This window comes from Melopsittacus undulatus, chromosome 3 (assembly GCF_012275295.1).
Source record: "Melopsittacus undulatus isolate bMelUnd1 chromosome 3, bMelUnd1.mat.Z, whole genome shotgun sequence".
Lineage (NCBI taxonomy): Eukaryota > Metazoa > Chordata > Aves > Psittaciformes > Psittaculidae > Melopsittacus > Melopsittacus undulatus.
In genome coordinates, this window is record NC_047529.1 from 51308364 (window position 1) to 51380452 (window position 72089).

General features: G+C 38.0%; 1 protein-coding gene across 5 annotated transcripts; it reads right to left on the reverse strand.

The window, feature by feature from the left end:
• Window positions 1-1756: 1756 nt before the first annotated feature.
• On the reverse strand, window positions 1757-49483 carry MAP3K7 (mitogen-activated protein kinase kinase kinase 7). Of its 5 annotated transcripts, none has more exons than XM_031052630.2 (17): window positions 49271-49483; window positions 38491-38601; window positions 36788-36853; window positions 35844-35889; window positions 35105-35243; window positions 33642-33766; window positions 30582-30710; window positions 27687-27817; window positions 27217-27298; window positions 25918-26069; window positions 25144-25303; window positions 22492-22572; window positions 16048-16112; window positions 10374-10482; window positions 7549-7610; window positions 6884-6999; window positions 1757-4930 (listed from the first exon to the last, which is right to left on the reverse strand). In XM_031052630.2, the coding sequence occupies exons 1-17, from the start codon at window positions 49358-49360 to the stop codon at window positions 4750-4752; spliced, it is 1845 nt and encodes a 614-aa protein (XP_030908490.1). In that variant the 5' UTR covers window positions 49361-49483; the 3' UTR covers window positions 1757-4749. The 5 variants fall into 5 exon arrangements, with proteins under 5 accessions (XP_030908490.1, XP_005153153.1, XP_030908491.1 ...); XM_005153096.3 differs by having other exon boundaries at window positions 16048-16115; XM_031052633.2 differs by having other exon boundaries at window positions 4679-4930; window positions 16048-16115; window positions 35105-35263; window positions 49271-49363.
• Between the last annotated feature and the right edge of the window lie 22606 nt (window positions 49484-72089).

The following is a 72089-nucleotide window of genomic DNA, read 5'->3' on the forward strand; positions in this document are numbered from 1 at the left end:
CAGGAGTTACCAGGACAGTCACAAAGGCTCTCTGCACACTGCCCAAAGGTGGCCCAGCAGGTAGAGTCCACCTTGCTAATCCTCATGTAAAGAACAGACCCAGACATTGCTCATAGGTGTATCTACCTCATCACACGATCTTCAAGACTCCTACAACTAGGAATTGTTTTCTTCTAATTTTCTGCCATAAGCTAAAATCGTGCCCCATCCCACATGCTCAGCCCATAGGTTATATGAATGCAAGTTACTCCTTGGTCCTCTGCCTAAATACCACACGAGCAGCCTACATGCAGCTGCTCCACAGCCTCTCCCATTCAACACCAATGGGAGGGAAAAGTGCAGCTGGGAAAAGGGAAAACTATGGCATTTCCACTAGCCTACATGTCAGCGTTAGCAGACTTGTATTTACACAGGGAGCACTCACTGCTTAAGGACAGGAAAAGGTCCGAGGGAAGCCAAAGCGCTCCACTCCATCTGCTTCCAGGTTTTCCTCTCCCTGTGCTTTTTGCTTCATGAGACTGGACAGGCTTTAACTTGTCGCAATGATCTGCGCCTTTCTACTGTAAAAGACAGCAGTTCCCAAGTGTAAGAGTAACTGGGCTGCCTTTGTTCAAGTTAGAATGGGGGTATCAACAATGCACGTGCAATTGTGTGAACGCAACCCTTTTTTATCCCTCGGAGTATTTAAAATGTTTAGGTACTTAAGTGTAAAGCACACAGCTGTCAATAAAAACCTTCTTCATTAATGCTTGTTTAGGTTAAAGCCCTAGGATTGGCAGTGTTCTTCAAGTATTTTAAGATACAAATTAATTAATAATTAAACCCAAAGTATTTAGTCTAAATTCAGTTCTGTCCTCTCATTAGGGCAAATCCATGACCCACAATCAGGATACAAGTTCAAAGTCAAAACACTTCCAGCACATCTGTCCAAGTGCAGTGGGAGATATGAATCATCCCTGCAAGTAGGAAAGGGTTCTGCAGGCACAGAAAATAGCTGATGCACTCTCATGTATGCACATCTGTATTTATCTGTCTCTACAGAACTCAATCCTCACAGGTGTAGAGCACCACTCACCTAGTGACATTAAAGCTAACCATTTGATAAGATTTGATACACCCAGCTCTCTACACGTATGCACATAAGTCCATAACACCATGCATATGCGTGGGTATACACATACAGAGACTTACTTTTGCAAGATCCTCCTCTTCACCCAGTTCACCACTGGACAATCTGTATTTTGAGGATTGAGTGTGTCACACCTCTTTTTGCACTTACCCTTTCAAACTTCCCTGTTTGGAGCAGGGCACCTGAAACAGCTTAGCTGTTCAAAACAGCTCAGAACAGATTTGAAGCCTGATTTTGTGTTCTTCGCAGGCAAGGAGGAAGTTAAGGAGGGATGTTTCTGTCTGTGGTATGGCAGTGGAAACTCTCAAGCAGTAAAGTCCATTACAAACAAAATAGGGAAGTTCCATGGAATGGAATTTGTCTGAACTGAACAATGAAAGATGAGTGCTTATCTTTTTGTGGAACATGCATACGAAAGACATGGCATTCTTAAAATATCTTGATACTCAGTGATGAGTAGGATTATTCATCCTACACCCTACTTCTGCACACAGCAAGGGAAGAGCTAATAGAGGAAGAATTTTCTTGTGGTGGTGGGAACAACTGCATGATGATTATTCCCCACCCAGTGTGGGATTCCATCGGAGATCAAGGATGCCCTGGCAAGTGCTGGGGCATTACTACATGTTTGTGGAAGTCTCTCAGCTTTTATTAATTAGATTCCTGACAACACAGTAAAACCCTGTAGCAGAAAGCCACACTCTTCATTCCTGAATCATATGAAATCATTCATCATTTTATGTACAAGTTTTGAATTACAATCTTCAACTTCTTATCAGAAAAAAAAACCCTAAAAAGAGCATTTTGGCAGAACTGTACAGTGTACAGAAGCATACTTTCAATTACACAGTATCTTACAGAACACATACTGTAACAAAAAGCAGAGCCTGTTACCTTTTCTGAGAAGGCAGTGCCCAGACAAAACTAGGTGTTTCACTTCCGTTATTAGAGGAGCAGCTTTAACTGGACAAAAAAGAAACCCAAGAAAAACATGAAAAAATTCCTGAAAACTCCAGATAGTTTAACACAAAAATAAAAAATACATTTGTAAACAACTTTAAAACAAGAGCCTTATGAAAATACTAAAGGTCACTGAAAGTCAAGCTGTTAAAACTCTTCTCAGCCAACCCAAACCACTATATTCTACCCTTATGGTATTTTTTTTTTGCTAATGATACAGAGACTTAGCCACACAGAACGCTTCACTGTGAAACCTGGGCAAATAATTTTTCAACTTTTGGTAGAATTAAGAAAGGGACAATTTGGAAGCAAAAGGTCAAACTCCAAATTCCCTTTGAAAATTTGAACAAAACCAATATAACCCAACTACCGACTGGAGCAGAGTTCAACAGTGCATGGTAGCACAGTACTTATTTTACAGTCTGAGACCCATTCCAATGTAAACCCTAGCAAGTCATAAGCAACTGTTAGAAAACACTTCTGTATTATGTACCATCAAGTTAGCATTGCTTCCCTTACTCTAACTTGCCATAAAGTGATTCTTCATATACAATACTGATTTACCTGAAAACAGTGTCTGTGTTTTATGACAGAGCAAACTGCAAAAACTGTCCTGGGAAATGATTTTGTGTATGTAATTATCAACCATGCATGCGAAGTTGAGCATCAGTATTTATGCTGCCCTACTTCATGCTTCAGCGTGTGTTAAGTAAGCTGCTCATCACTGAGTGTGTCCATTTTGGTAGAAGGACAGATGTATGTGAACAGCAATGCTCTGGATAACTTGTGCTATTCCTAATACTACAGTTATTTTCTCTGCCAATTACATTTTGCTATAAATATGTGTGCCCTTAAGTTGATCCCAATATCAATTTCAGCTAACTAATCAAATTATCTGCTAAGGTTTTGGGAATGATAACCCTTCCTTTATTTAAATAAAATGAGGGAAGGGTTTCTGACTCCCAAAGGTTTGCCAGTGATAGATTTATTTTCAAGACAGGATGACACTGTTCAGTAAAATGTTCATCATCTTTCTTGTCCACAGATAAGCACAAGAGTATTGATGTTTTTTGTCTGCTAGGTAGGAAGGGGAAGAGAAAAATACTGTGAGGTTTTTACCCTTTTTTCCAAGTTCTGCTCATGGGCTTTTGTAAATAATTATTCATTCGTAGCAAGTCCAATTTCAGATCACTTCTCTTGTATTTCAAGAGCTCAGCAGCTAAATGACAATTTTCTGTTTCCCTTTTGCAAGACTGTTTCTTAGTAAAACCCTGCCCACAACTGAGCACACCGAGAGCTTATGTAAGGAATAATTTCTCATTATGTTTAGAAGTGCCTCATTTTTGCACCAGTTAAAAGTTAATTCACAATCCAAATAACCAATCTGCAATGTAAACAGGTAGTTATTTTCTCCCATGTAATAACAGTAAATAATGACACTGATCATTACATATTCTGCTTGAGCTCATTAAAAGCAATTCTTCAGTCATGAAGACAGCAGGCATTCTGTGATGGACTTCCTCTGAACTATGTTCAAATGAGTGGAATAACTGAGATTCCTGATGGAGATCTAAGCCATTTCCCTCATTCTCTTAATAGCTTCCGCTATTTGCATACTCGACTCCATTTCATAATTTGATTTAAAATAAATTCATTTCCCCAAACCCTTCTCCTCCCTAGCTAAACAAAACTTATTTACATTTATGGTAAGTGCTTTTCAGCAAATAAGGTTTAAGAAAAAAACCCCAAACAACCAAAACCCAAGAAGTGGTATAAGGGAGGGAGCAAGTATTTAAAGTTTTGTATTAATTTGATTTCTGAATTTTCTTCAAAGATGTTGTAGGGACAAAACTTTAAAGGTCTTAAACACACTTTCACACAATTTTGATTCCCCCTCTCTTTTATAGAAGCGAACAACTTTGCTCAGTGAATCTCCTTCCTAATGTTTGCCCAGTAACTGAAACTGCATGTCATTCCCCCCCAAGAAAGTAAAGAAAATACAGACTTTTACTTCAAATATTTTATGAAAGCAAGAGTACAAGAAATATATTAGTCAAAATGCAGGGCTTATCAAGCACTGAACCAAGGATGCTGGCATCAGTTTGCCTACCATTTTGCACGTGGAAAAAATACACTATGTCTAAAGGTAAAAGGCATTACTAATGCATCATGAATTACTCTAGTTGGCCAGCATCACCTCTGCAGCTTGATGCATGTTTTAAGTCCTGAAAATAATTGTCATATTAATAGTCTGAGATGAGACACTGGAACAAAACCATTCTTAAACAGGGAAGTTTTTGTTTTGCTCATATCGAGGTAATACCAAAAACTAAAAACAAGATCTTATAATTTAGCAGCCACTTTAACACTTGTTAGGCTAGCCTTCACACAAGGAGCATGCATACAGCCACTGTTCTTGCTTTAAATTGAGTGCTGTTGGTTAATTCAAGTCACTGTTCTCTCACCTTATTCAATTAACCTGTTGAACTGGATGTCCACCATAGGAAAAAGAAAATTAAACGATGGTAAGTGTAGCAGACAAATACAGATCACACCAAGAAGCTAACACTCATGAGTTGTCATAATAAGGGATAATAGTAACAATTAAAAAAAAATCAGTCTTTTCTGTGCATATTTTTCATTTGAAAGGTCCCAGGAAATCATGATGTGCCTGGCCGTTTCTGTTGCTGATTTCTGATGACCTCTAATTGTTTTTTGCATTGCTGATAGTAAGTTGAGAGACTTTTGTTTTCATCTAACAGCTTTTTATGTTCTTGTACCAGACGGGACGTATTTTGCTGGTCTTTTTCATCCTGGTCCAGTTCTGCTATTAGTTCTTGTCTAAAAGTAATAAAAAAGTAACCGTCATTTAGAATCTATTTCTATTTGTAAGATGACTTCATGTGTTTCAAATCAGTATTTGGTTATCAGTCTGAACTCATGGCTGGTGATATTTTGTGTAAAAAAATTTAAAACCTCATTCTTTACCGTAGCCTGGAGAAAAAAAAATCTCTTCCAAATCAAATCCATATTTAAACTTTAAAACAGCTGCTTGCCATAGCCTCAGTCTCTGAAATTGTCCTTTATGTAATGTCTTTCAGATGTAATTCTACAGGTCACAGTAAAACAGCTAAGGATCCACACACAACATCAATTCATTCAACTCTAAATTTGCTGAACTACATGTGTATTTAAAAATTCAAAAGGCAACTTAAAAAGACAAAATTGCAGTAATTTTGGTAACTTCTTAGTGAAGTGCTGTTTTCTATATGGACTTGAACTTCTTAAAGCAGTGGAAAAGCAGAATCAAATTATTTTTGTAACTGTCATTTCACTTAATTTATGCCATAAGTGCTCAATATGTTTTTTAGCAACAATTTGAGAGGAACAAACACACTGATAAACTTACTATAAATTATCCTGCAAAACTGATGTAGCAGTTTGTTTTACTATTTGTTTATGAGGTGACAAGAAGGCAAGCTGCCAGCAATATTTCAGCAACAAAATAGTAGAGGAGAAAAGTTCATGTTAATTAATTGTTGCCATATGGTTTGTAATTACAGTTAAAGAAAACTTAATCATTCTATAAAGACTGAACCAGTAACTACTTCAGCCAGCATTGAATTAATCAATCACAATACCATTTTTTTGTTTTAACACTTATGGGCAATTATGGTCTAAGAAAAAACAGTTTGGGAGAAACATGTACACAAACTTCCTAGAAAAAAAGATAAGGTAGGAATCTAAAGGTAGCAAGTTAATGGTTTTGAAACAGAAATACATTTTAATGTAATTTATTGACCTTTAGAGACAATGGAAACAAAACCAAATTGAAGATCTTCAAGCCAGCTTCAGCATCTCCTCGTGAAGTCTAAAAATTCTAATTGCGCTTGAAAACTAAGGATGCTAAGCCAAAAGCAAATAGATGATAGGTCAATCTCACAGTAACTTTCCCCCCCTATTCTGTATGCTATTTCTAATGTAGAAGAGGTTTATACACACATTTTTCTCATTAGCTATTCCACAAACACGAACACAAGCTCCTCATTAACAACTGCTTGCCTGCAGTGGCTCAGATACTGGTGGGCAACAAGCTGATTACTTGGTCTAGCATGGAAGTATGTATGAACTCTCAGAGCTGCTCCCAAGATTTAGGAAACAGAAATTATAAGCACAACTGAAGTTCTGAAACTTGGTTTTAATCCAACATTACATGCAGTTGCTTCACTTATAGGCAAACAAAATTTAAGAGGAAAGAGTTTATTTCTGGTGCACAAAGCTGAGAAGGTACATAATGGCTTTTAAGTAGTAGGTCCTACACTCCCAGTAGAAAAAGTAAGATGTGTGTTAATAATATAATTGTAAATGCAATGCTTGCAGTCAGATATAACTGAATAAAATTAATAACTTTGAAATGTTACTCAAAATTCTATAATCCATTAATCAAATTGTTATCTACAAACTAAAACTGGAATTCTTTTACTGGACAGTGTTGGAAATAAAATTCCAACATTCCTTGACAGTCCAGACTCTTCATTTGAGATGACACAAATATTACTAGTATGTTAAATACACAGATGTGCCACAGACTTTGAAGTAGGATTTCTCTAGAAGAGTCCTGATATTGATTAAAACTTCCAATCACCTTCTCTAAGCATCTTATCTGTACTGAACAGCTCAGTATTTCTATGAAATGTTACTTCATAAAGCCAGAAATAAGTTACAGATAACAGAGTTGGTGTAAATAAAAGAAACATACAGAAGAACAGAAAAGGTTAAACACATTTAACTTACTTCCTCTGCAACAGCAATGCAATTTCTGTTTGAACTTTCATATATTCTTGTGCCATTTTGCAGTGCTGTTCAAACACAGCCATAGATTCTTTGGAGTTCGGGCACGGTGCTAGAGGCTGAAAATAAATCAGACATGTTAAAAACTAATGAACCGACATCCTAGTATACAGTGTGTTAGAATGTCTCTGCAGTGTATTTATAACAGCTTTTCAAAACCAGTAAGCTTTTAAAAATAAGTGTTAAACCATGCCCTGAAAAATGTTACTGCAATGATGTCAAAGTTGACTTAAACCCCAAATCTATAGTTATTGACCCAATAGTCTCTCCATCACAAAAGTCAAAGTAGTATTTAACCTCACACACAATAAATAAAGGGTATACAACAATTTAATTCAATAACACTCAGCAAATAATGTCTTATTTTGACAGTCAAACTCAGCTTATATTTGGTTTTAGGGATCATGTTTCCCAGGGCCTGTTTTTAATAGCTTGATCAAATCTGAGTCAACCAATCTCAGATTACATAATATATTTTTTTAGCCTTGGTCGAAAGTTAGACAGAATATAAACACAGATAAATATGCAGCACTGTATTTTGCAGCCCAAAATTCACACATTATAATAAACTAAAAGATAAAGAATCTAATAAAGCATGTATTTATTACCTGTAATTGATGATCTAATGTAAGATATGCCATTGGGATGGAGTTATCTGACCCATTGGTCTCTGTAACAATACCAAAAAAATTTTAATGTATTTTGAGAGCTAATTCTCTTCTTACAGGAAAAAACCAAGAATTCTAAGTAATTTCACAATACACAGTCTGAATGTGAAAAGGCAAATGGCAATAGCAGCGCTCCAATCCCAAGGCAGATGAATCATTTTTTCTGATAAAGTTAAGAACTTCAAAAGTATGGTCTGTCACACCAAGGAGTAAAGATTAATGTTATCAGCCTACACTTCTAAAAGCCATGTAACAGCATACAGGTTTCTTAAATACTATTTTTATACAGTTTGCAATCATGCTCTCTATTTATAAAAAAATTGTCATTTCATTCTTGTTTATGAAAGATCAGCCAGCCAGCCCATGCATCTAATGATTTTAAAATTAGAAGCTGTGCAAACCAGTTCTGCCAAAACAAAATAAGCACAACCTCCTGCTCAGTTTTGAAACCTGCTCCCAATGAAGTCTGTTAGGTTCTTCCTCACAATATGCTCCAGGGCATCTTCTCTGCTCTGTAGAGATACTTGTGGGTAGCAAGGAACCCAATAACCAATCTGTCTCCTGGGCCTGGCTGCTCTCTTCTTGCATTGCAATTACTCTGTATTTCTCCAGTTCTTTCATTCCAGATTTTAACATGGTTCTGAATTCTTACAGATCCTACCTTTTGGTAGCCCACAATCTGGGGATCACAGGGTTACTGTTAAGCTTTAAGAGATACAGGAGTGAAGACACATGGAGAAACTACTGATTTTATAGCTGCATTATCGCTACTAGAGGATTACATGGAGGAGGGTAGGTGGGAAAAAAAAGGGGCTGCTTACCCATACCCCAATAGCACCTGCCACAGAGTAGTCGTGGTAGAGAAACTAAGGTGTTGCCCTCAAAGACTATGCTATCTCCAAGAGCAGCTTCAAAAGGAAACAGAAATAAGAGGGTAGAAATGAAGAAAAAGTGGTTAAGTGTATGCTTGTAAGGAAACTGGAAGGTGGTACAAAAAAAAAAAGAAAAAGAAAATAACCCTAAAACCAGTGCAGTATCTTAAGTGAGAACAGTATAAAAAGTCCTTCTCTACATGAAACTATTACCATATATGGAATACTGTTACATCAAAGGAATTAGTGTAATGCTTCAAATATATCCATACATGCAAAATACTTCAAGATGACATTCCCAAGCCTTTCACCACTGCGTCATGGAACTGTAATCCCACCTGCGATTGACCAGATTTGGCCACATCCCGATTTTATTATTTTGCCTCATTAACTTCAAAATGGACCCTCTTTTCTACAGAAAACTAAAATTATTTCTCTCTTTAGAAATTCAAATGATTCTTTTTTCATGGACTGCATAAACCTAACAAGAAAAAATATACATGTGGTACATTCTGTATTTACCCGAGTATAAGGTGTGTAATTTCTGTGGGTCAGAAAACAGACCTGACATTTAGCTGTAGTGCAGTGCTGCACATAAGGCCAAAGACTTGGGGCAAATGGTCTTTCCACTGGCATACAATCAGCAACTTTCAGTTCCCAATGAACTATTGACTGGGTAAGAGTTTGCTGCCACATAAGGCAGCAACTTTCGTTAAGTGCTCACTGCCTAAAGCAACACAGGACCCATGCTACACAAAAGAGGAAATAGTGTGGGTTGTAGCAGTGGACAAGAGTTTTGGGAAATTATGAGTGATGAGGCATAGAGTGCAACCAGGTAAAGTGACAATGGACAGAAAGAAAAAAGTACAGAAGCAAAACACAAGAGTATGTTGTTCCCTCCCACTAAAACAGGGTAAGGGGAAAGTACACATCTTACATAATCATATTTGGTAAAATACAAGTGTGCACATATATACACACACACGTATGTATATGCTTGTGCAAAAGTCAGTCCACATGGAAGTTTCCATTTCACAGTTGGTTACAGGAAAAGAATGGAAGAATGATCAGCCAAAAATGACACAGATCACATGAAAGAGATTTCAAAATTTGAGGCACTGTGAGGTACCAGCTTGAGTTTAACATTGAACATGTACATTCTAGTGACAAAAATGTAATTCTTCTTCGTATTTCTAAAAAGAAAAATTTGTGGGGATCCACTGCTTTCATGCAGTACAGTACTGGTTCTTTTCATAATGGAGTGCATGACAACTTTTAAAATTAAGTTGTGCTATGTAAATTACATGTATTCTTAATGCAATTTCATAACAAAAGAACAGCAATGCTATGGAAATATTTACAATACTTCTGAAGACATGTGTTAGTTCATTTAAAACCCAGTAAGGCTGCTTGCATATGTACATTCTGCATAAGCAAAATTACAACACAGATCAAAAATAGAATAAACCAAGCTGATACTCACCTACATAGCATTTCACTCCAGAAGTCAGAGAAATGAAAGCTTTAACTGTGCATTCATGCTACAATTGCACAAGACTAAATACTCTAAAATCTTTCCTTAATCCCCTAAAACCACACTACAGTCAAAAATCTCATGCTAAAAGACCTGCATTAAATACTATCACAGTACATACAGTACTTTAAATGCAAAATGCTTGCAATTTTATGTAACTTAATAGAATCTGTATAAAAAAATCCTTGAAGCCAGTGTGCAAAACAAAGCAGTAATGTTTTAATTAAAGCAGAACAAAAATGGACTGCAACTTTCACTGCTTAATTTTGTTCAATGTCTAGGCACACATGCCATGCCATAATCTAATAAATATTTCCTATTTTTAAATGCAAAAAATTAACTAACAAACAAAGGAGTACCTGCATCATCAGGTGTCCATGGATTACGAGCTGGCTTTTCAGAGGTTGGTCCCGAGGTAGTGATCATTCTCACACTAGGACTAGACGATCTACTGCTGTTTCTACTCTCCTGAAGTGGTAAAATAAAATGACAGAAGTTAACAGAAGATCATTTTAAGGCTTAAAAAACCCCAACCAAACAAAAAAAAATACCCAAACCAACAACAACAAAAAACCAAACCCCCAAAACATTAATAACAGAAAAATAAACGTGAAGAAACCTGAACCTATAGTCCTACCAAATACTCCCTTCCACAAGCTTTTCCCCTGAAAGATCTCCACGTACTCTGATAAACTTCACATGCATTGCATTGACAATTCCATCTCCCTTTCTGCTTCATCTTTATCATAAAAAATAAATGGATACAATTTTGCTATTCAGCATAATACAAAGCAGTGCTGAACAATATACTTGAGATCTTTATATAAATGTGTGACATGATGTCTAGTCAATTTTACAATTCCATTCAGTGAAATCTAGCAGCTTTGTAACATTGGGAAGAAATGAAGTTTGTTTCCAGTGTTTAATCAATGAATGGACCTAAATTCAACTAAACGAATGCAGCTTAGTAACTATACTAGACTGCAGTATATGAATCTACAGTTTTCTTATGGTTCTTAAATTAACTCAGGGGTTATGTGATTCATCTCCAGAAAACATGAAAAACAGTATTTAATCAATAAGGATCAAGAAATCAAAGCAGTTAGAAAATAAGTACATTATCTCTCAATAAAGCAAATCAAGAACTAAAATAAAATGATGTATGAAGTTCCTTTACATGCACAGCTTGACTCCTCCAGTCCTTTTGTTTACCAAAAGCGCAAAAACCTATCATGAAGACTTCATTATTCTACTGAGCTGCTTTTTCAGAATTATTAGTTACAGTTTCTTGTATTTCACATACCCCCTTCACTGACATAAAAGTAACAGAGTAAAGGAATTCAGATTACAAACCCCAGTGAGTTTTACAGAAAAGAATGAAGTAAAAAGATGCTATTAAAATATAACTATTTTCAATATGGTGTATTTATCATCAAATGATTAAAGATCTTGTTTTTCAAAAGAACCACTCAAATATACATTACCTAGAAACCATATTTCTTCATGACTCTAATTTCCAAATATCATATCTTAATTTGACTTCTAAAAGTCAGGATTTCAGGCAACTAACAAACCAGAGTAACAAGATTTTGCACACTGAAATACCCATTATTTCAACTGCATTATGCTAGCCCTGTAATTCTTATTAACCATTCAGTGTTTTATGTCAGTAGCCAGAAAAAGGGCTATAAGCTATTGTAGAAAGAATCCAATGGATGATATTATCAGAAAGATGGTTATTTTCAAAAAGCTTTTGACTTGGAGTCTTTGTTAATATCAAGCAAGGTTTAAGTTGCTTACTGTCACTGTCCTGAGATATGAAAGATAAACACGCTCTACTGATGTGAAAGGTCAGAAGACAGAGCATTTAACAGTGTGTAAATCCTTTAAGCAAAAATTTGTTGGGTATCCACAGCTGATAGGAAAGGGCACCTGAAAAGTACTCTAGTTACGGTAACTTCTCAATGCTGTACCAGATTCCTTGCTGTACCAGATTGTTTTGGTTTATCACCAGGAGAAAAACCCTTTTGCTCCATAACATTTAGACAAAATTACTGGAGATAGATACAAAAAACTGGTATCTGAAGCATATATAAAAAGCATTGCAAAATTCAAGGGAAGTTCCCCAAAGTGAACACCTGTCAGATTACTGCATTGAAGTGTGTGTTAAGTGAGCTGCTTTAGGCCTACTACCAGCCCCTCTGAGAGGTAAACCAGAGCCTGTTCTCCAGCCACCAGCTTCTGCTACACTTTTACAGGTATCCTTTTACCCTGGCTTCCTCTGGCTGTCTCAATACACTCAGACATGTTTTCAGGTATTCTCAATGCCAGGCGGCCAAACCCACATGACCTCGTTAGCTTCCATTTCTCAGACCTCCAGTCTTGAAAAGCTCTCACACTCCGAGGAATAATCTTGCCCCAGTTTAATTTAAATGAGCAACCCAATTTAAAGAAATCATTGTTACTAGCCCTCCTCAGCTAGGATTTTATCTCACTCTGAAAGGGCAGGAAATAAAGTGTATCTGTGACCAGTTCTGAAACTGATGCAGACAGAATGATTCATCTGTATAATATCAGATCCCCTAAAATATCACACTTAGGCTGCATGCATGTGGGCATGTACATTCATTCTAAGCTTGCTTCTCAACTGTTCAATAAAGTATGTGTTTTTTTTAAATATATTTTTATTCCACTTCAAAGTAAACTGTAAGAGCTCTGAAGGCCCAGCAACAGTTACTAAAAAAAAGCATGAAAGAGGAGATAGTTTGGTATTAGCTGTAGTGCTGTGAAGGAGAATATACCAAAACAACTAACCCAATAAAAGATTCACAGGCAAGGACATGGATACCTTACTAGACACCTGATCATAACCTGCAGTCCTTGAGTGATTATGCCAAAAATCTCAGTACCTGTAAAAAATACCAAATCCTGTAAAGACTATTCAGGGTAAATAGCAGGTTTCCTGTGTTCCTTCAAGCACCAAAAAGTTTTTACGGCTGCAGTTCAGAGTCTGCACATCTGCTTCTGTGTGTGTTACAGAGGTGTTTAGGCAGGAGCAGTAATGCTGGACAGGCGGCACAATACAATGTTTTAAAAGGCAGGTACACGGAAATGGAAACATGGAAGAAATAATTCAGTGCAAAAAAAAAAAATTGGTGGAAAAATATGAACAGAGAAACACATGAATGGAAACAAATGTAGCATTTGACTGGACAGAGACAGTTGCATCAGTGCTGCTCAATGTCACCTGGAGTAACGTCCAGTCTAAGGTCATCAAGCACTAGAGAAGTCTGTGAAAAATCAGACTTAAACATGCTCTCAACACCAAACCACACCAAAAGCTGATCCAGTGACATAAAACCTTTGGCTTCACGTATTTTTCTATCCAAACTGTTGATGTAAAAGGCTCAGTGGAGTAGTAAAATCATTGGCAAAGCACTATTACTGTCTGCACTTGATAACATGAGTAAGAGCAATGGTGGAAAATGCCTTAAGTGTCTCAACAGAATAAAAAGCAGCAATAACCAAGCCACAAAACCCCCACGAAAAATTTTCTTCTGACAGCAGACAGAAATAAAATACACACACTATCAGAAAGCATACAAGAAGGTCAGGTTAAAACAGACCAGCAGTTAAGTAGGGATATGAGAGTCGCACTCCTTCAGGTAAGCAATCCAAACTACGGTATATTTATTATTAGCAGTATATTACTGGTATTATTATGATGAGGTGTTTTTCTCCACCTTAAAAAAAAACAAAACAGAAAAACAACAAATCCATTCCAAACTGGAAAAATGTTCCTGATTAAAAAAAAAAAAAATTAGTTACAACAGAATCATTCTCTATCAATATAGCAGCAATTTTCAGGAAAATCACATTTAATAAAAGATTTCAGATCAGCTTTTGTGCGTCAATCAAACAGGTTTTAAAAGAAAAAAGTGGCACCACTGCAGTCCTTTAATGTTGAGCATGACAGGGGCTTACAAGGCTTGCGTGCAGAAGCGGAGGCACGCAGTGCAGGGAAGAAGGATGTTTGCAATGAAGGAAGGGAAGGGGAAGAGGATACTCACATTAGACAGGATAACCTATATATGGTCTGGTGTGTATGGGGAGACAGGATAAACTCATCAGAGCTACACTACTGACTTTTTTTTCTGCTCTGGTTAGTAGATTGGTTATATGGATGGCATTCCAAGACTTTTAATAAATTCCAGGCAATGCAGTTCAGAGCTACAGAAACCCATAAAGTGTCATCTTAAGTCTTTTGCCACAATTACATCGTGCTTGTTTTTTCACTTTTTTTCCATTTTTTAAAAAAATATACAAACCTATGTACACCAAAAGTGAACACTAGTTTCAGCAGACTTTTCTATTTCTTCTCACACTAAAAAGGGGATGAAAATACATTATTTGTTTATAGGGACAGTGCAAAAATTTCTTCCCAAGAGCATTTTTCATGCCTGTTAAAATATTATGTTTGCTAGATTTTATCAGAATGTTTCAAAACCTGTAAGATAGAAGCATGTGACTGTAATTCCTATGCTTAGATCTCCAGTATGTACACGTCAGAAGCAAGAAAACAGAATGTGATGCTAGTACTTCTACAGACCCTTGTCAGAAATCAGTGAGGTAAACAAAAAACCTTTTCTGCATCTTCCTAGTCACAAGAACAATTCAGCTAGAACATCCAGACAAGCAGTAGAATAACTTTCAAACACAGAGTATTATAATATTTATTAAAATCTAAATTAAATGCTGATATTATATATTTTAAAATATTAGCTATTCATTAAAATAAACAGCATGAAAAATTTAGAATAAAAAAGCTGTAATTAAATGTATTCATACATCAATCAGTGCCATTTGGTATAACTGATGTACTGACATTTTTTTCTTATGTCTTGTGTAATTTTAGTGCTACAATTAACTGAATAGGCTAACCTATTGGGCCAAATTTTGCAGTTGCATTTCTTTCTAACAAACCTGTATCCGCTGAAGATATAAAAATGTGTTTAGGACAAATTCTTTATTTTCTGATAGCTGTACACTGTAAATTCTAAAATACCTGGGGAATTGCTGAGGTTTCTGTGGCACCACACTCCACAGAAATAAAGCAGGATCAAATGTTGATCTCCTGATAACTACATGTATTTTACCCCAAAATTATCAGGTATTTTATATTACTGCAGAAGGTTGCTGAATATGGAAACCCGATTAACCTGATGAATATTCTAAGCTCTGGCTTTCTACATCTAAATAACAGTAGGGATCTCAAAATTGCCAATTCATACTAATGACCAAATAGCCTCTGTGAATTACTGAAACAGACAACAAAGCACTTAAAACCTCACAAAATAAACACATCTGAATGAAGCATTAGCTGTACTTTTCTCATTTAAAGTTTTCTTAGTTCAATTGTTCTTAGTTTAATTTCCATTTTATGAACTGCACCACTGTGTCTGTTACCATGGCAGTTACAATACCAGATAAGAAGTTATGTTGTTATAAAATATCCTATTGAGACAGCCTTTTTTTAAACAAAACTTTGTGACAGCATCCTGTAAACCTTTCACAAGAAACTGAGAGATATACTGTAAGGTACAACTCAGGGTTCAGGGATTGATAATAAAAACATTTATAATAATGATGTACATGTGTTTTATGAAAAAAGTGAGTCTCATGTATGTGTAACTGCTTCAGAAAATTGTAAGTAGCAATTACAATTATTTCCTACATGAAGAGAAGTGAAGAGGCTTTCCTGCATAACATTTGCCCTTCACCAATTAAGTGGTAGACAAAAACTATGTATACATAAAAAAGTAAGAGCTATACAAAAAAACACTTCTCATCTAAAGCTCATTCATTAAGATACCTCATGGAATCTCATTTAAATACAATACAAATGACATTACAGTCTGCCAAGCTTACACATCATTTCTACGAAAGCATCAAAGGTGAAGATTTCCACACCAATCTCCCTGTACAGATTCAGTGTTGACTTTACTGAAAGAAAAGAGACAAGAAAGACGTTACCTGACTAGACTCTGTTCCAGCAACACTAAGATCTTGAATGGATCTACGCCTCTGCTGTCCGTTTCCTGCTGGGAAAAAAACAAAACAAAAACAAACCAGTGAAATCTATTCAGAACAAAATAAAAAGGGTGCGACTGTTGCAGAGGAGCTTGGAATTTGTACAAATCCACAGAGAGAAAGTGAGAGAGGGGGAGAGAGAGACAGCTGCAGAATTTTAACTCAAAACATGCTGGCCTGTCAACAAAAAGTATACCCTAATACAATAACCACTCCTACCACATGAATAGCTGCTGCACTCTACTCCACCATCTTCTGTCACATGTATTTGGTCAGGCTTAGTACTCAGGGCAGGAGCTGATGACGACATCTATTTCAAGTGCGTTACGTTATGGGGATTTCTAAAACCTAGACCACGAAGATAACAGGCTGCCAGCTTTAACCTGTTGCTCTTTGGCATGCTTAAGGAATGCAGCAGTGACTTCTGCCCATGTGCTGCTCCCCTCACAAAAATTAAGCAGTGAAAACAGTTCCTTCTGGTCTTTGCTCCCTTCTATGTCCTATATTCATTCTCCAAGAAGTGTGAAAAGGGGACTGCTTGGCTGAATCACATCTCACCATCAACCTACTGAGCACAATGCTGTAATCTTTTCCTTTTCCCCTTCCACCTGTTAGCAATTATCCACCAGTGACAGCTACATAAAACAGTTTAAATTTTCACACTGACACGCAATCAAAGGCATTTCCAGGAAACAGTCTCCTTAAAAATAAAAGGAGATTATGCAACAGAATCCCCCTTGCTACTTTGATTTTTATTACGGTGATTGTTTATAGTGTCTCTTGAGAGCAGGTCAGCTGTCCAAAAGGAAACACCAAAATGTTCTGAGTAACAGCTGACAATGCTCAAAATTCTTGCTCTTAGCTCTGCATTACATAACTTTTCTGCTGGAGGGGAGCATCCGAAACATGTACTGCAGCCGTGGCAGCCCCTCGCCCAGCAACACTGCACGCAGCAAACCCAGCTCTAACAGGCATCACATTTTTAACCTTTTAGATACTTCCTATCTGGAATCACTTCCATGTGATTCCACAGCCTATCATGGCAGGTGTTTTGATTTGCAGCAGTTACTACTAAAATGTAAGCCTATTTAATAGCAATCAATACATTTAATGTCATCATACCTTAAATTTTTAAATATAGATACTGTTACATGCAGGAACCCATTACCACAAACCGGCAATACAAAATTCTCAGTGTCACTTTAACAATTTGTGGCGACATTTTGTAGTCTAAAATTTAAAGAGTACTATCAGAAACAAGCATATGAGACAATCAAAAAGCATTCTAGAACAGGAATATATGTCTTTGCTCTGACTGCAAATAAATCTGAATTGCAAGTTCTCTGTGATCTTGATCTTTTGCTTCTGAAATTCAGGATAAGTACATACTTACCTAAGCAACAATGTCTATATTACGTATGACACTTTGATATTAGAGATGTTTTGAATGACAAACCTACATAAAAATTTCTGAACTTGTTCATCTGCAGTGAACTTTTTCATTATCTTCTCATTTAGCAAATAAGACTATACATTTAATAGAATTCTGTGCTGTGGATACTTCATCTGGCTGCCACAGCTCATCTCAATATTCAAGATATGGGTGATCCACCCATGACTGATATAAAATTATGTGCACATTTCATTCAACAACACTGGTATAAAATTAGCTCAGCTGAAATAGGCTTGCAAAAATATCTGAAATTCTCATTTCAGATTAGCAACATTTGTGAATTTAAAGAACCCAGGACATGTGCTGCTGAAATATTAGACATGGCTGCCAAAAAGTTAAAATAATCAGGGTGGGGTGCAAGAAAGGAAAGGAAATGCTTTGGGGGCAGGGTACGGGAGGCGAGGGAAGGAGGGGCCAAAATTACTGTGTTGTAATAAATGAATACCTTTAAATGAAATATCTTCGTATTAGTAGCATGAGAGAAGAGCAAGCTCTACTAGGCAATGCCATTTTAATTAGTATAACTACTGCAGACATCTGGCAAATAGCTTAGACAAAGCAGAAACAGACTACGAATCAACAAATACTTATTGCTCCAGATTCAAGGCAAATTTCAATTGCAACATTATACAATACATCATTTTTATTTGAAATCACAGAATCTTAGAAATGATCACTACTATTTATCTATGCTCTCCTTTCAGTTTTGATTTTGTTTTTATCTCTATGTCTCCTTAATTTTTTTTTCTATATATAAAGTAAGAGATTTGCAAATGCACAGAAATTATGATACAGTAGCTTGATGCACTGTGTCAGGATTTCAGTGGTTTAGAGGAGTTTAAGATAACAAAAAAAAGATGATCAAACATCATAAACATACTTCCTGGCCTCAACCCCCCCGCCCCCAAACCCCAACAACCAAATACATTACACATACTGTTTATTTTCTACAATGAAATTCAAAAGGAACAGGAAACTTCTACCTTGCCTTGCCCTATGTACTCCAGAGAAACCAAATTCTATGACTTCTTAAGGGTTCTGATCACTCCACCTGCCAAAAGTCAGACCAGCCAAGAACTCTTCTCCCTGCCCTTTAGCAGACATTTGCGTCTCCTTTTACACCTTCCTGTTTGTGCACAGTACTCTCTCTTCCTTATGCACCTACAAGACCCAAACTTCTCTCACAGTGCAGGATGATCAGGAAACATTACAGTGCCAGAAGACATTTTAAAGTTAAAACATGGGTCTGAATTCCAGAAGAATGAAGTGATCTGGGGAGTCAAAGGTGGGATTTCTGGCTTTTACTGATTTTAAAAGTAGACAGAAAATTTACAGATCTAAAGTGTCTGCAATTCCTGCCCACTTTTTAAAGACACTCAACAAAACCTGTCTATTCTGAGTAATCATTTATGCAGTGTCAATGCTATAAAAATGTTAATGCCATAGCACAGCTTCAGATGACGAAATTACAACGGCAAATGCATGTTATACGCATGAGATGTCTGATGTTGCCAGTGAAGAAAAGGCTGTACCTGAAGGTGTATTTACAAAATACTGCTTAATTGGTTGGTATCAAAAAGGTGCTTTGATTATTTTCCTTGATCATATTACAAATTATACCTAGATTTTTTCTGTTTCTTTAAACATATACCTACTTAAGCCTTCTGTACTTAACTATGGTTTTTATTTTTCATATACATATATATATAAATGTTGGTGCTTATTATCTATACTATATATTTTATATACTACAAATTGAAAACCAGCCAACTAAAAGATGATACTTCACTTTGCCATCTGCTTGTAGAATACCATGACTAAAAACTCACTTCCCAATTTCTGTTACACCAAAACAGAATTAGTTGATCTCTTTTTCAGTTTCTAAGTTTCGCAAGCTAGTAACATAAAATAGCATCTTGAATGAACGGAAGTTCTAAACAGGTTTAAATAAGGGTGAACAGAAAAAAAGATCAAAGAGATATTGAAAAAAAATCTGGTTCTGCCAACATTTTACCTTCAACTGATCAAAATTTGCATTTTATGACCTTGATAGCCTATCAGTTCATGGATGAAAAGCAGCTGAGGCAACACATTACGAACACCCCCAATGATAGCAGATGTAGTACTCATACTTTTAAAATAGCCCTGCCCCAAAGCAGCTGACTCATGGTAACATGCCTGTGTGGTGCCTCCCCTCTCTGGGAAGCAGCTGCTTTACAATGTGCTCAGCAGAACCTCAGGCAGCAGCAGAGATTAGGTCGGCACTTGTGCTGCTCCAAGGAGAAAGATAAGTTCCTTGCTTCACTAACAGACATACGCAGGGAAGATCAGGGGAGCTGGGTATGTGGCAGTAGTGCTAAGGAACATAATGGGGTGGGACTGAGGTGAAGGTGCATATCTGGGGGTCTTGGAAGTATAACTAAAAGGGGAAAAGCATGTTAAAAAAGCCTTGTGCTGAGGGAGTAAGGAAAGGAGAGGTGAGAAATTGGCAACACTATACTGTCTCTAAAAGAGTAACTGAGCAATATACTAATGAATAACTGCTTTAACTATACAGAGAAAATATAATTTAATGGGCTGATGATCACATCCCTGCCACATAACTATTAACCTCTTTTTTTCTGGCCTTGGGATTCTTATGGAAAAGCTGTTCTGACAACCAGAAAACTTTAAATACACAGCCCACACTTATCTGCACACAATTTAAATTTTTTTTCTTTTCTGTAGTGCCAGTACTGTCTCTTTGCTTATGTAGTTCTCTCTTCCTAGTCTCTGGCTGCAAATTCATCTATAGAAAATAATTATTCATTTCTCAGGTTTCATTCTGTAGGCTAAAAAAGCTATGCCTTCACATTCTTCTTTTTACTGTCCGTACCGTCCTAGTAGCTCTTCTCACTAATATTTCAGAGCACATGTTTCTTTCATATGGCTGTTCAGAACAGTATGTTGAATTTATGATGAAACCTCAACAAGGGCCTGTAAATAGCGTTAAGACTTCCTTATCTTTCCTGAAAATGAACGCTTAAGATTTCAGTTTTTCATAGCTACATTAGTGGCTTATACTACCTGGGATTAACCTGCATGCATCTGCTAAGGTCCCATGTTATGTTACTAAAAGAAATTGTTGGTAGTGTATGACCCTGGATTTTACCTTATTTCTATTTTTTCTCCTCAGTCACAACAAAATTCACTCTATGTGATACTAGAAGATCTTCTCTTTATGAACAGTTGCTTCTGATAAAGCACTAACATTAAATTTCATTATTGCTTATGTAAGAACTAAATAATTTAAGAGCAAATTTTGAGAAAATTCATTATTATACTTGCTCCAATCCTATACCTTCTTTCATTTCTACAGGTTGCTATTTCTCTTGTACCTTTTTCCAAATTCACCTTGGAATTCCCATTTTGTCAAATTCAATTAAAATAACCCAGGTAAAGAATATCTAATTGACTTTCTCTGCCTAAGTAAGTAAAACCAGTACAGCTTATTTTGTGAAAACAACAGGGCATTCCATTTCACTATCTAATTATTTTCTGAAAGCTCCAAGGTTTATTGGAAGCCTCAGTGCTGTTACATGCAGCAGACTGTGCACAGACCAGAGGCACTCAGCTTCTAGAGTTTATTTACAAGGCTCTCAATTGTTGACACTGCAGAACTTGATGATCTCTTCACTTTCCTTGCTCTCTCAGGATCTTCTTTACGTCATGGCAGGCCAGGACCATTTGAAAATTACAGTGAAAAGCTACACTGTAAACTAGTACACTAGTAAACTTTCTAACTGACTTGTGAGCCTTAATGCCAAGTAACTTTTCATGAGTAATACTATTGTTCTTTGGAATCTGTTTTGTTACTTTTTTTACATTCTGTGTCTTTATATGTAAACTTCAATAAAGTTATTTACAAAATAAAATTGTTTTACAAAATAAACTTTTGTAAAAAATTATCTTTTGCATTCTACTTTAAAATACCAAAGAACGTCAAGATTTATAAGGAAACTTCCTCAGATTACATAAATTTAAAATAGGGTTTCTACAGTTTTTAATATATCTCTAGATTAGTGGTAGATAGTATTACTTGCATCTCCTGCCTCTGACAAATAATTCTGAAGCAACTTGCATACTGCTAATGATATACCAGTTCAGGACTGATTATACTTATTTTCAAGGCTTTGAAGGAAATAAATCCACTTAAATTGTAAAAATAAAAAATAATAAAAGAATGCAAAAGGAAAGTGATATGCTGCTAACTAAATATAGACTTGGGATATATAAAAATTATTCATTTATGCCCCAACTTAATCTATCAGTTATGGTGCCTCATTATACTGATTTTCTTCCTGACAGAAGCCTCTCCTAATAATTCTAGTTTGCATTAACTTAAACACAACAGAAATACCTCATGCAGCCACATTTTAGTTCTAGAAAATTGTAGTCAAAGATAAGAATTACATGGCTTATGAGTTAATTTATTTAATAACAAGTATCACGTGAATCTGAAGTTCTATATGTAATGTATTTAAATTTTTTGTTCTATTAGTATTTGATTAAAAATGGATGCTTAAACACAACAAAGATCAGGGCAAGATAATTACCCAGAGAGGCAATTTTCAATCTAAGTCCATTTTCACCAACTGTAGTATTGTAATAAAAGACTGCATGTATAGTTTTGCTCTGCAAGATGACTCTGAACAACAAGATCAGAAAGGAAAAAATCATTCATCAATAAATCTGAACTAGAAGATTGAGTCCTTTACTGATAAAAGTAGGTTTATAGTGAAATATCATGCTCTTCTTCATAAAGACCTTATTGAAAAAAATTACTGGGTAATTCCTAGTTTTATCCTAGAGCAACTGGAGCAAGAAGTATTTCAGCAGTCTGATCATTATTCCGGCATCTTAACCAATTGACCCGTTCACCTGGTCTGCGATACCTGGTATGATGATCTCAGGGACATCCAGTATGTTGCCAAATGAAGCAGTTTTACGATGGCCTCGTTTAGGTTTGGAATAGGCTGAAAAAATACACATATACAATACACATGCAAAACACTAAAATAGCAATAGCAAAATTATTAAATTTCTAATATTGCATTTTTCATAAACTTGGTTAAACTATAGTTCATGCAAAAATGTCATGCAGAATAAACTGCATTGCCTTCCACTCATGCTTACACATAGTAAAGCAACTGTTAAAAAGCAAAAAATGCAGAACTAGCCATTGTTACAACACTGTGTAATTAGTTATAGTTAGCAACACAAAAGTCAAACACAGAAAGCAGCATGGCAATAAGGAAGGGAAAATCAAATGTAATTATCCAAAACCAGAACATATTAAATTATTTCAGATCACCTGCATACTCAGAACAAATTCATGATTGCCTGAATTTATTAAACATTTTCTATTTAATGTTGGGTACAAACTATTTTATAAACAGTATTAATAGTTGGGTACCTCTGTTTCTTTAGATTACCTCATTTTAAATGAGATATCATCTGTCTCTGCAAAAGTGCATACTCTGTAATTACATTTGATAATAATTTCTGCTTTCCATTCTTTTGACCTACTAGTGAAGATTTTTTGTTTTGCAAACTGGGAATCGCTAGCAACCTTTTAATTTTTTAATGATGTTCGAGAAACATCATCTACTCTGTAATAAAATCTAATAATACATCTTTTATTTTTGTTTTACTACTTGTATAAATTAAGATAAATAGTTCCCATTTCAAGAAAAGTTTGCATACATCCCCCAAAGTTAGAACATTGCAGCGTATCCATCTCAAACTTAAGTAATGGTGATGGCCATTATCCAATTTACTTTTACACTTAGCAACAGATAGAACAGGAAGATTAAGTAATTCTTGATCTGATTTACTCTTAACAACAGCACAATACTCTCCCAACCACACAACTTTTTTCTTTTTTCAGGTTCACAGCATATAATTTCTGTCACACAGTTAACAAGAATTAAAAAACCCCAACAAAGCAAAATCAATAGAGTGCTGTTTCAGCTCTTTTTGAAAAAGTTATAGTCAGATGGATTTGACCTCATTTCTAGCAGTCCACTAAGGCCTGAAGCGATTTCTTAAAAAAAAACCCTCAATCTAGTATGCTCAGTATATAATTTTGTTTCAAGAATAAGAAACCCCACAGTAATTAAAATACATAAACAAACCTTAGCATATTCTGAAATAATAATTACTATTCAGGACAATGTGCTTAAGGAAGACAAACCAGGAAAATTAAAAACTCACACAAAGGAGGGCTAGGTTATCTCCACTAAGGTAAAAAGCTTATATTGACTTTAGAGTGTCAGTGACCAAAGTGAGTCCTGACATATTTGGAAATAAAACCAGCACGTTGTTATTATCAGGTAAGTACACAGCTGCCTTCTGTGTTAGGAAACCCTTAGAGATATTCACAGTGAGATGTGCTACACAATCATCCAGTCAAAGACTGACAATACAAAAGACAAATCTTGAAATAAGGCTTTAAAATAAGAACATAAAAGTAAAAAACTGGTTTTAGGCTAAGATAAATATTATTTAATGAGTAACTTCAGTATTTAGTAAAACAAGATTCTGGAGTAATTATAACACAATGAAGGACAAAAATAAAACAGTTGTGGTGCACAAGAAAGCCAGAATATGATGTAAATTTCCTAATTACTGCTCCTTGATTATCATAATTTTCAGATCAGTAGGAAAATACTAGAACAGCTAAATAACCCTGTACTAACCAAAGAAACTTTGTTTCTTATTCTGTGGTTATATACCATAACAAAAAAAAAGCTTCATAAAAGAAATTTGTCACCTGAAGTTTGCACAGATTAACAAACAATGTAATTGATGAAGAAAAGAGACAAGAAAGTGTTTGCCAAGTATACACATTTTTATTAACTTGCTCTTCTGGGAAGAATAAAGGTTGTTTTCACCATAAAAGCATGTACTTATACTTACACATCAATTCCAATTCACTCAAGGATTCAGTGTTTAGACACAACAGTTTCTAAAAATCTGAAGCAAAGCTAGCAAAACACCTGTAGCTTTTGTTTTTTTTTTAAACAAAAGATACCAATGCTTTGTTAATCTGACCACTAAAAAATTTAACTATGTTTCTTTTCCTGAAATCTGTCAAAGTGAATTTTAAGACTTATCTGGAAACATGCTGAACTTTAAACCCACCTCAATTTCAAAATACTATAGGAATAACCTTGAAGGAAATGCTATTTTAGAAATAATTTACCCTAGCAGAAATGGTGTAACATGATTTCAGATTCAAAGGAGAAAGTTTTGTATTTGAAGATATTTAGAAGTCTCGTAATGATTTTTAAAAAAAAAGCTGAGTCTAATTCAGCAAAAGTAATCTCTTCCACAACCTTAAAAGTATCCAATTAAAATATTCAATCTTGTCAACCATACAACCATGAAGTAATTTTTCCCCACAATTAATAAAGGACAACAAACACAACATGAAAAATGACTGGTATTAACATTCTCTATGACTATGCGCATTCTACAACTTCCTTTCTCCTTTCCCTCCTTCCAATTCCTTAGTCTATCCCCCAAACATACTTTAATTTTACCTGTGATGGAAGCTATTCTTGCTTCTATTTCAGACATGTCAGCACTCATCCTTTTGGCTTCTCCTGAAACAAGGGATGACTGTGGTCGTGCACGAACATCTGACAAGCTCTCCACACTGCTTCCACGAGATGGGGGTAAACTCAAGCGGCCAGCATCGCCCTGTTTCAAAAGTTACATTTTTAAAAAGAAAAAAAATCCTCAAACCTGCATAAGCCCCTCCATGATATGCACAGTATGTAGGTTAAAATCGATTTCTAAAACGTGCTGGTTAAAAGTGACAAGATTTAATATTTATAATTCAATAAATGGTAATAATATAGCTATTAGTTGCAGGAATCAAATATCTGCAATGTTTAGAAAAATCTAACTTTATGCAGATAAAAATAGAGTAGAATTAGGCTGATACTGCCACAAGAGAATTTTTGTATTTTTTCATCCTACTTGAAAACAAAACATAGCATTTTCAAAATTCACATCACTTTACTCCTTTCATATTATACTAATATTTCTGTTCTAAATTAAGGCAGTAATTTTCAAACATATTATATATATATATTTAACCTAAGGAATCCCTTTAAAATTAACTGGGTTTTTTATTTCATTTGAGATGACATTAGAGACTTCTAGCTTACCTTTCCGAAATCATTCACTACTTTTCATCACTTTTCATGCTCTTTCTTACAACTAACTGGCTCCAATTTAGTAGTATTTTTGAAAGATGTTACAGAACTTTTGTCCATCTTTATGGTTCAAAACTGCACATGTTGGCTTACCGGCTGCTTAGCTGTGTTTTTCATTTGTTGTGCCAATTTTGACTCCAAACGTTTAATAGTATCATTTGTAGAAGCCCCCTGGAATTCACTTGGTTCCATGTTAGCATCACTCTTGTTACTTGTGTTTGTAGAAGTGATGTCCATGAATGAACCTAAAAATCAGTAACATGAAAAAATATTTGAGAATTTCCATTAAAAATACTAAAGTACATCTCTTCACTTAAGCATTCGCAGAAGCCTAACTGCTTTAAAGCATGACTTTTGAAAACTTTTCATGAAAGGCAAGCTGCAAGACTGGAACAGATCCATTAATGTAAAAAGAGTAAAAAAGAATATATGAGTAAGTATCATAGTAACATTCCAAAGTCAATCTTTAGCTTGCTCTCAAATTGTTTTGGTAGATGCTATAGTAACAACACAGCCAGCAATCTAATTCACAATTAATGACAATGTCCACCGTTAACCATAAAGGAGCACAAATACCTGAAAAATAACAGGCAATACATATTTACAGTTTCAAGTGGTAAATTGTATCTTGAAGTCATGTGCTGAGGGCTGGAGAACAGCTACCAGAGTCAGTACAATGTTACAGGTGAGAAGATTTTAAAATATATAGGTCACTAAGTTGCAAAATAGCCAAGGAAACGTCAACCAAATTAACAGCAATTTGTCTGGAGACGTTAAAAAAGAAAAGCACAACCAAGCAGTGGAAGGTAAAGACACCTACAATCAAAAACAACTGAAGTGAGAAAACTACTCTGAAAAAGTGAGAAGATCAAATCATTTTTGTTTTCTTTCATTAAAAGAATTCATCTGAGGGCAAGACTACCCAAAAAAATCTATCCTGCAATTTGTTCCTTTCTCCTTTCTAGGGATTTCCTTGCACTTGTGTTTAAATTACTGCATTTCCTGCATCTGAACATAAAACAACTGCAAGTTTAAATTGTGGAGAACATAACTGAAAGCAGGTGCAGTTTTCAAAAATGGCAAAAAAATTAAAAATGGCAGCTCCTAAACACTGCATGTGAATGAAATTTTGTCAAAGGAGGACCAGAACATTCAGAGACAGCTTTTATTATATGTGTATTCTCCAGTAAAGGTACACTTCATCAAACCATTTGGCTGAGAATACTAAATATGATGTGGCATGAGGTCTTAAAAAACAATAGATTTTTGCCAATGTTTAAGTTTTTTGAAAGGTTACCTTTCCCAGTTTGAGTTCAGAATCAGTATGAGAATGTGCTTTATAATCCATCTGCATAATTTCATGTTGTTGCTCTTTTATTTATACAAGCGTACCTGTACTAGTGGCAGAGTTGCTTTGGCCTTCATCTGAATACTGGCATGGATACTGCAGAGGTTCATCAGCTCCTGGAAAGTACTGCAAAACAACAGCGATGATTTGATAAAAAAAGTAATTAACAATTGTTTTGAAATTATTTAAATAGTAACTCATAAAATTTGTAAATAGAAATTACATCTTAATTTATTTAGAAGAGAAATTTAATTATTTTTAGTAATGCATTTAAATACATATATGACTCTTTTTATTAATTTTCCAAAATCTCTTATGATTTAGCATACTTGTCCCATAAATAGAGGAATGATTTCCCTTTTTTATTGTAGTAACTTGAAAATCTCTATCAAAAGGATAGGAGAAAGAAAAAATGCAAGCCCACTTTTTGAGTGCGATAAAAGGCATGCCCTTTATAATTCAACTTTCAAACTTCATAAGTTACGAAATTATTAAGATACTAAAATTTTTATACCCGCATCAAGTGTGTCATTATTTTAACAATTTCCTCCATGGATGGTCGTTGTGAGGGATCCTTGGACCAGCAACGGGTCATTAAACTCTCAATTGGTTTAGGTAAGTTTTTGATCAGTGGTGGCCGAGTACCTGTAAGTTAAATTAGAAAAAACAATTTGTCAAACAGACTATAAGGTGACTGACAGTGACTGATCTCTCTCTGGTATTTTGATAAATAAATATAGAAAACAGTTAATTGTAGTCTCAAAGAACTGGCCTATACTTGATTTTCTCTCTTACAAACAAAAAATTCACACAAGTTCCTTTGTATTTCATATAATTACTACAAACAAATGGTAAGAAAATTAAATTTTCCTTCAGTAATGTTTTAAATAAATTAATTACCTGACCAAATGCAACATATTACCATGGCTAATGAATAAGTTATTATTTTCTAAAGAATAAAGCTTTAGACCAAACTAGGAATCAAGTAGTAACTTGGTTCCTAACACCATACAGGAAAAAAAAAAATGAGGGTGTTTGTCTTTTTAAGGGCTGATTTTGTTCTTAAGAACTTCCTAAAAGCTATTAAGCACTGGAAGTACCAATTTCAGGTGACTTCTTCACAGCCTATACACATTTTTAGTTTTGTTATACAATGCTTAACGTAAAATACTTTCAGCTGTGTTTTGGTTCAAGTTTCTACTCTTTTTACTGCTTCAACAATGAGTACAATTACCATTTGTAGCTATCCAGTTGTGTTCAACACATGAGATGTAGTGCCATTTTGCACAGAAAGCAGAGTATTTAAAAATGTATTAACTGTAACAAGCAATACAGAAATAAAAAAAATAAATTGGGGGGGGGGGGGTAAAAAAAGAAAGATAATTTTTTAAAGCAAAAATAGGGACAGACAGGTGATTTGTCTTCCCCTAAAGTATACTCCCACACCTTACCAAAGCTTTCCAGTTTATGATTGCTAACTACATTTATGCTTCCTTGCATACATAATGCAAGGTGCTCATCACTCTCAACCTCAATGACTTAGTGAAATGGAGAATCGGTTCCTTCGTTCAGAAATGCCATTTGCAAACATCTATCTTTGTTTATTATTACAACTATAATGCTCATGCAACTGATCACTGTCTGCCTGTGATCATGTGATCCTTTGCCAACCTGACCTTTATTTCCTGTAACTTCACTAAAGTGATAACCAACAGTGGTGGACATACTGGATACGTCTGGTCACGATGACTGCAGCTGACTCAAAGTGGATTCAGGAGAGACTGGTAACACCACAAGAGCTAAGGGTTAATTTAAGCAATGCACCCACCTAACCACAGTGTTGGTCAAGGTGCAATTGAAGTTCCAAGTCTGGAAGAAACCAACATCTGTAGTCAGTATGCAAATATCACTATGAGTAAACCATCTTACTCCATAAGTAGTGGACAGTCCAGGGCTCTCTGAGCTCTCTTGCATGGCAGAGGGCTGCGTGCCAGGATCTCCCCTTGAGTAGGGATGTCTCTCAAGGCTACTCCTCGAGGTTGAGAGAATCCTTATGTCAGATACTTGAAGAGATGAACTGGGAAATAAGTGTGCTGAAACTTTTGAATCTTCACTAAGTGATATAAAGGACTGATTGTGCACGTATCTTTTAGACATAAACCACTGACCAAGTCTGTATTCAGCCACACCTAAACTCCCCTCTGAGAAGTAGTTCAGAACACAAGGAGGTCCTTTCTGAACCTCATGATTCAATGGAATATCTCCTTGACAATTTTTTCTGACCCTGTCCCTCTATGCAGTAAGTAATTGAGCGCACTTTGCAAGTAAATCTTCTTAAACCACTGCTGTATTTAGTATCAAACTTTGTTAAATAAACTGGTTATATCAATAAACATGTTATTTCTGTCTTATGAGTGAAGTGCATCATTCCACCTGCAACACTGCTCGTTTCTCTTCTACATCAAGCAGGATGCATGTGCTCACCTTATTCTTTTATTATTTAGTACTGAAGCAATGACACTTAGGCAGAGTACAGGCCTTCACTACTTGTTTGTTCATTATATCTTCTAAGCAAGTCTGTGCTTTCTTTGTTGTTGATTTCACAAACGGCAGGAACTCTTTGCAGACATTCCCTGAACTACTTCACTGTCATTACTTTTCTGAAAACTGCTTCGCCATGGTACCTAAAGCCACACTATTTGTACCTAAAGCTACAACACTAGCATGAAGATGGCTTTCTTTGGTCCATTTTACTCCAACAACTGTTTCCTGTTTACATTCTAAGCTTCTGAGAATCAGTTCTGTATAGTACCTAGCACAGTAGAGCCCTACTCCATGACTGCAGGTACCTAGATAAAAAGGTAAAACAATTCAAACAGCAGGACAAAGATAAAAGCAGATGAAAAACAAAGTAACATTTTCAATGCCTAATGGTCCTGCAGGAGTCTGACAGTTTCTAGCATTTTTAAAGACAGGTCAAGTTACTTAAACTCACACATTTACTGCAGATGCACAATTAGAAAAATGAAAGGAAAAAAGAAAAAGACAAGACAACTTGGCTGCTAAAATTCTTATCCAGACAGAGGAGTTGTGGGGGTATTTTTTAGCGTATGATTCAGATCACTTTTAAAATGTAGCATCCTAAAAAAAAGAAAATGGCTCATTTTGCTTGTTTGTTCATACACTAGTTACAGGGGCAGGAAATGCAAGCATTGTAGCAGCCAAATAACATAAACCCCATACTGACACAAAAATGGCGGTATCTAACCATTAAGCCTTTATGAGAAAAATACGTATTTTAAGCATAAAACAGAATACCTAGTAATTTAAAGCTACACAGTTAAGAGTGTTTAGCAAATGTATAGGTCAAATAAAAGAGTTCAAATGCAATTCAGTATTTTCAACTCACCATTGTGAACTGCCCACATTATGCGGAAAGCTGGACCACCAATCTCATCAAAAGGTTTCCTACGGGTTATTACCTCCCAGAGAATAATACCCCAACTGAAAACGTCACATTTTTCACTGTAATTGCTACCTGGAAGAAAGCCATTGATATAATTTGTCTCTTTTTTATATAACATATTAAAAAGAACAGTTGGAGCTGAAAAATAGTTCTATAAATGCTTTCTTTCCCTTCTCATTTGTTTTGCTGAGAAAAAACAGTTTTTTAAAGATGGCTGATTCACTCTAACTTAAATCTGAAATCATTTAAGCATAGGATTGTTAAGAACGTTTCTCCCTGGAAATGTGGAAATCAATCCTCTTCACTCTGAGTCATCCTGAAATGATAAAATGTGTCAGTTTTCTTATATCATATTTATAATATTTATGAAGTTTCAAAGATCTCTTCAAAGATAATTGACTACGCTTGCTTCCTCTAAATATTCTTCAACTCCTTCCCTGTTAGTCGCAATATCCAGCCAATAACAGTTCTGTCATATCCACTGCTCTTTATTACAAGTCTTTAGCAGAACTAGTAAGTTACCGTACGTACAAACTGGCAGACTCCTCAATTCCTCACCATCTTATTTCCTCCCTGTTTATTACTCTTTTTGTCATGTCATTATTAAAAGTTCTTCAACAAAAAGTACAGTATTCCTCAGACTCCCACTGAAGTTGCAGAAGACATGTAGGTATATAGAATAATGAATAAAAATGCTCAGACACTGCAAAGAAAGAATGCATACTCTGTAACCATAACTTATGCACATACTAAAAAGAAATGTGAATGAATAATGACATGATAATAAATGTGTGAATGATAACAGATGTGTGTGACTGTGATAGAGATTTATTCATCTGTCTTCAAACTAGGATCAGACTGGCATCAAGTGGCCAGGAGATTTTTCTGTTAATACGTAATCAGAAAGCATCAAGACAATTTAATAAATAGCAGAATTAAAGAAGCCTAATTTCATGTGGACATGCACCATACAGCATCTAGTTGCAACAGCCTGCACTCTACCTGTAAGCCATCTTCCTCCGCCCCCATACCTCTGACAAGCTGTGCAAGGAAAGCAGCATGTTCTCAGGCCAGTTCTTGCACACCAGCCAGTTTGCAAGGCAGACAGGAGAGATGGGCTGCAGCATAAATCACAAATTCTAAGGCACTAGTCTGTACTTCTCCAAGCTACTGCTTTTATAAAATCGTTTAAGAACTTGGCATCTCCAAAACTCCTTACACTTTGATAAAAGTAGATGAATGTGTGAAATGTTATTGTCCTATTTAAGCAATGAAATTAATTTTGCTGATGAGAAGCCTTGAATTAATTCTGAAAACTGAGTCCAAAAGAAGTGAAAGAGTATTCTGTATTGTTTTATTATGTAACAGACCAAGGTAGGATAGACAGAGTGACACAGTCAATCCTCAATTTATCTTATTATCCCAAAGTAATTTTTAAATAACTTTTTCTAAATGGAATTCTCAGATTGGACATTGTTCTCTTTCATGTTATCCTGATCTAAATTATTATTTTAATTTAGAATGTTTGATCTGCACCAGGCTTTAAGTGTCCAAATATTTAACGGGGGGGGAAGGGGGTGGGTGGGCCTCAGGGGGTAGGTGGAGGGGAACAAATCTTAATATTAGGGCAACTACTTCAATGAACTTTTTACCACCTACAAACAATACTTGTGACTCTATTGTTCTTCTCTAAAAATGTCAGTACTAGGAACAGTACTAAAATATTACCATTTATTCCTTTGTTGAACTCTAATGCAGTAGCACAAGCAAACAAATTTTAACAATTTTGATATTTGGTGTTATTACTGTAGTAGTTTAATGACTATTTCAAGAGTAATTTGATATGTTACCTCACAGAAGCTACTAGATTCCCTTCTTTTTTGTTCTTGTGTAAAGGTTTGTGTCACTATCAGTAAAAGCTTTCAGATAAAAGTACATAAAACCAAGCGTAAACTGAAGGCTTTTGCTCTGTCCAACAATAAATTTACAATACAAGAATTCATTGTTCTGCCTTACTGAATTCAAAAGGTGGTGTTTTCTCTGGAACCTACAACCATGTATGGACATATATAACTTGCTGCTCATCTCCAGAATAAGGACAGTAAAAGAGGCCACTTAGATCTGGGAAATCATTTCTGCACAGAGGCACTTGCCAAATATTATATCAAAGCCAGGACACCTGCTTCCTTAAGCAGGAAAATGACTTCTCCAGGCCACTTTGCTAACTGCAGTGGTAATTTAAGGTACTGACTGGCTAAAAAGTGTTTAATTTGCAATCTAATATTGAATAGATTTTTTCTCTGATAATCATGCAGCAATTACACCTATCTAATTATCAAGTGTCATCAGTCTTCCCCAGCTTCACTTCAAGAAATAACTTATTTTTCTACTTAACTAAATTAACTGTTAACATCAAGTTCCTCAATATGCAGGAAAAAGGAAGCACATCAAATCTCTAGATTACACAAAAAAAAGATGGAGTTACAAGAAAGTAGAGGATTTAAAATGAAGTCAATTATGTTCAATTTAGAGACACTAACAGGAAAATTCTAATGATAAAACCTGATCAGAATAGGGAGTTAAAGTAATGACAGTATATTTAAAATGTCAGAAGAGTCTGAAATGACTTAAGAATCTTGGAAATAGCACAATCACAGCGAAATAGCCCTCTGGCTATGTTTTACTTATAAAACAAGAGCAGCTGTCTAAAGGTGTTCTTTATGCAAATCTCAGTAGTAACACAAATAAAAGTTCCACATGTTCATGTAATTAACTAATACTAACATGACAGAGTCAATTCAGTACTGCTCTTCAAAACTCTGCATCATGATTTGGCAATACACAATCATACTGGTTTGTAAATAAATTCTGCCAAGACTCTTTCAGCTGTTACCTCAAACTTTAATACACTAATGGGAAGAACGGAAGATTACATGCACAAATTAATTTACAGTTGCATCTCTAGGAAGAACACATAATATTGACACTGTAGATTATTGTTACCTTCAAAAACTTCAGGTGCCATCCAAGCAGCACTTCCCTTATTGTTGGTCATGTGTGTTTGAATATCACAGGCTGTACCAAAGTCACAGATTTTTAGAACTGTCCCCCCAGCTACCAAGAGCAAACTGTCAAAGAACAATAATAAATAAAAAGTTAAGTCATAGGATTAAATAATCTGGTAGTAAACCAAATTTCTTTATCCCAACTATTATAATTCTAATACAATTGAATATCTATGGCTTTGCTTCTCAGTGCTTAGCTTCACAATTTGAGAAATAAGTAGGGTCATTTGTGTCTAATACGAACAGATGACATTTTAAAATAATCAAATATGTTGTAATTTATTGATATTTCTGCATGCTAGATTTTTCAATATGTATCTTTAGACACAATAAATCACTAAGCATAAATTGACAAAATTAGTCTTTCTGATGCCAGAGGTTGCAAAACAACAAGTGCTGTAACAATTTTACCAAAAGAAGTGCAATCAAGACTCCCATTAACGTCAGTTTATATAGCTGTTTATTTACACAAAAGAACTTGAAGTTACATGTTCACAGCTCTCTGAATCAAAACTGGGAATACAAGAAAGAATTAAAGGGTGGCTTCACATTGTAATTTTAGCTGGTAATATCTGCAGGCTACCACCAAATGGGAATGACCCTGGTGATCCCAAAATCTGTTTCCACCTAATCAGTGGAGCCAGATTTGAAGCTGTAAACTGAATCAGATCAACAAACTGCCTGGGCACAAAACGATTTATTTTTGTTTTGGTAAAAAATGATGGGAGATTCTGGCAGGCATAGTGGAACAGGCTGACAGAGAGCACTGAAAAGGATGTCATGTGGGGAAACAGCTCTATTATATCCGATTAAATATAATGTCAAAACCAAGAAACCAAACAACTGCCCCCACCTAACATGGACCACCACAGCCCACTGCAAATTTTGGGCATTTCAAATGCCTCTGATTAGAAGCACTACCCCTTATCAAAATCTTGCATGATGCAGGGCAGAAGCAGGATGTTTTTCCTGTTTTAACAGAAAATAACAGTACAGTTCATTTCCTGTAGTGTGCACCATCATTCTGTAAGTGAAGTTTCAAATGCACAGCTTTCATTTAGAATACAGAATCACAGAACGGTTAGGGTTGGAAAGGACCTTAAGATTACCTAGTTCCAATCCCCCTGTTAAGGGCAGGGATACCTCCCGCTAGCCCAGGTTGCTCCAAGGCCCCTGGAGCCTTGAAGGCCCCATCCAGCCTGGCCTTGAATACTGCCAGGGATGGGACATCCACCACTTTTCTGAGCAACCTGTTCAGTGCCTCATCGCTCCTACATACATATAGTACATCCAAAAAAGATAGTATTAATTAAAGGTATTTCTTTCAAAAGCAATGAAATTATTATAAATGATCTTAAATTCCAATTGTAAGAAAATATGAAATATGAGACATAAACATACTTTGGTGGTTTCAGGTCTCTGTGAATTAGAGCCTTTGGTTTCATACTGTGGAGATATGCCACTCCTTGGGAACACTGTAAACACCAACTCATGGCATGTGCAGCTGTATAATGAGGCAGAGGTTCAGCACCATGCAGCACTGCAAAACAAAGGCACAAACTAAAAAGAACTTTATTGCATATTACAACAGATACAATGGAGTTAACAACATACCAGTCAGAAAGCTCTATGGGATCTAAGTAATTATCAATGCCTCAGCACTGAAGCTGAAAATATCCTTCTGCAGACTGTTAAAACAACAGAAATATCAAAAATATTTTCCACTTTTTAGTATGTTATTCATATTCATTTATGTTAAAATTCAGTATGAAAGAAGTTGCTTGTTCTCAGCTATCCCTGGTAAAGTCGATATTAAGCAAATGCTCAGGGCTTTACAAATTAAGGAGGAATCTTTTCAGATGTTCCACTGGAAAACCTTAAATGAGTTGCATGAAATATAACAAACTAGTATCAAGAAACAAATCAGTGGACTCCAATCTCCTTAAAATTATTTTAAGAATTTTAAAGAACCACAGAATGGTTTGGGTTGGAAGGGACCTCTGGAGGTGCGCTAAGCAGGATCAAGCCAGGTGGCATCTGAGTATGTCCAAGGATGGAGACATATGTATGAAATAACACATATTTTAGATCATTCTTGCCCTAACACTAGCAGAAGTCACTACATTGAAGTGATACTCACCATTGTATAGAGAACCTCCTTCAGCATACTCCATAACAAGACACACCTTGGAGAGGGGGATGAAAAAAATAGGAATGTTTTAAATGTAGGGGCAGAAAACAGCTTTTGTAAACTGAACGGAAAAGTTCTTTAAGGGGAACTGCAAAATCTCCGTATCTAAGCTAATGGAAAATTTGTCTATGGATAAAGAGTGTGTTTGAATGGTACATATTTACACATAAGAAACAGAAATCAGTTTTATACTTAGTGCCCACAGTAAGCAAAAAAAGAATGAACTCCCTCTCCTCAGGCTTGAAAAGCAAATGCTGCCTTCAAAAGAATTCATTTGCCTATACTTTAAGTGGCTTACTATAGACTTTAAACATTATGTCAAAAGAATACCACTAGTACCAATTAAAAAGGGATGCAGCATTACTTTAACCAATTAAGTTGCCCATACTAGAATAGCTAGGGATACATCTGGCCTGTCACAGCCCTTGCTTTTCTGCTTTGAGAATTTGTGGCACTGTTTGCAGCTGTGGCAGAAAGAAAGTAAATCCTGAAAATTATATATGTAAGAATAGGAACTGATTTACAAGCTATGAATCATGTGTTGCTAATGTATTTTCATATTGCTGATTTGCAATTAATAGGACTACACATATGAATGACACTACATACTTAATACATCAGATGCCATTCTGACAAACTAGAGTATAACTGGTGCTTAAAAATAGCTTTGGGGTTTTCTTGAAAGAATTTACTTCTTATAGAAGGGGAAAGAAAAAATAAAACCCTGAAAATATCAACCAATGTACGTATCTGTATATTTCCCTATTATGGCTAAAACATACAATATACATACATAATATACATTTTTTGTATATAAGATACACATCATGTGCAGTGGTGCCTGCATATGTTGAACTAGTCACCTCTGCCATACTGACAAAGACATAACTTACTGGGTTTAGACAGGCTCCATATAACTTGACAATATTGGGATGGTTTACTCGTGACAGTTGTCGAAGCTGCAATACAAATCACACTTCATTTCAAACTATGGAAAAAAATAAGGCTAATTCTTTATTTTCACATTTGCAATTCAAACATCACAACAACAATTACAGTTTTATGCATTTACATAACCCTAGATGGTGATTTTAGGTATTACTATTTGCATTTTAATTCGTGTACCTAGGGTTGCATCTAACTGGAATTGTATTTGAAAAGAAATTTGAAGAAATTAAATTTAAAGAAAGTATGTTTTTCATGGTTTAGGAAAATCGCTCAAGTCATAAGCATTGTGCAACTGTGACCTCTATGAGTTCTGTGCTCTTCCTGGAGCCTCCAATTTTGGAATCCTGATTGCCTGACTACATAAAAAATCTGAATCATATTGGTTTTATTCACAATATAGAATACTCTTCTAAAAAAAAAACAAACCAACAACCCCAAAACCAAACCGCAGAACAAACCACATCACCAAATCCAAACCCCTGTAAAATAAGCCGGCCAATTTAATACTAATGTGACATAGTTACAAGAACCTGCTACTGCTTGTACTAATTGACAATCTGACTATTTTGCACTGAATTTTTCTTTACCAGTAGGTAGTAGACAGGAGAAAAATTCAAAAGGATTTTTTTTCCCCCCTTTACACAGACTTCTGAGGTAGCTTATGCTGTTTGTTGTCTAGGGAGCTAATGCTATTTTTTCTGTATACTTCACAGGCTCTAAAAAACAGAGTATTACAACTGATGTTTGCACTGTGTACAGCATCCTGAATGCCAGCAACCACTGAAGCATTTCTGGGATTACCTTCTCAGATCTCTAACAAAAATGGTTAGAGACTGATCAGACCTACTCAGTACTAAATTAGACTCAGATTAGTAACATTAAAAACTTCCCATGGTAATGAACAACATATAAATATTTACACAAAGGCTTATTACAAATATGCTTCCTTTAACCCTTCAATGCATCACATTCTTAGTTCCAAAATTGAGATTCGTTTTTAAACATATTTTGTAGATATTGAACATCCTAGACCCTCACTGACTAAATACCAAGCAGCATGTCATAATATATCTCATTTAAATTACCTAACTTTTGATTTCAGAAAATGTTGGAAAGTTTATCAGTATATCTGAACTACTCAAGTTCTTTCTGAAGAAGTAGACATTGAATGAAAAGAGTGATTGCCCTTAAATAAGTTACATGTATTAATGAACTTGTACTTAAGAAAAAAAGAATCATATTATTAGAACTGTTGACAAAACAGTTTCAAGTATGGGCATGGTTGTATGAAGACCCCATGCTGCAGCCCCTGGAAGTCTTAATCAGATCTGAGATTTTTGTGAGTATTTCAGCTGTACTCTGACTCTGCACTGGGACATAACCTAGGGACTAGTGTTTCCCCAACCGTGTGCCCTCCTCTCTCCTCCCTTGCTTTCCAGTTTTTATGGGAAGCAAGCTAAAGGAGCTGCAATGCGCTCTGACAGGTGTCCTGCTCTGCAAGATAAGGGGTCCAGGCCTGTACTGGGTACCACAGGCTGCATTTATCTTGTAATACAGACAAGATAAATGTCTGTAGGTGGGTGTGCTGAATGCTCCCATGAATTTAAGAAAATACCAAACCTTGTATTTTCCAGCAAACTTACTGTACCTCTACAATGAAGGCTTTTCTTTCAGATTCACTTTCTATTTGTTTAATGGCTACATCTTTAGCTCGCCATTTTGCCTTGCAGACCACACCAAAGGCTCCTCTTCCAACAACCTAGAACAAAACATGGAACACTTGAGTTATAACTTGAAGTTGTTTCATTAGCTACACAGGACTTCAGGGACGGAAAATAATTTAACTTGGAAATAGTGCTTAGGTAACCTTCCTCCAGAGATCACTTACAGAAGAACTGGAAAATACACAAATATTTTATGAACATGTAGTAACAGTATGTCAGCAAAAGATGATCTTAATTATTTCAAACAAGATTTGCTCAGAAGAAAATTAGGGGAATTATGGCAAATTTAGTTTTATAGGTTTGACCTGTGAAACTACATCTATTGTATTTTTTTGCTCTTGCTAATAATAGGAATTCAAACAATTGCACAGGACTCTGATACAGTCATGATGAGGTGCTCAGTGTGATCAAAGTTATTCTTATAGGTTTACTAGCGAATTCACTCCTTACCAGGATGGCTTCTTAAAAGAAAAGTGATTTGTAGGCGACCAGTGAACGACCACACATTCCCAATGCTAAAACAATGCCAACTGCCTGCTGCCTGAATGCTTATCCTTTGAGGGAATAACATTTAATATTTTTAATGTCCCCCAATATAGTAATAATCTGGAACATAAATTAACAGTGCTGATCCAGACAAAGCAACTCAGTAGCTAGGAATGTACAAGCACCAGACTGTACTTGTCAAAGCTCCACGTCAAAGCAAACTGACTATCATTTATGTAAACCATGCTTGGGTTAGGTTCCCACTACATGCTTTCCTAATGAATGAATAAATAAATAAATAGCGAAGTTGATTTCCCTTGAGAATGGGGTGGAAAAGTCTGCAGGTGCATAGCTCAAGAACTGCTAAACTTTCATGATGAATATGAGAAAGCCTGCAGTCTAGGGCCAAATTTGAAGAGGGGTAAAAACTGAAAAAAATAATCAAGAATCTGCACTCAGATTATAAAAGGGGAAGTATGCTCAGTATTTCTGAAGGTTACATATGGACAGGAGAGATGCTGTCCAGCAATGGTGATCAGTAGCATTTTCCCCTTCTGGTTTCCTTACTACAGATGAATAATGGTTTTTCTCTTCTACATTACAGCATGTGCTTAGTCTTCCAGGAGTTCTTGGCTTCTCACCTTTACTCTCCACAACAGGGGTCCACAGACTGAGTCTACCACAAGATATACTCAGCAGATCTACAGAACATATTCCATTCTGCCCTGTGTAAAAAGGCACCTGCTGACTGCAACCTCCTCCCCCACCTACAGTAGAGGGCCTTGACTCTTCACTTGTGTAACACACACCAACTATTTTCTTGTAGTCCACAACTGAGGTTGGAAACACCAAGCCATATGAATGATAGTCAAGCAGACTACAAAAATAGCACATATAAACAAATTGGAAACAATGAGTCACTGGAAGACCTAAAAGTCCCACATACAAATAGTCTCCCTTGGTATTTCCTCTTCTCTCTCAGACTACATTTTGAATAAAATGTCCCATTTTCTTGGGTTTGACAAACCCCCTGCCCCCAGCACAAAAACTGCTCATTACAACTCCTCTATCCATCTCACACAGAGAATGACCAGTCCTACAGTTCAAGAAAAATTTCATCATTCTGTGTCTGTGCCGTAAGTCTGCATTTCACGGCAGTGCCGATATACTGACCACATGGAAATTATCCACCATGCAAGCACATGTAACTCAGACAGCACTCTGCTCACACCTAGGAAGTACTAAGACTAGACAGTTAACAAGAGAAGGATGCCACAGAAGAACTCAGTAGGACAAAGTACAGTGGCAGCAGCAATTCAGTTCCAAGACAGCTGCACCCCTACAATATGAAGGAAACCAAACTGACCAAGCAACTGTGAAAAACTCTCCCCTCCACTTTGGGAAAAGAAGGTGTGCATATAATGATTTCTCCTAGCTAGGTACAATTGGCCTTATGGTACAAGGCTGAGTAAGGCTCCTGTTAAAGGCTCAATTTCTTAATGTACTTTTTCTCATATACTTTTATGGGTTTTCACTACAGCTCAGTTACATTTAATCCAGTGACATTGGTTTGGTAACTCAGGGGTCACAAGTTCTATGAAGACTGGCTGAAAGCTGGGGTTCTTCATCCTGGAGAAGTGAAGGCTATGGGGAGACCTTATAGCAGCCTTCCAGTTGCCTAAAAGGGGGCCTACAAGAAAGCTGGAGACACTTTTTACAAGGGCATACAGGGATGGGACAAGGAGTAAAGCTTTAAACTGACAGAGGGGAGATCTAGATTAGATATTAGGAGGAAATTCTTAACTATGAGCATGGTGAGGCACTAGAACAGGTTATCCAGAGAAGTGGTGGATGCCCCATCCCTGGAACGGTTCAAGGCCAGGTTATATGGGCCTTTGAGCAACTTGATCTAGTGGGATGTGTCCGTGGGGTTGGAACTACATGAGCTTTGAGGTCCCTTCCAACCCAAACTGTTATATGACTCTATACTCAAATTCAAAACTCAGCCCATAAGCCAATATAATTGTATTCTGTTCCAGTTATTTGCAAGTTTAATACCAAGAAATGATACACATATTTCCAGTCTGTATACTAGAGAAAATGTTATTTTCCAATTTTGATGCATTTTTAAATAACATTTGTATTCAATAAAGCAACTAAGATATATGAGTGTACCTCCCAATGTAATATTTTATATTGTGCCATGAATGTCACAATACTTGGGCTCTAGTTGAAAAGCATAATAAATTGCAACAATCAGATGCACTTTATGAAGTCCTGCTGATGACTGAAAATAAAACCAATAATAATAATAAAATAATAACAAACACCACCACCACCAATAATAAAATTATCTATGTCAGGCATCAAGAGAAAGAGCTTACCAGGCAATCTAAATCTTAATTACATAATAGAAAGTTGCGAGAGACCATCAGATATATAAATTTTACAGTTGGCAAAAAGAGCTTGATAAATGACTATGCAGCCAAGGTTTCATAACAATTTATCAGTGACTTGGTGCCTGCTTAGGCAGAGGACTGAACTTGAGAAGAGGACACGAATGCACTGAATATTTACCTAGGATACAGGGAAAACAGAAGAGCTGTTGAGTAAAGCAGCTCAGCTCTTGGACAGCATATGAAAAGAGCAACCGTCAAAAGCAATGACGGATCCAATCCAAACTTGGAGTTTACCATGTGTGAAAGCCCAATATGTCTTTCCTACTTAATCTGGAAAAAGTACCTTACTCATCATAAAAGCATCCCTTATAATTGACAGAATGCAACTTACGGTGGATTTCTTATTTTCCTCCTTTTCAGTTTTCACTGAACTAACTCCTTGAAAATTAAAAATCTTAGAATCTGTCAGAACAATTTAAACACTATGTACACTTCAACGCTGTGTGCTGGAACTAAGTAACTTAATAGCACAGGAGGGGGGCACTGCCTGAACTTTAGTTTCTTCATGCTCATTCCTTCTTGTCCCCTGCTGTTGGTGCCACACCATATGTTTGGGCACTAGTGCATATTCTGAATTATATGAAGCACAGTTAATGGAATTATTGACACAACAAATCAATAAGTAGCAGTTGATCTGTAGCACTGTGTATGTTTGGAAAATGATCTAAAAATAAACACAATGTTTTGGTAAACGATTTTGGCCCTCTAAATATCTTCTAGGAGAAAAAAGAAAAATACAGGGCAGATGACACTGTTTGAAATAGAACACCAGTGCTTCTACTTTTCCACAGAACAGAATTAAGTTTGTCAAGAGCCACTTGGTTAGTACACGAAACAGATACATTTTAAACTGGCAAAAATGCTTAAAGAGCTTTGAAGACTGAAAGATATATACAAATCTATTCTTCTCCCTATAAAACTCATACCAATAAAAAGCTATGTTTTACTGTGCAACAAACGGACGTGGTGAAAGAAAAGTGTGCGTTTTCCAGATAATGTATTTAGAAGTTTAAAGAATATGAACCATTCAAGAGCCCTGGAACCAACATTACCTCTGCCTCTGTGTACAAATAGTATCAAATGCTGTACATAAACAAAGATACATGATACTGACTTGCAAGTATGCAGACTATACTGACTGGTAAGTATGTTGACTAGAAATGCAGGAAAGACTGCAGATACATTAAAGTCTTAAAATGTATTTTGTCCTAAGGGATGTGACCAGTAATATCCCCCCCTCCTCCCAACAACAAAACCACATCTGTTTATTCAGATGTACCCTATTCCCCTACCAAATGTTGAAACTCAGGAAGAATTAATTTCACCTTTGCATTAAGAGCACAGGTTTAGTATTCACTCAAAAATACGAAGACACAAAGTTTACATCTCTGTTCATGAAGTTTCCATGTTAGCTAGCTCTGTATGCTGGATACCTAGTACTTTTCTGTTTACAAAAACCTTGCTGGATACATAAGACAGCAATAAAATATAATAGCTCTCTAGTTAGCAGATTCTTTGGAGAATTACTTCCATAATTTGCAGTATCTACATGCCATGTTTGTTTACAATTTTGAGAAGCAAGACAAGCAGAGTTAAAAAAACCCAATATAACACAAACCAAACAAAACCCATGCTTCTCAACAGAGAGCAGTCTCTAAATTATCTTTATTATCAATGCTCCTTTGGTGTACTTGCAGATGAAAGGTTTATGCAAACTGAACTTCATGTAAGTTAAAAAGGTAGATACAAAGTTCAACAACACTCTGCAAAACCAGAAACATGTTTTTAAATGTAGTTGCTTCTACTCTTTCCGTCTACCACAGTTCAAGCAGTACCAATATAGCATACTAATATTTTCAGGTTTTCACACATCTGCCTATATAACACATGGAAAGGATATAGATAAAAGAAGTGCCAAAAGAAGCCATTAACAACCGTTTACCGCCCCTAAAAATACATGCCTTCATTTTCTACCATTCATTCAACCAGCTTCAAATTCCAGCTTTGGTTCCTCTGTGTGTGCTATGCTTTATTAAGCAGGTTGAAACAAATCGGCCCCGTGCCACAAATGACTGTGGCCAATACCCTGGCAGCACTTTTAGGAAGGAGTTCAGATCTGCCAATTCTTACAGCTATGTTGTTTGACTCATCAGATTTATTTGTACATTTCTAAATGTTGCTTTCCCTTTCTGGGATTCATATAGCAATGAAAAATCCAAACCCCAAAACTGACTGTCATCCCCCCATAATCCATAAGCAATCCCATTAACTTTAAGTAAACTAAGTAACTTAGATTGAGTTTCCAAGTTTCAACTTCAAAGTTATACAAAACACCATAGGAAAAAAACCCCCACACTTCTTAATGAAAAAAATAGTTATTAAAAAGAAACGTATACTCTCAACAAATATACATAACTTCTGCTTGCCACAAACTAATCCAGTTGGTCCATATTTAGGGCATCATCTGTTAGGGTACAGCACTCTACAGTTATTATTTAGCAACTTGGCTATCTGAATGTAGTTCTGTTTTAAGAAATCACTCTTTTCAACTTCTTCAGAACATGTCACAGAGAATCAAAGTGCCATCATATATTCCTAAAATTATGGGTGTTTCCAGAAATTTTTCGCTTGCTCTAAACACACGACTGATCCCCCTTGCACTGATACCTTAGTCATTCTAAGAAATGTGTGCATCTCAAGCAAAGATAACAATTTATCAAGGTCATACTTCCCTTCCAGCTTTTACATACTGATAGCCTTTTACACATCTGTCTTTAGTTAAAGACATTAATACAACACTTGCCTCATGTTCTAGTAAGAATCCATTTGTTCTGTCACAGCATCACAGACAAGAGATTCTACTTTAAGACACAAAATATTGGGTTATGAGGCAGTCAGGGTGAAAGACTCTGATACGAGCTGGTGCAGTCTTTGAAAAACAAATAATCATTCTGTAGTCAGTTAGTACAATACTGCTAGAATCTACTGGGTGGGAGAAATAAGGGACACACAGATTTTGTTCTGTTATTTTAGTTTTTCCTTAGGAAAAGGCCTTCTACCCCTGTTTCTGATCACAGTTACACAGTCACTCAGTTGTGATCTTAAGTTGCTGCATTAGACATGGAACTTCATTTTACAACCTTCTCATAAATAACACATTTTCATCACTAGAATAGCCTGTGAGGTTTCTTTCACATATATTCTTCATGAGAGTAAAATACAAGTTTATTATATAGGATGCAGACTGGTTCATTGGATAAATCTGAATGTGTAGAAATAACAGTGAAGTCTTACTTTAACAGTTTAACAAGCTTATTAGCCATCTTCTAACACTTCCTGCACACTAAATTTCACCCACATGAAACTGGTGTTGTGTAACCACCAGTATAAATTCACATTCTGGCTGACTTTTCAGCTATTTCTCACTGTAGAAGAATGAAGAGAATCTTCCACTGGTATAACTAAACTAAATTTAAATAGTGATTTGAATCAAATCAGAAATGTATTTAGAGTAAAATCACAGAGAATTCTGGAGTACATTTTCACCATGTACTAACTTTTGGCCTTCCCTCCTGGATGCCCAACTTTGCAGCTTGAAGGCTTTCTTTCTGAAAAAGGTTGAGAAATTGCAGAGGTGATTGACTTCAAACAAATTCTTAACCATCATGCTTTTCTCTTGGAAATCAAGCCTTTTTTATTTGATGTCAGATATCCAAGAATATTGTTCAGATCTCAAATCACACCTGTGGTTCTCGTCTGAACTTCAAGATTGGTATTCTACAACTGGACACAATCCCCCAGGACATAAAAACAATGGAGGTGGTAACAACTCCATGCTCAGCAGCAGCTTCAGCAAATGCAAATCTGCTTTACTTTATAATGCAATGGATTTACTTTGTAATGTAATGTAACTTAATTAGTCACTGCATCTCATTAACTTTTTAAAAATTAACTACTATAAAGGGGAGCAAATACCAGTTGTCTCACTGTATTCCTCATTCTCGTCTCTGAACTGCTCTGCTCTGTAATTACAAGGTACACATGCAGATCTCAGCACAGCTAATGAAATTATTCAACTGTTTCTAAAATGCCATAAATTGAATTTCCTCAGTTGCTGGCACCTTAAGTAAGGCTTCTAAAATAAATATCTAGAAAGTTTGCCTGCTCATCTTAAAGAAAAAGTTACCCTAAGCTCCTGCAGAATTAACTGGTGTTGTTCAACTAGATTGCTGAAATAAATTTCAATGTATAGCGGAATACTACAGTCTACCAGTAGATCATTAGGAGTTTTCACCTAATTTATGCTTTCAGACTGTTCAGAAGTAACCTGCAACTACACAAATATGGCAATAGTTTTCAACCTGGTGACATCAAACAGTCATGGGCAGGGGCACAGCATACATGACCAGACATGCATCTTTTGGCCATGCAGTCCAAGGCATACACACATCATGTGATAAAGAGGTCTGCGTTTTGGTCATGTATGGGATTGCTATCAAGTTACATGACCGAGGAAAGGCTGTGCGATTTTCAAGAAAGAGTGGCAGGGAGCATGTTGCCAGAACAATCCAAAACCATAGTCTGCTCATTGCTTAGATGTGAAACCTCTTCTGGGAAGAAAAGGCAAGTTTTTAGCCTAGATTTAAATATGAGATTTTAAAATAGGGCTGTCAGACTGTTAGCTTGATTTCAGTGATATTAAGTTTTCAGATAAATTCTGCAGTTTTATTTATGCAGTCTCTAATGATTTGCCTAATACCTGAAAACTTCAGAAGACATTCTAACAGTCAAAAATTTCCACAGTAAAGTAGGGTTTGTTTCTGTTGAAAAAGTTTTATACTGTTTCTCTCCTAGTTTTGAAGATGCTCCTACTGTGTGAGACTGATTTTAATTTGACTCCAACTTGTTTGTGATAATTATCTCTATATTTTACTTCAACCTAAGAACTTTAAATAATGAAAAGGCAGCTTGGAGACATGTTTGACTGGTGGGAAATAACACTACAGTACAGTTAGTCATGTGCATGGTAGCTAAAACGAAATATGGTATATTCTTGGTTTTATCCAGCAAAGTTCAACCAAACCTAAATGAAAGCACACTTATAGATCTCACATTTATTAGCAAGTACTCAGGGCTTGCAACTATTCCAGAACTTCAATATCTATTAATAAACCAGTGGCAGAGTGGGACTGCTATCTGCTGACAAGACAGCCTTGATAATACAACAGCAAAGCTACGATTATACAAGCATTCATTACAGCTCCCAACAGTGTAGGTCTGTTGACAATCTGTTTTGAAACATCTGAAGTTTGCCAAGGGTATCAAAACCTAACCATTTTGAGTCCTTACAGTCATTGAAAACTTCCAAGCCTGAAATGAGAGCACTGAAAATCCTCAGTGTTTTGTTATGACTGTAAAGTTGACTATTTGTGCTGAAATTGCATTATAACTAAGATGTCAACAACCACAGCTGAGAAAAGCAAGGTCTAAGTATAGTCTCTAATTCACCTGTTTTACTGTAAAATAGATCTTATTTCTTATTGTGTGTAATGAATTCTTGACTGTGTTCAGCACTGCAATATCTCCATTGCCTACAAGAATTTCTGGTAGGCCAGGTACCCCGAGTATAACTTTCAAATGCTACATCAGCTGTCATCAGTTTCTCATAGAGTGAACACTTTATCAGAGCTCCCCTGCTTATATCCCATGAGTTGTGCCATCTCCAACAGAATACTACTTTGAGGACAATGCAACAATCATATTAAATAAAGCACAAATTACTGTTCAGGCGTTGTCTCTACATACATTTTTGTGCATACAGCCCTGTCTTTGAAGGCGTTAGACAGGTATGCAGGACACAGACAAGCTTCAAACACTAAGCCTTAGAATGATAAATTCTAGTTACACCAATTACACACTATACAGCTCCACATTTCCTGCATGTAAAGGCAATATAATGCTTGCTAAGAGCCTTCCAAGGGTATCATGAGGATTAAAGATTTGTATAGCATTTTATTAATTCAAAGTTCTATGCCTAACATATTAAATGTGTTACTCTGTTCTACGAGCCATTACTGGGCACGTTTTTTATGATGGATAAATTTACGTGAACTTTATTTTCCTCTCTGGGTAAGAAAAGCCATTTCTCTCAAAACATGTGATTTGATCCCTGTCCATTGCTAAGTGTTGCAAAACCATCAAATGCAAAAATACTTTTAGTTCCTAAATACTGAAATGTTCTCACTTCAGAACAGTTGAATGCATAAAGGGAAGATCAGACTTAGAATCAAATATTGTCATGATTGCCATATTCATAGAGAGGGGAAAAGGCAATCTTTTGGAAGATACCAACTTCTGAGAACTTTCAGTGTCTGCTATGGTGAAAACTCAGTTTCCACAACCCTACTTGAACACAACAAAGTGCTCTGGTGTTCTATGAAAATATTGGAGATTTTATGTTCTGCAAGCCCTCATAGGCCATGTGAGCCCAACACAGTAATGACAAAGTGTCTAGCAAGCCCTTTTAAAAACATGAAACACTGTTTGTTATACCTACAAAACCTACACCTCAAAACTAAATTCACTTCCACATAAACTTTTTAAGAAAAAGGGGGCCATAACTAATGAGAGAGAATTATGTCAATCGATTAATAAAAGCACAGTTTCAGCAGTCCTGGGTGTCTGTTAGGACCAGCATCTACAAGCTGGCCTCATGAAATTCAGTGTGGATTTTTGATTTCATCAAAATCAGGATCTGTGTGAAGCAACATCATTCCTGTAGAGAATTTAACAAGGGAGGAAGAAATTCAACAGCAGCAATTATTTTAGTGATTCTGAGAGGTAAACAACATTGTGATATATGTATATCACTGAGCCCTTGTAGTAAAGCATGTAAGCTATCCTACATCACTCCCATCCTACTTTCACAGGAAATCCAGACAGATGAGAGGTACATCCAAAATTCTGCACTTTACCAATCCCATTCCAGCCTCAAAGAATTTAAAACAGTAACTTTACTAGGAAAATTTCCACATAAGAAATACTTGCTTCTAGCTACGTTATATGACAACTGAATGTCACTTCCTGGGTAACATGCACAGGTCACAAATGAAGTTACAGATCCATGACTGCAAATATCATGAGGCTATGCTAAGAAAAAAAATAATTTAAAAAAAAAATCTGTATGTCCTTACATCCAAGAGACCTCTAATTTAACAAATAATTAACACTGGTATGATGATTATATAGACAATGGTCCAGTTATATGGCAGCAGGAGAAAAGCAGGGGCATACAAAAATAGAGAGCCAGAAGAAGTATCGGAATTAACAGTTCTCCCTTAACTCAGCGTTTGACAACAGCTTTTGAGATCCATACTAAAGCAGGTGGCAAAACAGGAGGCGGAACTTCAAAACTTAAAAGTCCCGAATAAACATACCCCACTTAAACAACCCCCCTTAACCCAGCACCAGAGTTAGCAAAAGTAAGCTGGCACCTCGGCTCCCAAACATATCGCCTTTGTCCTCCGGTGCCAAGTGCTGTAGCATCCGGAGAGGGGAACCCCCACGCAGGCACCCTGGGGGGTGTCCCGGCAGCCCCATACACTCAGGAAGCCTCCTCGGCCCCTTCCGCAGCGGGGGCCGGCGCAGGGAAGTGCCACACCGGGGGCTGAGAGAGGGACGCCGTGGCCCCTCCGGCCCACCAAGCAGGCCGCGCCCTGGGAGCAGGGGGAGGCGGCAGAGCGGTGGGGCCCTCACTCACCTCTTCCACCTCGATCTCTTTGTAGTCAATTTCTTCGAAGTTAAGGACCGGGGGGGTTTCAATCATTTCAGCGGAGGCGGCAGCGGACATCCCTCCTCTTTCACCGGGGGGAGGAGAGGCCAGGGCCGGCTGCAGGCGGAGGGCTCGGCGCCGGGCAGCCGAGGGCCTGGGCTACGCGGCACGCGGAGGTGGTTCCTGCCCTCCGCGCGGGCGCAGGTCAGGGGGGGCCTGGCCGAGGCGCCGCCTGGGCCGCCGCGCGGGGCGAGGCCTCATCCGCGGCGGCCGCGGGCCTCAGTGGCGGCGGGCGGAGGCCCCGTCGGCGGCGTCACCGCTCTGCATCCCGCGCCCTCCCGCACCCCCGCGGAGCGCGGCGCCGGCCGCCTTAGGCCGCGGCCTCTGTGAAGCCTGGGAGTCGCCTCGGCCGCGCGTCGCCAGCGGGGAGAAAGGGGCGCCCCCGAGGCCGAAGCCGGCCACCTCCGCCAGCCCCGGCGGCGGCAGCAGCGGGCAGGGGGGCCGCAGCGGGGTGGGGGTACGGGAGCCGCTCAGAGCCGCGCCGCGGCTGCCGCCGCCGCTGACATCAGAGCCGCTTCCTGCTATCCCGGCGGGGGAGGGAACACCGAGGAGGGGGCGGGCAGGAGAAACGCGGCAACAGGCACTGCTACTGAGGCGGGCGCGACGGGGCCACGGCCTGGCAGGGGCGGACACGCCCCCATCGCTCCCCGCCCCGCCGCCAGCTGCCGCCAGGGGGCGCAGCCGCGTTTCCTGTTTCTGCTCCGGTCGGTTCTCTGGCTCCAGAGAGGGTTGGACGTTGCTGATGGCGAGTGGATGAGGCAGAGGGGAGCAGCTCTGCCCGACCCGGAGGCAGGAAGGATGCCGGCGGGCCTTCGCCGGGGCGGGCGAGGGTGGCAAAGGCAGGCAGGCCTCCCCGAGGACGGACGGTGCCTCCGCTCCGCAGGAGGCCGGCGGGGCCACGGGGCACCGGCTTGGCCGGGCTGAGCCGCCGCAGCCTCCCGAGTGTTTCCGCTGTGCGGGTGTGGGGCCGCACACCTCAGTCCTGAATATACCGTTCCATAATGCGTATTAAATGTGTTTCTCCAGGGGAAGAGTATACGTGTGGGGGACACGCGTCTGGGAAAAAGGTTTCTCTGAAGGCAGAAGGGCAGCCTTGTGTGGCCTATGTTCTTGAGCGGCTCTTTCTCGGGGTGAAGTGTGTGTAGGAGGGTGGTCGGGAAGCTGAGGGCAATTAAGCAAGTGGCACATAGCAGAGGGGTTAGGACTAGGGAATGAACTTTTCATTGCTTCACTTCTTCAGTCCTCAGTTAATGGGAATCTCAGCTCATTCTTCCAGCATGTGAAAGGTAGCCCATGGTGCGAAGTAAGTGCTGGTGCAAGCAGATATAGCTGCTGTGTTTCAATGAAACAGCCATGCTTTATTCTGATATCTTTAGCCTCAGATAGGGCTATATGTAAAAAGTTATTTTTTGTAGAATATTAGTAACAGTATGTAATTTTAGTAGATCTGTAAACTTTCTTAGCTTTCCACTAAAATGCTAGTGAAAGTCTGTACCTCTCAATGCAGTATTGTAAATGGGAGACACAACTGCTTTACAGAACTAGCCTGAGAGCTGCTACAACAATTCAGCAGGAAAGAGAAGGTCACGGAATGAAAGTGGACAATGACCTGTTGTGATGGCTCAGCTGCTATTAGAAAAGCTAAAGTGAAAGTACCTCTATCAGAGCTACTACAATTTGACAGACTGTTGTTGGGGGGTGCTTGCCTCCCCTCTTGCCTTTTTCTGTCAGCTTCAGTGATTTGACCAGGATTTCCAGATGGCTGGCAATCTGGAAATCCCAGACAAGCAGTAGTGGTACATATACCAGTTGACTCCATTGCATGCTGATGAAACTAGTCTTCAGAACAGGTTGGTTTGGTGCAATTACATTGCCCAAACTATCTGTGTGCATGGGGAGCAGACTCGTGTCCTGAATGTGTTGAGTTCCTGTTGGTTTTTGATTTCCTGATATGATGTGGTCTGGAAATATCTCTAGAGCCTTCTGTTAAACATGGGAAGGTTCCAGGTATCATGAAATCTGCTAATACCTGCTTCATCCGGCAATGGGATTATTCAGAACCCCTAGTTTCCCAGAGGCTGTGTATAAGTTTGGATGTTCATACTGACCCCGGTGCTCTTGAGTCACTGGAAGCACCTGCTTATACCCAAAGGTGCATTGAGTTTTACTTTCATGAGAGCCATCATTAGTTCACATCTTGCTCATTCTGTGACAGAGTCACAAAGTGCTGTGTTTGTACCTGGACCTGATGAATTCTTAAAGGGAAGCATATCTCTGCTCTGTAAGCCCTTGCTACTGTCTCAACTGCTGAGTGTGCAATGTACTGATTTTTGAAAGATTAAGGATATGGATTTCTGAGGTATGAAGAAACTATGGATCAGACCAAAACCACACTTTTCTCAAGTAAATTTGTAGTGGTTTATGACTTGCTTCAGTTTTTGAAGCACTTTTAATATTCAAGGCAGCCAACACATAAAGTCAACTAAAGCCAAGGAACAGGAGTGAATGGAAAGAAAAAAGGACATTTGAAACTGCTGGTCCTGATACCTAGTTGCAATCTGGAGCATGGTTTCAGGCAGAATTCTGAACTTAAAGCTTCCTCTTTTTCCTTTTTTAGACACGTTACGTATTGGGAAAGGTGAAATGCATCAGTGCTTTTTAGAAAGATGTGGGTGTTGGTACTTCAGGTGGCAGTTGGTGATCTCTGGTAAAAGTAACTTGAATATTTGGCTTTTTGTTATGTTTCAAAGGCCTTTCCTAGGAATTTACATCAGGCAAATGACAGTTGTATTATTTTATATTTTAGTAGTGAGATTTTTCTGTTGTCTTTATCTTTTTTTGTTCATGAGAATTAAGAGCGCAGAGGAGAGCATTCCAATTATAGTTGCTTGTAAGGTTCATTTCCTTTCAGAAATTAATACAGAAATATGTATCTCAAAAATAATGAGCTCTCTCTTTGTGAAGGCAGAGTCATCATTACCAAAAGTCACTTTTGTGAAGATGAGGTGGGGTTTTAAGGATGTGGAAATTTTGATATTACTTATTTTTGTTTTTTTTGACTGACACAGACTGTATAGAATAGAATATTTTAAACATCTATTAAACTCATTTGCAGGGCGAAGGAAAAGAAAAGCTGCATCTGCCACAGACTGTGTTTAGTTTGGAGGAAAGCTGCTTTTGCGTTTAGGAGAAAACCCTGGAACCTGGGAAGCCCATGTTCTGGATCTTGGTTGCCTGTCTCTTTACAGTGGAAAGAGACTAGACTGCCAGGAAGGTGACTACTTACAGACTGTTGGAAGTTCAGGATACCATGGTCAGAGCACATGCAAATGCTGAAACCTGAGATAGCTGTTGGGGAGTTGTTTGTAGCTCCTGTCATAGGGCAGGTTTGCGGGCTAAATTTTTTCAGAAGATGAGGCCATAGGTGTTATTCAAAATATAAAGTAAGTCTACACAGTGAGATTGAGACTTAGCCCTAGCATTGGTATATCTTTGCTGAAATTTATCAAACATATACAGAATGCTACAGCTTAGAATTTGGGTACATTTTCATGAGTACTGACAAAGGTACAGGTATATTATCCTGGCTACCCTCTATCCAGCCCCCTTAAAATCATTCTGTGTAACAGTTGTAGGAGTTTTTTAAGAAGAGCAAACCAGCATTATTTTTCTCTAGCTTAATTAAAAAAAAATCAGGTTGTGTTTTTTTTCAGTATAAGCATTTTTTTATCTCTTGGTTAAGATCTCTCACTTGAAGCAATGGAAGACTAATACTAGAAAACAGTGGTAGAAGATGTTGGATGGTCTCAGCAACTGGCATACCTACAAGAAAGGTTCCCTTCCAGTTCTCAGCATAGGAACACTTCAGGTTTCTGACAAGACTGACTATTTTTTTCTTGTTAAATATTGTCTTGTAAATATAAAGTTATGTCATTTCAGTTCATGGGAACCATGTGTGATTGAAGTCCTTGACACCAGCAGTAGAACTGATTTTGAGCAATCAGCCACATCTCACCTTGTGTTGGAAAATGTCTGAATGCAACAGTGTTCATAGGAAATCTGCAGAAATTAAAAGGAGAGGAGTTCGTCTGGGTGATTAAATGACAAAAACTGGTGGGTGAACTGTCTTGTGCACTGCCTTGTGTGAGGCCAGTGCAGGTCCCTGCTGAACAGTAGTATGGAGCACACCATAAAACACATGGGCTGTATAAATTCAGGTCCCAGCCAGGACTGACCCAGAGAAGCCCACTTCTTGTTCAAGTGCAGATATAATCAAAATATCTCATGACAAATCACCATGGTGACATTGAGAGATTGCTGTTGCTCAGCATGGCACAGTTGTTGCCTAATCCACTCTTCTCATGTAGCTCCTTTGGCTCTTGTGTTAAGATTTCCCAAGAGCAAGTTGCAACATCTTGGGTTTCAGATTTCACTGTGAATCTCAAATGATTTCACCAGTTCTGTCTTCCATTAGTGGTCTGCAAACTCTTGCAAAGCAGCACAAGGGTGCCTTATGCCAAATACACTGAGATAGCAGCCCTAACATGCCTCCTGTTTTCTTATTTATTTCTTGCCTTCCTGGGAAGACTTCTCCATGCTATGTAAAGTCTTCTAAAATGCTATGAATTCCTTCAATTAGGTGTGCCTTATCATTTGTCATAAAATGTCTGTGTTAAAAAAAATCCTTGCAAAATAAATGTATGAGCTGCTTTGGTAAATAGCACACACAGCCATATACAAGGAACTGTACTCATTCTGCTAAAAGGAAAAAATAATTCTCTTGTATGAATGCTACAGGAACTCAAATGGTTGCAGTTGTTTCTGAACCTTACTTTGAGAGATATAACATGCCGCAGATGAGGAGGTAGAGTTTTCCAGCAGCCTGAACCACCAGGAGAGCTAGGAAACAGCAGTAATGCAGCCACTGTGCAGTAAGGACAAAGTAAACATGAGAGATGATCTAGATACAGTCCTGAAACCAAACTAATATGTTTCCTCTATTGCAGCTATCAGCAGCTAGGGTTGACTGACTAGGTGACTAGTGGGAAAAGATACTAAAAATTTTAGTACAGAGGAAAGAAGGGGAGACAGATGGCAGTAGACTGACTAATCTTCAACTGGGAGGTCTGAGACATGGTAAATGAAGTTTCTGATACAAGATCTGTTAGAGAAAGGCAGAAATGTTTGTTACCAGGTAACTGAAGTAGCAAATGTGTCTTAGAAAGGTGCAAAAACTGATCCAGGCATCTATGTGTTGGTCTGCTCTCAAGTAGTCTCTAAAATGAAATGTCTAGGAGAAAATAATGAAGAGCATGGAGGTAAATGGAATGAAATGTCACATCTTTTTAATCAAAAGTAGATTATCTCAGATTAACAAAAGATCATTTTTGATAAATTCTGTGATATTTTTAGGCAAAGGGAATGGATATAACCATCTTGATTGTATTTGATATATTGCCCTGAGGGAAATTATTAATTAAGCTGGACATGATAAGAATCATTAAAAGAAATGAAAGTAGGTAAAGAGAGTAGGGGAGTAGTAAGAAGACAATAGGGACCATCAAAAGAGAAGTATTGAAATGAAGGTACTAATAGATTCCTGTCAAGATTGAATTTTCAGAGCAACCTTGCTAATCTTAATAATTTCATTAACAATGTTGATAAGAGAATTAGGAAAATGACAGTGATTTTTGGTGACACGAGTTTAGACAGCATAGTTAATAGAAAGGAGGATAAGAATATCAAATCGGAGAAATTAGATGACTCTGAGGACAAGAGAAATAAAATGGATAGTATTTAAAATATTAGAGTGCAAGTTCATGAATTCGTTTGAGAACTTGTAAGATCTTGCTATCCTATAACAGACTTCTTGGGAAGAGATGAATAAGAATACAACTTGCATGCATTGACTGGTTTTAGGAGTACTATGAGTCTTATAGATAATGCACTTAAAAAAAAGTGCAAGGTTATATACTCTGAATGATGTATCCAGTGAAGCAATACAAAGTTATGCAAACCTCATTTGAAAGACTCTACAGCACTGGTTATTTTTTTCCCAAGAAAAATGAGTTGAGACCTCACTAGTTGCAGGGAAAAGCAACAAAGATGGTCAGGATAAGAGAGGGCTATCACAGAAGGGAAAATTAAACAACTTGGTATGCTTAATCCTGCAAAACAAAGAGAGGATATATGTTGCCTCTTTTTAAAGAGATTGGAAAGTTAAAGATATTGGGTGAACTGATGGAAAAGTGATGTTCAAGCAAAAGGAAACTTCTTTTGGCACAGGAATCCTGTTGAGGCATGCTGATTGAAAACCTGAAAAATGTTTCTTGCCATCAGGGCAAAAGTTGGTTCACTGGATGGTGCCTGATCAGTGAAATCATTTATCTGTCGTAACTGTCTGTGAGAGTTGAGAACTGTAATTCTTGCCTAAGGAGGTCTCTTCCAATTGTATGTTGGCCAAACAAGTGCTATTAAAAGGGTAAGTAATACAATGAATTCTTATGGTCTTTCTTTAGCTGGGTATACAATGAAATGAACTGCTAGGTTCTCAAGATGAAGTAAAAATTATTGATCGAAGTACATGAGTAAAGCCTTTTTCTGAAGCAGGAGGTGAAGTCTGAAGGAAGGGAGGGTTTTTACTTTTTTATTTCTTGGAGAAGGGATATCAGTATTTTTTATCTTTTAAAGCTTGACACTCATGAGTGTCTTGGGTTCAGCAGTAGCAGTCATTTTTCTCCTTAGTAGCTGGTGCAGTGCTGTGTTTCTGACTTTCAGCCTGGGAACAGCCCTGATAACATCGATGTTTTTAGTTGCTGCTCAGTAATGTTTGCTCTGACCAAGGACTTTCTGAGTCTCATGCTCTGCCAGGGAGGAGGGGAAACTGGAAGGAAGCTGAGACAGGACACCTGACCCAAACTAGCCAAAGAGGTATTCCATACCACAGCACGTTGTCCAGTATATAAACTGGGTGCCGTTACCCAGAAGGGCTAGATCACTGCTTGGTCAGGCTGGCTATCAGTTGCTAGGTGGTGAGTGGTTGTATTCTCTTCCCTTGTTATTTTGCTTATTATTATTGGTGGTAGCAGCAGTGGTTTGTGTTATACCTTAGTTACTGGAATGTTCTTATCTCAACCCGTGGGAGTTACATTGTTTTGATTCTCCAACCCATCCCTCTGGGGGGGATGGGGGGGGCAGGAAGCTGGGGGAGTGAGCCAGCGGTTGCGTGGTTCTGAGTTGCTGACTGGGCTTAAACCACAACAGTGAGTCAGAGTGAAGACAGGTATTGCTTTTAAGCAGTATTGGAAAAGGGGGATGACAGCCTTGTATGTTTTATGCAAGACACCCAAAAGGGTGGAGTATACAAAGCACTGGAAGCAGTGGCTTTGAAGCAGAGGGTAAGGCTGTTCATGACTTCCATCATGTAATGATGAGACTAATGTAGCATGAATGCAGGTACACTAAGGCTTCTGTGGTTGAAGAGCTTGTCTTAAATTTTTTTACATTTTGGAAGATCTATTATTCTGTTTAAATGAGAAACAGGAATAGATCCTCTGTGTGCTTAGTTTCTGGTTCATACCAGCTAGAACTGACAGAAATGAGGAACTTGTAGAGCTGTAGGTCAAATGGAGAACATGTCCTGTGAGGGAGGTCTGAAGGAGTTAGCTCTTTTCTCCCTGCAGAAGAGAATGCTCAGGAGAGGATCATATGACACTATTCGAGTACTTAAAGGGTGACCTCAAAGAGAATGGAGTCTCTCTTCATGAAGAGCCACGTGGAGAAGAAAATGGGCAATGGGTACAAGTGCTGGAAGAGGTTTCATTTTGATTCAATAGATTTTTTTACAGTGAGAACAGTCACTCACTGGAACAACCTCCCCAGGGGCTTGGTGAAATCCCCATTTCTGGATGTTTTCAAGACAGAGCTGGGCAGGGTGCTAGATAATCTCATCTAGCCTCCCTTTCCCACACAGGGTTGGACCACATGATCTTTTGAGGTCCCTTCCAACCTCAGCTGGTCTATGTTTCTAGGAAATGTGCTAGCAAGCTAGAAGCATCTCTGCAGAAAGCAGCCTGATTCTTGTGTGGTTCTCAGCACCAGTGCAGAACACAGACCACCAGCTCCAGCCTGGCTGGGCTCCTCAGTTGTGGATGTGTTTTTGACAAACATACAGTCTATGTATGTGCACAAAGGACCCAAAGATGCCACCAAGTAGTTGTATTTCTTATTGATATCTGATTCACATGTTATATAACAAATATGCTAAAAGTCAGTGTTTTGAAATGTGAAATAAAAGTCACCAAGATCTGGCTCTTTTTAAAGAGGTACTAGGTAATGTGCTTTTCCTGTATGTCATTAGGATGGTATATGTTTCTGGAAGGTATCCTAAAAAATGGTAAGTCCAAATCATCTATAATCAAGATAACATATTCTCACCATTGGAAAATAAATCAAATATGATCATAGAAGAAGAAAGTAAGGTGTTTATATCCTTGTATCTCTTGTGTGGTAATGAAAAGCAGACATTGTCTTCTGTTTACTGTGAGCACAAGGCAAATGGTGCTCCCAGTTACATGAGAACAGATAGGAGCAAATGTCACAGTAAAACTGGAAGTGACAAAGCACCAGAATTTTTCCTGTCCTTCCCTAGAAACTTCCAGTGAGGTGGTATTTGTTCACTGTCAGTAACTGTGTGTTTCAGAAAGGCAGTCATTCTTCATGCCATTTCTGTAGCCATTACTTCAACAGCCAGATCAATGCAATAGAAGTGTTCAGCCAATTAACTTGCTAAGACCTATTTTTTGGCATAACCTCAACAAGTACTAGTATCTAAACTTACAGTTCTTCAGTGAGCATAAATATATCTATCTCTTGGTATCAGAGCAGTAGGTTAAATGTTAATGACACTTGAGAGATTTTTGTTCTCAGTGAAGGTCAAGCTGCTGAATGTAAAATTATTATTCTCTTTTATACCTGGTAGTTCATAAATTTACTCCTTGCAACAAGGCTCAATTTCTTTAAAAATCATGAGAATTTTAGCCTGCAGATCCTGCCTTCTGGTGGAGAATCCAGCCCCAAAGACACTGAATGTTTTACATGGGAGGTGCTCTCAGTCATTCCCCTTTTGTTTTTCCACCCCATATGATCTGCTGTTTCTTAAAGCAAGGGAAGGATTCCAGAGAATGTGTTGTTACTTCCTGACTCAATTGATTTTTCACTTTTTCTACACAGAGCGGAACAAGAGAGGATGAAGAACACTCAATTCATAATGCACTAAAAATGGTATTTAATGACATCTTTGGGAGACAAATGTCTGATGAATGTTTGAATCCCCTCAGGCAGAGAAATTATTTGAATGGTGGTCTATTGCACAGTGACTGAACTATTAGATAAGAGCTTGCAACAGTGATACTTTTCTTCATTTGCTGTTGGTCATTCCAGCACAGAATTTGGTTTGATTTTCTTGCAGAAAACCCTATACTAGAACGTTAAAGCTGAGCAATTAAAAAAGCTGAAAATAACACAGCATGCAAATGTTTCAGATCAGTAGCTAATTTGTCAAGTTGAGAAGCTTGTACTGCCTTGTGTCATGTGAAGAAGGAGAAGTAGAGGTGCAGCTGTGAATCCCCATCACCACTGCTTGGCTACATGGTGCTTTGCAGCTGTTCTCTTGCATCCAGGAAAAGTCTGCATTGAAATACAAACTGATACCACTGCCCGCATCACTTTCTGCTGGAGCCAGGTAGATCAAATTCTCAAAGGCATTTAATTGTGTAGTTCATTTACTTTGATGAGACTTGGAGGCCTGGGCCCTCTTGGGAATCTAAATCTGTGTCCTTTGACCCCTACTTGTGAAGAGGAGGGAATAGAAATTTTTGTAAAAAGATTAAATACATAGATGTCTATCACATTCTCTAGTGCCACAGCAGGTACTCCAAGGTAAGTGTGCCAGGTGATGGCAGTAGCCATGGCTCTTGTAGAATGATATCTGCTCTTGGGATGTGTGACAGATCCACCCTGATGAAGACTAGGGCTGTGGAGATTGAACTTGGGAAATGTGAAGGAGGCCATGACTTCAGGTTATTGGTTTATGGAGGTGGAGAACATAGTGAGAGGGAGGCATTGATTTTGAAGTCTTTCTGCCAACTGAAATATGTGTTTGAAGAAGAGAGATTTTGCCTGTATTGGGAGGAGAGCAGGGAAGGTGGGTCTGTACAGCATGGTATCCTAGAAGAGCAGCTGGGTGCAGAAGCATTGCTTCTTGCATATGAGCACTACCTGGCAATAAGACCCCATTTGCTGCTGCTGATTAAGGCCACCTCTAATGATGGGACTTGAGCTGGCTTTTTGGTATCCTTCTGGTGAGGCATGTGGCATAATATGTACATTATAATTTAAATAACATTTTCCAAATCGTATGTACAATGTGCAACCTGAAGTGTATTATGAAGATGCGAAAACAGGGAGAAAGTCTATAATCTGTTGTACCTATATGATAGGATGTGATGAATTGCTATTTGGAGATGTCTCTGTCTGTTGACTGTAGATGGAGTCTATATGACAGACTTCAGTTAGACACCTAGGGCTTGATTTATCTTCCCATCCATAGCCACCCAGTGTCTTCAGAGGCCTCTGCATGGGGCTGGTAAATAAGACATAGGTCGTGAGCTGAAGGCCCAGGAATCTTGAGATGACACTAGATGGGTATGTATGGGCAACTGGACTGATTGTAAAGTTTCTGGTTACTTAAAATGATGTGAAAGGAATCCCACTATTGGCATCTGACCCTAAGCCAGTTAAAGCCAGTGTCAGTCTTCTCTCAGCAAAATATAACTGCAGGTGGATCACTCCAGAGCTCTGAATGTCAAAATTCACAGCCTAGCTTTGTGTGAAGAGTAAACCTGAATACAATTTTGTTTCTTCTGGGTTTGATCCTGTACAGTTTCCGTTAATGAAAGATTTTCCACAGTGTGAATGCAAAAAGGTTTAAACTTTATTTTTATGTTGGAAAAAAACCCTAAAACAACTAACCAAACAAAAATTCTCTATCTTCCCCTCCCTACTGCCAATTCTGCTTCCCTTTCTTGCCTTCTCCCTCTAACTTTGTGTTAAAGACTATTATATATACTTTGGCACAGTTTATCCCAATTTGACCTGACTGTTGGTCTCCAGCAAAGAGTACCCCAAAATGAAATGTGAGGAAGAGCTATGTTAAGAGTGCTGCTCATTGGTAAAATGCAAAGGGAAGCCTGTTTGTTTGTTTGATGAATGCTCAAACCACTTTGGAAGGAAAGAACTAGTTGCTGTGTTTTATTGGTGGCATTAAATTTAGAGATGCCTGTAAGAAGTTATATTTGAAAGTGTGAAAATGACATTTAATAGAGCTCTTAAAATATGATGACGAGGCAACTGTTTCTTCTGACAGCCAGCAATTACTTAATCATACAAATTTCTTCGACTATGTGAAAGAAATGGAGAGAAGCAGGTGATAGTTCCCTTTGGGCATCTGAGGATTTGATAACCTTATTTCTTCAGATGAACTCAGGAATATTACTGTCTTTAATCTCTACATCAGTTACAGAAAAGCAATAAAAAAGTCATCTCAAAGATCGTGGCATTAGTTTGGTTTTGTCATAGCCTTTAACTTTATGAAGCATTTTGTGGGGGTGGAATTTGACATGCCTGATGCAATTGTTCTCTTGATTCAGTGTAACTAGAGAAATAAATTTTGCAGGAAATGGAAGTCAAGAAAGGAATGCAAACACATGTAAAACGAGATCTTTTTCTTCCAGAAAGTCTTTACATTAGACTTCTGGGGGATTTTGGCTGGAATGTGGATTCTTCAAAAAACTCAGTTGACACTGGGAGAAATCATGCATCACATAATGTTGCTGGTGACCGAGTCTGTTTCATTTGTCTTAGAATTTTATGTTACATGATGGGTATTTCCTGAAATCGTGCAGTGCAATTTAATGCTGAGGCCGTTTTTATTTCCCCACAAGGTGGTACTGTGGTACTGACTATAGAACTCCTGTTTTGGCTGTAGTTGATTTATTTCTGTAACCCTTCTGCAGATACTTTAAGGACAGATCTTTGTGAATACTACAGTTTTGTTGTTGGAATCAAATTTCTTAGTGGAAGGGTCTTAAGACTTTTTTGGTGTGCTTTCTTCACTTTTTGTCTCATTAAAAATAGATTTTATTGCAAGTTGAATTGTCAGGAAAACCCCATTTTTGCTGTTTGGACATTTTCATCTTTTACTGCATTTCAAAAAAATCTAATCAATCTATTTGAGACTCCCTTGTTTTTTGAACTAAAACAATAGCTCTTGTAAGTTTATTCAGAAATTCGTCTCTTCCCCCCCTCCCCTGCCTTTAGTTACATGTAAGTGAAGAGGATCTGCAATTAATTACAGAAATTAAAATAAATGAAAATCATTAAATATTCAGGAGAATGCAGTTCCCCTCTGAAAACAGTCCTAACCACTATCAAGCACAGAAACAAAACATAATTAATTGCTTATGTGCAGCAGTACATGGGGATCTTCCAGTTGCTTGTGGAGGTCTGTAGTATCTATCATGAACAGCTCCATCTGTTTGTGCACCCACCATTGCATTTGAGAACATGCATTATTTCTGTGTTCATGGCTATGCTACTACACTGCTGTAGTTCATAGCTGATATTAGAAGATGTAATAAGGGTAGAGGTCTGAGCACTAGTCTGGGGGTCTATATGCTGTTAAATGGTCAGCATGGTCCTTGGTAGGGCTTTGGCGCAGGACACCAAATTCTCCCCCAGACAAGGTTTATCAGGGTTTGACCCTAGCTTGTGCTTTACAGGGAAGAAAGTTAATCTGTACTGATATGTGCTGTGCAGTGATTATTGGTCTCAAGACTAGAGGACAGGCTCTGGTCCATTTTATTGACTGTTATCAATGTAGCCATTAGGACCCACTGAGTCATACTTGTGCCTCTTTTATTGAGGCAGATTGAATGCCTTGAATCCACAACCAGTTCTAGCTAGCCTTGTTTTCTAATGTCCACAGCCTGCTCTTCCAGGTCTCTAGGTCAGAGGCGAGAGCTGGTCCTGCTGTGGTGAAAACAGGATGGGAGATACTCCTCTTTTGAGGAATATGTGACTTCCCAACATGGATGTCAGGATGTGGGAGGCACGGGAAGAGCAGATAGAGTCTAAAAGAAGAGCTGAAAGGCCAGTAGTTCCCTGGCAAAGTATATCAGTGTTGTCAATATTATGGTCATATTATTGTGCTAGAGGCATTGGATAGGAAAAGCTACACAAGGCACTTCTAGTCAGACATTCTGTACACTCCACATACAGGAACCCTTTCTCTAGGCATCAGATACCTAGCAAGGAATTTCTCTATGATTATATCTTCTCAAAGCATAAAGCTATAGTCTATTAGATGTCTCTACACCCTACCTGGAAAATGACCTAAGAGGATTTTCAGCTTTTGACTCTGCTTTTGGCCGATCTCCACCTGCTATTGTTGATAAAGGCTTCTTTCTTTGTACTATTTTCCCCCATTACAAAGAAGTCCCCTGAATCCTGTGACTTTCCTACAAATGTGCATGCTTAAAATAACACTTTCAGTGGGTTCTTGTAGATTTCAACTTTTTCTTGATGGAGCTAATTAAGAACATTAATTCTACATGGGAGAAAAATATATCCAATGCCCTGTGAAGGTGTTCTGGACCTGGGAGCAGTGTCTCAGATGTATTTGAATGAGATCTGATAAAGAAGAATAAGCATTGTATGTGTCCTAGGTGGGCTTTTAAGACTGCAGGAGGGGAGAAATAGGCTAGAAGGAATCTTGTTGAAGTGCTTTGCCGTTAGTACATAGATAGGATTGCTGTTAGGGATATCTAGTAACATGGGTATGGTTCTTGTTTCCAGGACTTAGAGTTCATAAAAAACAGGCGAAAAGAGATTAAATGCTTCTCTGACATCATTTTTTCATGTCAGAATTTGCTGTTGGTGCCACAAGTCATCTTTGCAGGGGAAAAGTGAGCTATGTAGCTAGGCAGGGAGGTGTGCTCATGCCCTGTAAACTGAGAATCTTGTTTCCCATGATACTGAATCTCAGTAACAGGATTTCTTTGTTATAAAAATGCACTTCAGAAATCAAATTGAAGCCATACAACACAATTTTAAGAATCATACTTGTGAAAGTAGAAGAATATCACACAAAGAGTAGCAGACACTATAAATATTTGCGCTGTGGCTGGCAGCTTTGTTTTCTGTTCCTAAATGCTCCTTCTCTGAAGCCTAAGAAAACTGTTACACTGGACTCACCTCTACACAGGCCAGACCTAGCTTACATTCTCTCCGAAACATCTGCAGACTCTGATGTAAAGCAACAAGAAACCCCAGTGTTTTATGAGCCATTTTGGGCTTTAAGGAATTTCTGCTAAAGCACAGCTTTGGTATTACAGAAAGAAAATTAAGGGTTGCCAATTTAAGATTGTCACTAAAGGGGACAGCAGGACCAAGATTATAAGAAACCTTTTAAGAAGGCACTTAAGAGGTAACAGATCCAAAAAATGGCCTTTAAAAAGTCTCTTATTCTCCTGTAATTTCTCTCTCAGTTGTTTTTCCCTGGTATGTCTACATGGTGCTCTGGGGTGAAATAGCTGATCCTCAAAGTTTGGGAGTCCGTGTACTTTCCTCTTCTACCGCTTTTATAATTTTTTGAAAGAATTCAAACATATATTCTAGTCACCCACAGAAGAATGGATTCTGGTTTATCTAATAAATGATATAAATTGCTGGTCTGTTCTATCTGGAAATGAAAAAGACCTCAGATAAAAGCCTTTCTTTATTAAAGAGCCAAAGACATTTTAGCTCTCATTTGGCCTTGATGCCCTACTCATTCCTCCTCTCTTTATCTAGTGGTGCTTTGCTGATACAGTTATTATCCTTTTCAGCTACTCTAAACATGTATTACTAATTCTGCAACTGGCTTTCTACCTCCAGCCTTTTAAATAGTAAGCTCACTAAAATCCTGTAAAGCTGTGTACCCTAGGAACACCCTGCATGTTTTTTTAGCTGAATATGTTCATACTCCGGTTCCCTCTGAATGGCCTATTTGGGCTGTCCCCTTCTTGCTCTCTTTGTTTCCTTGCTCCTCTCTGTGTTTCACTGGCTGCACCCCTTCTTCTCTTGTATCAGGAAAACTTGTTTTCATTTTCTGGTGTCTTTTTCCATTCATCTGGAAGCGGAAAATCAGAGCAGTAGGTGGTAAGATGTGGAATTGAATCCTACCTGCGAGGCTGGTTCGAGACCTAGGTTGAAATATTTCAGTGAATGTCCATTTTGACATTACAGCCTGCTTCTTGCATCGTATAAAATGGTTGGCCTAGACTATCGTAATGATCATATTGATCATGGATCATAATCCATGGATTCTTCTTCAAGGGCTCACTTAAATAACCCACCACTTCAAACCATTACTTCTTTCTTCTTTCATTAGTAATCCCCTCACATGCTCATTGCTACAGTGTTATTTCATCTTGTGTTTGTTTGTCCTAACTAATTTAGATATTAAGTCCTTGGTGACTGACAGTGTGTCTATCTATGCAAAGCACATTTAAATAAATATATTTAATAATAATTAATAATAAATATGCCATCTGAAAGCTGTGGATCTGAGCTAGCAAGGACAGCACTGACATTGATGCATTTGGTTTCAGGAACAGTGCTTGCTGTTCCTCTGCCATGTCTCTTTGGGAAGCACTGTTAATAGCTGCTGCCCTATGAAGGGTGTCAGGTCCCCTCTCACAGTTCTCCCCATCAGAGGGCCTCTCTGCCTTGACCTTCATTGTACACCTATTGGAAATTCAGCCTTCAAAGCTAATGTTCTCCTAAAGGTGCTGAAAACCATGGAATCTGTTTTGGGGGAGAGGATCCTGCAAATCCCTGACATCTCAGAAGTCACTATTCACAGCTAGTAACAGTCTCTTACAGGCAGTAAAATTTGTACATCCTTATTCATCCTTCTGTGCATTGCAAATTAATTTTTTCTATCTCTTCTCTTTCCCTTATTCTCCCCCCTCCACCCCCCTTTAACTCCATCCCTACCCAGCTTCCTATATCCAAAAAGCTTGCAAAGCAAGTAAGCGCTTTTGTGAAACAGGCTCCTGTAAACACTCAGGAAAAATCATTGAAGACGGCAGGAAAGAATTCATGTGGTGTGCATTAACAATTGTCTAAGATAGAACACTATTTAATCTGTTATTCCTGGTGAGCACTACCTTGTAGAAAAATAACATTATTACAGATATAATCTTTCAGTTAGTAATAAATCTCAGGAGTGGTCTGGCAGAGAATGGGGAGAAGCGTGTCCTTCCTGAGCAGAAGTAAACTGGGCAAAATCTGCCCTTCATGTGTCTGCCTGAAGAATTATAACTTCTGATAGAAGCAAGTTAGTCACGGTATATATTGCCTTTTTATTTCGTTAAGGGAAGAAGGGATTACTTTGCATATACTTTCTCTGGTCAATCTCATAGCTAGAACTGCAATAAAAGTCAGGAAAAGAATAGCTGAATAATATGTAGCAAATGCAGAAATATTATTATCATTTCTATTATTATTAATCCATCTGAGCCTGACAATTTTTATCAGAGATGGCAGTCTAGAATGTGTCCACTGTAGCAGCTACTGCCATCAAAATCTTGAAGTATTTACTGCCACAAGTGACGTTTGTTACTTGAGGTTTGTTTTGCTTCATCCCTGGGGAAGCGGAGTCAGTGCTCATGAGCTTTAGCTTTTGTAGAATGTTTAATTTTTCACATAGGCCCCTTGGTGGAAGTGGTGGGGTGCTCTATGGGCTTCAGGAGCTGCAGACTAGACCAAAGGCAGTTCTTTCTCAGGCAAATAACTTTTCTTTTTTTCTCACCCTGTAAGGCTTCATTTTGACAGAACTTTCTGAGGTCCAGGGAGTCCTGGACCTCAGAAACACTGCAATCTTGAGCTTAATTCAGTATTTTGCAGAGTCAGTGGAGAAAGTAATGTAATTTGTTCACTGTAATCAGTTAGTAAGTGTCTCTGAAGGTCTGATTGCTTCATGTTCAAATAAAATGCACTGTTACAATCCAGATGGGAGTTAATAATGGCATATATAACTAAGACGGACTTGCTTAGGATGGAGTCTTTTAACCAGCCAGGGATAAAAGAAAGCATTATCAATGGACACAGCTCCTTGGGAGCTTGGTCTGAATGAGAAATCCAAACCTAACCTAAATACTGTGGGCATGCACTGTCAAAGAAAGGATATTGCACAGTGACTGCAAACTTTCTGAAGCATGCAGCAGATCCTCCAACATAACCTTTGCATCTCTCAGGTTCCAGGTTGTCCAGTCATTTTTCAAAGATGATCTACTTTTGGCTCGTGTGGTGATGCCAGTATATTCATCCTCCCCATCTCCCCAGCTTTTCCCACAATAACAAAGGTGTGGCCACCCATGGCATCTTTTATACTGTATAGTGTATATATATATATACATATACCATATCATATATGGCATATATATAAAGTATATATATATACTTTTATACTTTATGGTGTGGCTCATTACTGGTTTGGGGATGCAGTCAGTGCATTCAGCCATCACTCATGTGCAGCTGTGATTTGAACAGAGTAGGGATAAAAAATGCTATGCAGTGCTGTGTGCTGTCAATGGATTGGTGTCTTCAATTCATGTAGTCTGACCCCACCATTTCATGGCTACACCTAGATACTGGCAAGGCCTTGAGAGACAATTGTTTCTTGCAGAACTCAGTTTTTAAGAAGTCTGTTGATGGACAAGCTTTTTTCTGATTAGTACTTGTTTGGTGCTTCTAACCCTGAAATAAGCAACTATTTTAGCCTACTCCTCATGACGACTTTCTTTTCTAGGCAGGACAGCAATACCTGTCAGACCCTTTAACAGGTTACGTTTTCAGCTTACCCCTGATGAGATCTTATAGGATCTCATTCTCTCTATATCAAAGATCCTATGAGATGTATGTGAAGCAGGGAAATACTACACAATGGTCTTCTAATTTTGTTTTTTTTCTTTTGACAGCTAAATACCAAGTCATTGTGAATGAGACTCATCTGCCCAAACACAGCTGTCTGTAGCTGAAGTAATCACTTTCCTTCATTAATTAATGAAGAAAACTAGGCTCTTCTGGGATGCAATTTGTTTTGTACCAAAGTAGATACCTCAAACACACAAGAGGTGTCGAGATCTGGAAGTTTCACAGTTAATGACCTAAATTAGTTCAGGCCAGGGGACAAGCTGCTTAGGCTAGGGGACAACAGGCGACTATTTATAGCTTTACTTATTGAGAGGAATCTTGAAAATCAATATTGCCTTGCTTTGCAGTACTTTATAGGAATTTTATTTCTCTTAATTTCTGTCTTTTTTTTTATTTTTGTCTTTGGGAGAGAAGAGCTAGGATTCCTTTCTTTCCAGTTCAAATGTGACTTCCGTGATATTTTTGAAGGGCAGTTCTACCCAGGGATCCCTTAGAATGAATGAGGTGAAACTGAAAGATGTGTGCAACTCAAACAAACAAATGTAATGAGCTCAAGACAGGACGACCTGGATGCTGTTTTAAAAGCAATACAGGAGGTCAGATTAAATGATTCAGCACTCCCTTCTAGCCTCAAAATCTATTAAAAAATCTGAACAAGTTCAATAAAAATGTAATAGTGGTTTACAGAAATTGCTCTAAAACCACTAAGAATTAAACAATAGCTATTAATAGCCTTTTAATAACGTTTTCACTATATATTTCTAGAGCTACAAATCCTATGGAGAGGGATATATTTCTCTTTAAACAGATGATGTGTTGGGGAAATAATTCCTCACTAGAACAATCAGCCCCGGTATAGCAAAAAAGCTTGTTTCCTAATGTGCATGTGTGGTATGCATTTGCAAGTAGGAAGAACAGTAATTTCGAACTGGGAGGGGGATCTCATTTTATTGTGAATTTTCAAAGCATCACTCTGTGTGTCATTTAGACAACCCTTGGCTATGACGGCTGTGTACAAATGCATGAGCCAGTGTGTGTGGGCAGCGTGAGTCATTCAATTTTCCTACTATATAATAATAAAAAAACAAATGGTGGTGAAGCCAGCATTTAGGTCTAGAGAAGGAAGCTGTGATAATGCCATGAATCCTTGCACTCAGGGATCAACAGTGGTGGCATACAAAGCAGACACAATGACAGGCAGATTCTTGCTTAGCAGATGTTGATCTGAGCCACGGACACATTTATCCAATCTTATTTTTATCTTGCAGCTCATGTACCCTGACTAATACCTCTAAGAATATGAGTGGTGCTTTAAAACATGGTAACTCAAGCCTTAAGGATTCAAACACATTTGAAAACAAATTAATTCATCCTGGTTAATATCACAGATTTCTGGACTTCCTTCCTCTTATTCCCCTCAGTTATATCTGCCTTACATTTTAATGTAATATATTGTACTGTAGAGGCAGTGGTTTCAATTCATGCTAGTGGAAAAGAATAGAAACCCAGAACTGCTGCAATACCATGTGCCTTCTGGGGATCCCTGTAGCCAAATGTGGCTGGAGAACTTCCTTCATAGGATGTAGCTGCTGCATTGTCCCCAGTAAGAGACATGATTAAATGTCCTGTAATATAGTTATATGCCTACTCTGCACACATAAACAAGTTTGTCATGACAGAAAAAATACTTTTTATTGCTTTTATTAGTTTTATTGCAGAAAGACTGGACTGAGAATTGTTCTTACAAATTTTATTTGTGGCAAGAAATGGGTATTTAAAGAAGATCAAGTGTGGAAAGAGAAGATGATTTCAATAATTTTTAAATAATCAGACCATCACATTCAGGTTTACAGTCTGGTTGGAGATAATGTGATAGTTCAAATTAAGAGAATTGAGAATGATGACTGTCAGAAAGGGAGTATTAAATAGACAGGGAAAGAATCAAGCGTCTAATTCCATTACAGTATTTACAGATAAAAAGCAGTCAATTCATTGGCATATAAACCACTGACATGTTGATTCTAGAGAAACTTGGTGAGGCCATTCACATGAGTAGAATATTAATTCTGATGGCAGAAATTCTGTATGTAATATTGACTAAGGAAAGAGCTTCTGAACTGCTCAAGGCTCAGAAAAAAATGTGGGTCTCTGTCAAGTGTTTCAGGGTGAAACATTATTTTTGCGTGTATATGACATACTGAACTATGGCGACTCCAAATGCTAGCAAAATATGCACCTCAGTGATGTGCTGATGGTGATGCTTAGTGATGCAAAGAGAAGTGCAGGTAATAATACTGTTGCATAATCTTTTCCTCCATATAAAAGTGATCAAGGTGTGAAACAGAAGTGTGGGTATGCCATAGCAATGCAATATAGCCATAGCAATGCCCCAACCATGCTAGGCTTGGAATACTATAAATATTCCTATGATACTTTGATGCAAAATGGAGCACAAATTATGGGAGGGCTGAAGACTGTTTACTGCTGCTGGAGCAGTAAGATACAAATTAATAAAGAAAGCAGCACCAACAAAACGCTGCTGGTGACAATTTATGGTATAAAATTAAAGTAGACAGCCCAAAGGAGCTAGTGACAATAAGCAAATAACATTTACAGATATGCTGGAGGAAAAAAGAAAAAAAAACAATAGCAAGAGAAGCAGTCAGTCTCTCAGTCTCTTGGTAGATGACAAGGGTAATAAAAAACAGAGACGAGGTTTTGCACAATTCTCTTATCTTCTTGTCCTTGTTCTCAATCATGCATCCTAAGCTGGAAATGGGATCCTCTCATGTCTAATAGGAAGGGACATATAGAATAATACAGTATAAAAGAAGTAAGAGCAGACATATTCCAGTGCCTTCACTGCTGCTTGTGCGAGCTTATCACCATATGGGGTACACAAATTCTTTAACCCTGTAGCAAAGCTCAAGCCTAGATGTCTGTCAAGATTCACAACACTGCAGGCAAATCCTGCCTTTCCTGCTAGGTCCTGGGCTCTCCATCTTTTCACAGCACCTCCATCCTGATATAGATGAACCCATCACAGCCCTGTGTGGGCACTTCAGGACCAGGTGGGTCAGGAGGCAGTAGCTCTCACCTCTCTGGCTCTGCTCTAGTTCCTCAGCAAAGGGTTTATCTGGCTTTCTCCTAACCATGTGCCCACACATTGCTAGTTATCTAAAACTTCTCTATCTGCTAGAGATGTGCATCACACAAAAAAAGACATGACACACTTGGGTGACTTCCCAGTTTTTGGCTTCCCAGATACCCTAGTCTTGTAGGTGAGACTTTTTCAGGGGAACAAACTACCACACCAATGTTCCAGTCCTTGTATTTCCCTGCTGTGCTATCGCTGGGTGCCTTGACATCAGCCACCCAGTCCAGCAGGCTCTTCCAGGATTCGTGTCACAGCACTGCCACAAAGCCTCCTTCAACCCCACTTTCCAACAGCTCCCCTTTACAGCTTTTCCAGGACACACATATATTTCTCAGCACCATTCTACTCTCCTCCCTTCCTCCCCTTCCCCTCTACTTTCCCAGCAGCAGCAGTCCCTGTCTCAGTGTCAGCTCGGTACCTCTGCCTGAGTTCAGTTGTTAACAGAAATCACTGGCGTAACATACAATTACATGGTTATGGTTTATGGGGCTCTATTTAGTAATCAAATCTTTGCTTTGCTCCGAGTTGCAGAATACAAGTAAACTTAAGTTTTTACTTTCCACGGAAGTTTAATGGCCGAGGCAGGGAGCCACATCTGTCTGAAAAGGAAACTACAAAGATTTATGGAAGGAAGGTTATGAGAGCTTGATAAATAGGGAAATTATCAAATAGAGGATCCCTGTGCTCCTCTGACTGCCTTCCTCAGAGCCAGAGTAGTGCTGGCCTCCAGGGCTGTTCAAAAGGGGTCTGCAAACCTACAGCACTGCAGGAGCATGACAAATGCAGCTAGAAATGTGCTGGCAGCTGAGATCTCCCTGGGCCTGTAAGCTGCTTCTAGCAAGAGATGAGTGGGATGGAATGGGAAAATAGAATAACATGGAGGGAACTTCAGACAAAGAAGGTGCTTGGGGTGGCTGCCCATAGAACCCTGGCACTTTGTACAGATGGGGCCCAGGAGGCTATCCCACCTAAAGAAAAGGGGTTGGCCAGTGGCTGGGCTTATGGGCTGCCTCAGAGAGGGCTGGCTCCCCTGGGCCATCAGGACAGAGAATGTCAATGTCCCAGTGTCCTGGGTTCAGCAGTAGCAGTCATTTTTCCTCCTTAGTAGCTGGTGCAGTGCTGTGTTTTGACTTTCAGCTTGGGAACAGCCCTGATAACACCAATGTTTTTAGTTGCTGCTCAGTAATGTTTACTCTGACCAAGGACTTTCTGAGTCTCATGCTCTGCCAGGGAGGAGGGGAAGCCAGTTGGAAGCAGAGACAGGACACCGGACCCAAACTGACCAAAGAGGTATTCCATACCATAGCATGTCATGCCCAGTATATAAACTGGGTGCAGTTACCCAGAAGGGTTAAATCACTGCTCGGGTTGGGCTGGCTATTGGTTGGTAGGTGGTGAGTGGTTGTATTCTCTCCCTTGTTATTTCCCTTATCATTATTATTATTGGTGGTAGCAGCAGTGGTTTATGTTATACCTTAGTTACTGGGCTGTTCTTATCTCAATCTGTGGGAGTTACATTCTTTTGATTCTCCTGCCCATCCCTCCGGGAGT

Bases quoted from the DNA above. Each gene is read 5' to 3' on its own strand.
- MAP3K7 (XM_005153096.3), bottom strand. From the start codon at position 49,360: ATGTCCGCTGCCGCCTCCGCTGAAATGATTGAAACCCCCCCGGTCCTT. The intron at 27,299-27,686 runs GTATAAAAATTT...GTTGTTTTGCAG, and splicing joins TAATGACACACTTGATGCGG to TACTTTCCAGGAGCTGATGA. The intron at 10,483-16,047 runs GTAACGTCTTTC...TTACCACTTCAG, and splicing joins CTGGAACAGAGTCTAGTCAG to GAGAGTAGAAACAGCAGTAG.